The sequence below is a fragment of the Thunnus maccoyii genome, chromosome 3 (assembly GCF_910596095.1).
Source record: "Thunnus maccoyii chromosome 3, fThuMac1.1, whole genome shotgun sequence".
Lineage (NCBI taxonomy): Eukaryota > Metazoa > Chordata > Actinopteri > Scombriformes > Scombridae > Thunnus > Thunnus maccoyii.
In genome coordinates this window covers 23,347,182-23,419,270 of record NC_056535.1, presented here as the reverse complement: position 1 = coordinate 23,419,270, position 72,089 = coordinate 23,347,182, and the positions used below count along the sequence as shown (strand labels likewise).

The 72,089-nt window shown below is 39.2% G+C and overlaps 4 protein-coding genes across 7 annotated transcripts; all 4 read right to left on the bottom strand.

Moving 5' to 3' along the window:
- Positions 1-21,496: 21,496 nt before the first annotated feature.
- LOC121893854 (ras-related protein Rap-1b-like) lies at positions 21,497-42,465 on the bottom strand. 4 transcript variants are annotated; one of them, XM_042405971.1, is made up of 8 exons: positions 42,359-42,465; positions 35,579-35,667; positions 34,032-34,100; positions 33,582-33,638; positions 32,301-32,441; positions 27,788-27,931; positions 27,423-27,555; positions 21,497-22,629 (listed from the first exon to the last, which is right to left on the bottom strand). In XM_042405971.1, the coding sequence occupies exons 2-7, from the start codon at positions 35,633-35,635 to the stop codon at positions 27,466-27,468; spliced, it is 558 nt and encodes a 185-aa protein (XP_042261905.1). In that variant the 5' UTR covers positions 35,636-35,667; positions 42,359-42,465; the 3' UTR covers positions 21,497-22,629; positions 27,423-27,465. The 4 variants fall into 4 exon arrangements, with proteins under 4 accessions (XP_042261905.1, XP_042261906.1, XP_042261907.1 ...); XM_042405972.1 differs by having other exon boundaries at positions 35,579-35,672; positions 42,359-42,449; XM_042405973.1 differs by lacking the exon at positions 42,359-42,465 and adding an exon at positions 42,129-42,301 and having other exon boundaries at positions 35,579-35,672.
- A 2,541-nt stretch (positions 42,466-45,006) lies between these two features.
- On the bottom strand, positions 45,007-52,499 carry timm17a (translocase of inner mitochondrial membrane 17 homolog A (yeast)). The gene is made up of 6 exons (XM_042401011.1): positions 52,396-52,499; positions 49,901-50,000; positions 48,909-48,972; positions 48,048-48,176; positions 47,117-47,227; positions 45,007-45,939 (listed from the first exon to the last, which is right to left on the bottom strand). Exons 1-6 carry the CDS (start codon positions 52,419-52,421, stop codon positions 45,863-45,865), a joined length of 507 nt encoding a protein of 168 aa, XP_042256945.1. The 5' UTR covers positions 52,422-52,499; the 3' UTR covers positions 45,007-45,862.
- Positions 52,500-55,931: 3,432 nt separating this feature from the next.
- Positions 55,932-60,907, bottom strand: lmod1b (leiomodin 1b (smooth muscle)). Its single transcript, XM_042406493.1, has 3 exons — positions 60,317-60,907; positions 57,287-59,056; positions 55,932-57,198 (listed from the first exon to the last, which is right to left on the bottom strand). Exons 1-3 carry the CDS (start codon positions 60,602-60,604, stop codon positions 57,172-57,174), a joined length of 2,085 nt encoding a protein of 694 aa, XP_042262427.1. The 5' UTR covers positions 60,605-60,907; the 3' UTR covers positions 55,932-57,171.
- Positions 60,908-62,630: 1,723 nt separating this feature from the next.
- Positions 62,631-71,850, bottom strand: shisa4 (shisa family member 4). The gene is made up of 5 exons (XM_042407719.1): positions 71,575-71,850; positions 68,769-68,946; positions 66,592-66,728; positions 66,307-66,498; positions 62,631-63,979 (listed from the first exon to the last, which is right to left on the bottom strand). The coding sequence occupies exons 1-5, from the start codon at positions 71,657-71,659 to the stop codon at positions 63,939-63,941; spliced, it is 633 nt and encodes a 210-aa protein (XP_042263653.1). The 5' UTR covers positions 71,660-71,850; the 3' UTR covers positions 62,631-63,938.
- Positions 71,851-72,089: the final 239 nt, after the last annotated feature.

The window sequence follows — 72,089 nt, the reverse complement described above, 5'->3', positions numbered from 1 at the left end:
TCATGAGAAACTGAAAATGGCATGATAAGACTACCAAAATTCTACATTTTTATTTCTCAGGAGCACGAGGAAGTCTTAGAAAAGTCAAACACTTAGATTTCTAAGTTAAAATGCATCCAGAGTGTTGTTTTTTTCTATACATCACCTTCAGTTCAGCAGGTTTTATCTGCATCCCTTTGTGTCCTAAAATAGATATATTTAAGCATCACCTGGCCTGAGCTGCTCCCAGCTGCTGCGTGTGTGTGTGTGTGTGTGTGTGTGTGTGTGTGTGTGTGTGTGTGTGGGTGTGTGTGTGTGTGAAAGACAGAGAGGGGGGCTGAGCTTTACCCACTTACTTGCCTGCACGCCTATGGCTGTGTGTTCTTAGAAACGTGCATGTACTGTGTGTGTTCATGTTTGTGCACTGCATGCCTGTGTCCATCTGTCTGTATGGGTATATGTGTGTGTGTGTGTGTGTGTGTGTGTGTGTGTGTGTGTGTGTCAGTGGAGCCAGCTCGTCCCCAGGGGGCTCGTAGTGTTACAGACTATCCTACTGGTTTTATTAACCAGTTGTTCCTCAGGGCCACATGAAAACACAGTTCAGCTTGTTTTCAGCAGACAGAGCGTCACAGTGTCGCTGATGTCGGGCTCTCGTGGGTCTCCCTGGGTCAAATCATCTCTCCGTCTGTCCCCTGGAGTCAACACTGGGGTGTATTCATATTTATACTGTATTCTTGAAAATGGTAAACACATTCAGTTGCTTTCATAAAGGGCCCATTCCTTTGTAAACCCCCAGTGGTGGAAAGTAACCAAGTTCATTTACTCCAGTACTGTACTTAAGGCTACATTAGAGGCAAATATTGTTGTTTTTAATCCACTGCCTTTATCTGTGGATTAAATCTATTATTATGTGGATTAAATCTATCTTTAACAGCTACATAATAGTTACTGGTCACTTTGTAGAATAAGATTTTACACACAAAACATGACCATCTTATACAATATGATATACATATAGAATTATCCCAAAATAAAGCAGTAAATAAAGCAATAAAGCATTAATTATCTAAGTCATTTTTCTGGAAAAAATGCCAAATTTTTGATGATTTGATTTGATGACTTCTCAAATGTGAAGATTTGGTGCTTTTTTCTGCTTTATATAACAATAAATAGAATATCTTCAGGTTTTTTGTTAGTTAATTTGATCACATCACCTTGAGCAATGAGACATAATGATGAGCATTTTTTATAATTTTATAGACTAAATGACTAATTGAGAAAATAATGACAATAATTGTTAGTTACCACCCTAAAAATTAGTTTGATCCTGACCAGTTGCAACATTTAAATGCTGCTTACATGTTAAAGCATCAGTATAATAAAACAATATTTTACTGATAATATACTTCTGAATTTTTACTCGAGTGAAATTTTTTACACAGCACTTTTACTTGTAAAGGATCTGAGTACTCACCACAGTCAACCTGATATATCTAACATACAAACAACATCTGAGTGCCATCCATATCTATGACTGATTATGCTTTTTTTGTTTTCAATACCTGATTCATCATTAATAAAGCTGTCTGATACCATTAGCGCTTTATATTTAGATGCGGTGGCAGATGGGGAGCTCTCAGTGCTCATCATGTCTCCAGTAACACCGGAGGAGAGGCGATGGCAGCGCAAGGTGCAGAGAGGACATGTGACAGTGTGTAAAAAACCCCGTGGCTTCTCCATCCCTTCCCCCCTTCTAAACCTCCTCCTCCTCCTCTCTATGTCTGAATTAAATGGAGCCTGTCTTCTTCCTCACAGCTGTAGCTGAGCTGTAACATTGTAAATGAACGACAGACAGACACACATTGTTCCTCGCTCTGAGTGCTCCCTGTTGTGCATAGACTTGCAGAAAAGTAATTTTGTCATTTTCAGTTCAACAACAATTTGTCAGTAACAGCACACAGTATATGTAAATAATAATATGTTAAAGTCAAACTGAAATTAAAGTAATTCTTGCTAAGAAAATATTATATACAGTATATCCTTTTAGTTGGTTTTAGTTGTATATGTCTGTTTTAAAATTTGTTATAACCAAAAAGAAACAATGTGAGTGTTATTTCTTCCCCTTCTTCCCTACATTAGTGTTCTTAAGGTGCGACCTTTCAGTACAGACTGAAAATGTCCTGGTAGTGCTAATCATTTGATTGGTGCAAAAGAGTTGCTAATTGTGAAGTAAAAATCTTATTAATTTTTCCCATAGACAACATTACATGACTCATAGGTGGAGCTCAGCTTGAGTCAGCATGAAACTGAAAAAACACTTAAGGAGCCAGCGGTTCTCACATTCACACCACTCAACTCTATATCTATTTGGCGTACTGAGGGCTAGTGGAAACTAGCCAGGCTAACTAGCTTCCACGTTTCAGGTGGAATACAAACTTGTGCTTGTTGATAAAGAGAGGGGAAATGTCTTGTATTAACATTTTTAGGATATACAGCGCTCTCCCGTCCCGATTCTCTCGTCAGTGGTGCACCAAAGAAGTTGAAAGTAACATTCCTCCTCCGATGTCAATCAACTGCTCCTGTGGGAAACACCCATCCAGCCGCCTGAAGTTTAGACACTGTTTCTACAAATATGTCCAAAAAACGGTGTTATCCCCTTTTGAAAAATGGAAAAAATTTGCAAAATAGTTGCAGTGCTATTATAATTTATATTTCCATTCACAAAAAGTGAGGAGAATTCAAATTTCAGTTTGACTTTCATAGTAAAACCCTGACAAATATAAGTGGTGCTGTTAACATATGTTATTTTAAAAAGAAGGTACACAATGATTCAAACTGACAAGTTTGAAAGGAAAGAAAGGATATACTGAATGTATTTTGGTGCCTGTCTGCAAAATGACTTCCATATTGCTCAAAGGAAGCCACACACACACACACACACACACACACACACACAAAACAGGCACAAGATGCTTACATGCACACTAACACACTAACAGACACATATGTCAACTACGACATTAATTAGACCAACCAAAAATCCCAAACTTACTCACATGCAGATGTACAAGTACAGATTCACATCCGTTAAACACACATGCTGAAATATTCCCTTTGGTGAAGTGAAAGCAGAGCAGCGGCTGTTTGGTGTTTATTTACAAAACAGGAACCAAGGCCATAAACTCAAAGCCCAGAGGCCCAGAGAAAATGACGAGGTCTGTGTACCTCTTTGTTTTTCATCCAAACCACTTTCATGTTCACTTGTATTCATCTTTAACGAGGCAAATACCAAAAGAAGGTGGTAATTCAGGCGAAGGCTTCATTTTTTTTTAAGAGGAAGTGATGGTGTATTGCTCTCTCTCTCTCTCAAAGGTTTAAGCAGCGAGATTAAACCGTCGGTGGTGATGATTGTCCCGGCGGCATTTTGCTGTGCTCTGATGATTTTACCAGATGACACAGTTTTAAACATCAGTGCATCTTCAGCAGAGACACACGTGCACACTGAAAGGCAAAGAAGGCATTCATATGCTTATCTGGGCCACTAAAGCCCCAAAAAAGGAAAGAAATCAAGTGTCTTCTTTCATGGCCACCATAGTCAATTTGCATTTGTGAGCATGAACAACAGGCTCACAGGCACTAATCAAGGATTTCCTCTAGCAGATCCAGAGCTGCTTTGTGCTGTAAAGTCCAAATGAGCTTTGCTTACAAGTAACTGTATGAACCAGAAAATGTCCCCGTCCCATTCCTAAAATCACCTTGGATATGTTCACATTGTAAACAAATCCCAGAAACACTCACTGTCTGTGGACGAGCAGTAGAGTTTGTGTGTTGATTTTATATTATTAAGTGAATTAAGCTTATGGGAAAATGTGCTTGTGGTTGCACAGATTGAAATGTAATTTGTTTTGTCTTGAAAGTGTTTTTTAAAGTCAGAAAATTCACCCCAGAAAAAGATCGAAGTTATGAATGGGCTGTTTAGGTTTGATGGTACATTAATATTTTTTTAAATGCCTCTAAAAGAAAGATGTTTTTGGACTGCTCCAGTCTTGTTTTGCACATGCAAATGTCATATCCCAATGATAAGAAACGTGGATATGCAAGCTTTCTGCCATATTCACAGTTGTGTGTATGTAATATTTAGTCAGAATAACAAAAAATATGTTGATAAAAGGCATTGTGATGGTCTACATGTGAAAAAAACAGAAGACATCTGACACCAATGTAATGCAGAGTAAACATTTATTTGTTGCGCTCATCTTCAGTTACCAAAGATTAAATTGAGAAGCTACATCCAGGTAGCTAGAAAACAAGGTCTATATCCAGGTCTACATTTTTTACTCTGGGGCTCTACTAGAATATCTTTGCAGGATTTACAGTTCAAAAAACTCTTATACTGGCTCTTTACACATCCCCTCAGTTCAGCCTCTGTCTGAAACAGGCCGTTTTAGATCCTGTCTCTTTAAGGCCCCCCCTCCCGATGAGCCCACTCTGTTCTGACTACTTGGCCCTCTGCAGACTTCCGCCAGCACCACCAGCTCCAGAGGCTCCAGGGGCTATGTAAACAAACAATAGTAGTCTGATTTTGCTTCATTTTGCCATTCTTTACTCAAAATATAAAACTTGGGGGATGCACAAACAATTTGACATCAATTTAATGGAGAAGTAGAGGTAACACTGCAGGCTTTTGACTTGAAGGCGGCATTTTTACATAGATTTACATCAAATTTTGGAACTTTAATTATGTTTAACATAGACATCCGACATTATAACAGTGTATAAATGACAGAAAATCACAATATGCTGTATGTGGAAGAAAACATGGATAATATTAGGATCATGTAAACTGGGATATACAGTTTTCTCTGTGCTCCATGTAAACATTTCAGCTGTCAAACAGCTTTTGACAGTATTTCATAGCCTTCTTCAGCAAATGGAGCTTGATCTCTGAAGAAGACAGTGGCATATGGGAAAAAGCTCCAAAGGTCAAAAGAGGTTTTCTAGATGCAAGATCCAAAGCAGGAAAATATCTACGACAGATAGGCTTCATGTCCCCAAGGTCGAGAACGACTCTCCGTGCTCAGCCAATTAAAGCTTTTCAAAAATTAAATGTCACAGACATCCCGCTCAGAGCATCAATACAAGAGGCCACTGAGACAGGACAAAGCAAAAATGCCACATGCAACTGCTTGTGTATATGCATACAGGTATGTATGTGTGTGTGTGTCTGTGTGTACATACAAACATCAGTGTCTACCTGCCAGAATGAGTGAATTCATTAGAGTACCTCAGCTCGTGCAGTGCCCGTATCTCATCATTATAAAGATAAAGACGTGATAGGAGTAGACAGATTGACAGGAAGCCCTGGAGGCTCAAACCAGCCACTATCGACCTTCAAGACACCCAGGAAGAATAGCAAGCTCACCTGAACGCATACATCTATCTATCTATCTATCTATCTATTTATCTATCTATCTATCTATCAATCAGTATGCTATCCAGTATTTGCAACTTTTCTTAAAAAAGGAACAATATGAAGTAAAAAAAAAATAAAGATTTAAAGTTTAAACAGATTCCTCAGTGTCATCTATTTGGATTTAAGATGTCAATAATCAATATTTTTATAATAACAATTGATTAAATGACTATGTGTAATATGTAAGGTGAACCCACAGAGAATTATCCTCTGACCCTACGTACAGTTCCTCTCAGCTCTACTGAAAGCGACTCTTTGCTTTGTTTTCCAGCCGTCAACTTTACAGTTTTCTTCCCTCTTCCATAGCGTCATTTTTGGCTGGATCACAAAGCTGTTTTCAGCAAAAAAAGAAAAAAACTCTAAAAACCTACCTACCCAACACCAAATGGCAGACAGAAAAAGTTAGCAACTATCTTATGAACATATGAACATAGGCAGATATTTCTCTCAAAGGTTGGTGGAAACCAAAACAGAGCTAAAAGAGGTGTGAATATTGGACTTATGTTGAACCACCGTTGCAACCAGCTAATGTTGCTCTGTATCTGCTGGATTTATAAATAGGCAACTGTTTGCTAACAGATTTGCAATATCAGCTTAAAAGATGAAAATATATTGGTGTTGTATTTACAGCTTGTTTCTACTGCCCCCTAATGGCCAAAAAACTATGCAAGTTGAAAGAGCCATTCACTAGAGTCAGGCTTTATACAGCATATTCCAATGTGCCCTACATGTTATCAGTTTGTCCCAAGCAGCAACTACCACAGTTTGAGGCTGAAGCCAGTGCGGAAGTACCTTAAAGCTCAATGCCAATGATGGCCACTAGATGCTGGCACCAAAAAATCCCCAGCTCCAATTGGCTCCTGTTCAAAAAGCGTCAACTTCTGCCTAGAAACACTAAGTCATTATGGCCTCAATCAGTAAATCCAGGCACTCTAATAAGTGTGCTGGTGGTCATCTTGGAAATTATTGCTCTGTCTGCCATGTGGGCATGATTGACAACTGTATTTGACAGTTGGCTTACCTGCTCGCACTGAGTCAGACTATTATCACAATATTTTGGCAAGTTTAATGGTACGCGATTAAGATGCATACTCTGTAAGCACAATTTAGCTAAAGTAGCTAGCCCAAGTGTCCAGCGCTCAGTGTTCCCAGTAAGCTAACGTTGGCTTCGGTATGAGGCAGTAGGGCGTTTTTCCAGAGTGTGAAAGGCAACACCTGCACTCCTTACATGGAAGGTCCTGGCTCCAAACAGAAAAGATGGCGCTGACCATAAGCAGCAGCTCTGAGCTTCAAACCTGCTCCAATGTAAACAAGTGGGTGACGTCACACCTCGCTACGTCCATCTTTATATACATACAGTCTATGGTTTATACAAATTAAACCTAATACAGACAAACATAAACAAAACATTCATCAGTATGCATGAGCGCACACTGCAAGCATTTGTGGCTTTTCACAGAGAAACACACACATGCACACGCAAAGCTGTTTTTTTTTTCAATGCTTAGCACCTCACTGCTTCTCTGTCTCACACACGGGAACACGTGCACACACACACACACACACACGTACACTACACAGCAGGAATCTTCAGAGTTGCTGCACACTCAGAGAGGGGGCCTGATGTTTGCACGTTAACTCCATGGAAGCAGATTTGCTGTTCCTTGATGTGATGTGTCCAAATATTAAGATGACATGCTGAGCACTGATATCAAAGCAGGACTTCCATTAGTAGCTGAGATCTACAGTACGACAGCGGGACACAATAACAGCAGCACAAACATTACGCAATCCTGTGCAACAGCCTTGCAACAAGTGCTTCCACTGTGAGGCTTAAAATTTTGAACTGAATCAGAGAGGAGTTGATTCTACTAATGGTCTTGATATTGAAAGCTATTTACTTTCTATTTTGGTTGAAATTCTACTTAGATCTGCATATTAAAGGGGCACATAGTTTCTACACTGCTATAGTAAGAAATGTCCTTAGTATGTTTGCAGAGGTTTCAGGTTCTGTTCATGGACCAGTGATTTCTCTGCCAGGTGTTAAGATTTCCAGCTTTCATAAACTCATTTCCGGCCTGCTCTTTTTTAAGAAATGGCCCAGATCAGATCTCAGTATTTCCATGTTCCAAGAAATGAAATACCATTTTGGCCCAAATACAAGCCTTTTTCTCTGCAAAATCAAAAGTATTTCAAGTTTTGTTAACTTACAATAATAAAATTTGCAAGTGCTATCTACAAATGACTCCTAATATTCTCAGTGAATTGATGAAAGTTTCTGGCTCACTTATTCAAGATGTATCTATAGAAAATTTATATTTTGTTATTGTTGGATTGTGTTACTTGTGGGTTTTTTTTGTGTTTTTGTGTTTATTACTAAGGCATATATATTTGTGCCAGTTACAAGACATTGTCAGCTGTGTCCCAGGTCACCAGTAGAGGTCGAATCGAGACTAACCATGTGTCTCAATTTTATGTTAAATACTAACTGTGTATAGTATGCACCATATAGTATTTTTTATATATTTTATACATACTTAACCATTTTATACTGACAGGAAATCATACAATACCAAATCAAACTGAATGGCACTGCCAATTAAACAAAGATATAGCATTGGATTGCATCAACAGTCCAATCTATAATCTATAATAAAAACTTATATAAAGCTTACAGTATACTTTTATATCACTGCTCCAATGTGAATTTTCTACATACTTAAACCCTGCTGAGAGTTAGGATGTAGTGTTGAGACACAGTTTAAGGGTGTACAGCCATTCTAGCCATTTTGAGCTAAATGCTAACGTCAGCATGCTAACATGCTCACAATGACAATGCTAACATGTATGCTTATTAGCACTTAACACAAAGTACAGCTGAGCTAATGGGAATGTCCTGCAGGTACTGGGTCATAAACCTGTATTGGACAAGTAATGATTTTGACCTGATGATGGTGCTGGGTGAAAAGTTAAAACAATTCATCCAATGAGAAAAATGAATGTTTGTATCAAATTTCATGGCCATGAATCCATTTCAATAAAAGACAAAAATATCAACCTCATGGTGGCGCTAAAGATTGGAGGATTCATCCACTGGAGACCATGAATATCTATACCAAATTCCATGGCAACACATCTAATAGTTGTTGAGATATTTCAGTCTGGACCAAAGTGGTGGACCAATCAACCAACATTGCCATCCCTGGAGCCATGTCGCTGTGTGGCTAAAAAAAAGAATGCCTTTCAAACCACATTTTAAAAACATATGGTATATATATATATAGATACATTCAAAGTAAAACTGCTCATGTACTATATTTGTTTATTCACTCACAGTTTGCTCGTCTGTACTTGTGGTCTTTGGGAGGCAATGGCCTGTACATTCATTCACAAGTTCCAATAATGATGCTGTCGGAAACAAATGGTTACCAAACAGAAATTCTGGGCACATTTTCAGCTCAGCACCACCCATGATGTGCTTATGACTGTGTTTATGGCAATAAACCAGGATGAATCACTTGCTTCCTCTCTGTGAAACTGTTTAACTGTGTAAGTTCTTTGTAATATTGTGTATCCTCCTTGTGATTTGACTCTGCAAGTTCATCTATCAAAATCTGCAGGCCTGCAAAGTGACGACTCAGCAGCATTTTATCCCGTCTTTGTTACACTGCAGGAAGTTAAGGCCACTTAGGACATTTAACGCGGACAGCAGCTGTGGATACTCAGGTCTTGAGAGTCTCTTTTGAAAGAAATATCAACCTGCACCATTTCAAAAGGCCTCAGCACAGCCTTTGAAAAAGCAGGGTACTGTGTTCAATTAGCTATTGTTGTGGGGAAATGGCTGCTCATCTGGGTGATATTTAGCTGTGGGTCCTGTGGTGTGTAATCATGCTCCAATAAGCAGCTCAGTATTCAGTTCAGTCATCTCTGGTTGTGTAGTAGAGAGCCACATGGGGACACCGAGGCAGTTTTGTCTTTATTATGTATGTGTGTGTGTGTGTGTGTCTCTCTCTCTCTCTGCACGTGAGTGTGTGTGGAGGAGTGGTGGTGAAGAAGGAGCTCTGTGATGAGAAGCCAATTGGCCGAATAACCTCCTCTTCCTCCCAGCCTCTAAAACATGGCAGAGACACAAGAGTCCAGGGACGGATTTCATTTAAACGGATTTCCTCAGTCTGATTATGAGGAGAGAAAAAAAAGAAACAAAAGAAAAATAAATCCTCTTTGTTTCATTTTTCTATTGTCAGTTTAATTTGTCATGAAATTCAGTTATTTTCTGCTATGTCACATTTATTTTGTTGTGTTGAAGATGTTTCACACTTTTTTTGTGTGTGTGTTTTCTGCACCTCACCTGTTTTATCAGCTACGTTAGCTGTGTGACTAATAAAACAAGGATGACAATGTCAGTCCACCACTGACTCACAGAGTATAATATCTCAACATTTATTCGATGGATTGCCATTACATTTTGTACATACATTCATAATCCTCAGAGGATGAATCATACTGACTTTGGTGACCCCCTGACATTTCCTCTAGGTTCACATTTGTAGTTAAATTTAAACTAAGGAGACTAGCATCATTTTACAAATCTTGAAGCTGTGAGGGTTGATAGTTTCAGTCCAACTTGAATGCTACAAACAAGGTTTATAAATTACATAAACTCCTGAAACTGGAATGTCTGGCAGATATTGAAAGTAAAAGGCAAAAGCAACTGAACTGAAAGTAATCATATGTACATTACATTAATACATTAATGAGTGTTGGTAATGAAGCGTTTATTCATTTAAAAAATTAAACAGCTTCTCAGTAAAGAACATTTTCAGGAAAAAAAAAAAAAAGATTTAATTTTGAGAGGAACCTTTAAATTCTGAAGGGAAAACATGCTTGAATCTAATTTTTCACACTGTAAATAGTTTTTTTCATTGCACATTTTCTAGTGTTTTTGTTCTTATTTAACCAAAGGCACAGTGTAACTGAATGGCAAAACCCAGATGAGGGCTGGAATTGTGAGCAATTATACCTGAAAATGATTTTCTGGGCGCCAATTTATCACCTCTGTGCACCGAGAACAGATTATGAAATTCAGCGAGCACGCTATAAAAAACGCTTTTTACACAAGCAATGAATTTCATCAAGGAGTAGAGCAAGAGAACAGGAAAAAAAAAAGATCCAACCATCCATCCGTAGAGTCATAGAGTCTACCTTGTTTTGAGCTGCAGCTGAATACAGAGCAGCCCAGGGAAGCCTCCACAATCCCAGATAAATCCAAGATATTCATTACAGCCACAAACCTCCAAGTCAGCAGAACAGGAGAGCAGGATTCAATGAGAGAGCAGCCATCTCCAGTGGCTCTGATTTCATGCTTGAAGCCGCATTTCCCCGGTTGTGGAACCCCCCCCCCCCGCCCCAACCCCCACCCTTGTTTTTCCATTGTCCCTGCCATTTTTTCCCTCAATGTCGGCCCACAAACGTGACTGCGTGCAGAAAGTGGCCATCAGAGCTCTCCACGATGAGATACAAAGAGGAGAGGGATAGGGTTTCATCACCAGACAAGAGCTCTATTTGTGTGCCCTTAATGCAGCTTCATCCATGAGGAAAAATCCTCCAGTATCTCTATCATGAAGCCGTGTGATAATATGAGCTCCCCTCTGCTCCTTTGTTAGGGGTTTAAATCAATGCCTTATAGTGCTCTGTCACTCCAGTTCAAGGTGGATAATGGCAGAGATTCAACAAACACACTCCCCTGTCTACCAATTTTCTCGTCACATTTCAGAGTATATGTTGTTCTGTAGTCGTTATAGCATGTGTCGCTTCAATTTTTATCCTGTTTTGTTTGAATCTCGGAAAGGTTTAATAATTGAGTTCTAAAAAAATATCTATGACTAATAGGAAGAAAGCATGAAAAAACTCTATTGACAGGATGAATTCAGCGGTTTCTCCAGCTGCCAGATGTCAGCAGCTGCTTCATAAAGACTGTTTCTGTCTTTCAGAATCACCTCAGGGTCAAAGCTCCTGTAGTGCCTGACTGGTTACATGTGTTCTGCAAGACAAAATACAAATATATATGCATGAAAAACCAGAAACAGACAGACCACATAGCACCAAAGGATAATCCGACAACATAAGTGTATAGTTTTATGGCTTGATAGGATGCAATATGACATCTGATGGTGACTAAGAACCTATTTTTATTTGCAGTAAAAGCAAAATGTGCCAAAAAAAACACTGCGCCTGATGATTCAAAAGCAAGAACAGCTATTGTTTAAATGCCTTTTATTGTGACCCCATTTTTATTGCTTTTATTACATCCTTTTAACATACACACTGTGCAGGTGCAGAAAAATGACATAGTATGACCCAAATCATCAACATATGTAGTGTGTGTCCGCACAGTGTGGAAAAATCCAATTTTTCCAACACTGTGGCTGCCTTGACCACATTTTATAATAACCTTACTCCACCCTCACCACCATCCCCCACCCTATAGCATCAAAATAAAATAAGGAATATTTAGGGGGGTTCAAAAGAAGAAGATAATTCATAGTAAATACAGAAATACATAAATTAAAGTATCATAAAACAGCTTTGGACCAAATCCCTCCCATTGACTAATACTTAATCATTTTAAAATATAAAGAAAGATCCCTGAATATATGTGGTGACAGAGGATGTACATTAAGTCTCCTCACCAGCAGCTCCACCATCATGAATAACTATACAGGCCAGTGACCTGCTACTATATCACAGGGGGCGAGGACGAGGTTAGATTAGCAAAGAGGGGGAGCGGCCAAGAGTCAGGCCTTGGAGTGAATTGATATTGAGACATCACTAACACCTCTATAGCCATCACCTCTTTAATGATCAGACACCAACACACATTAGGGTGCTTGCTGCCATGCATGTGTGCACATGCGCGCGTGCACAAAATCATTGTGGCATGTAATAGATGTGTGGGAGCCGCTGACCAGGAGGGAGAGTGAGGTAATGATGAAAAAAGCCTATGGCAGACAAAGAGACATGAAGAGAGGAGAGCCTCTTCATGTAATGAGCTATTGACACAAAGAGGATGAGTTAGAGGAAACATACTTAGCTGCAGGATAGAAAAACACTTACCTGAAAAAAAGATTTGTATGTCAGGCTAAAAATACGCTGCAAACACTGGCATGAAAATAATACTTAAGGGAGCAAAAAAGTCAACAGAGCTGAGAAATTAAAAAGATCACAGTGGGAGGCAAAAACACTGGATCAGGATGCAAATACTGGTTGATGGGTGAATCAGTGGAGGTGGTGGTATTACAATGTGTTGGATATGCTGTGAAAACAAACCTGCTCATATCTGAATCACAGTACGTGAAAGAAAGATTAGATATAACTGCACAGTGTGGAGAATTCCCATAAGAGTCATTTTTAACCTCTACAGTAGGCTACATGTATTGCAGTTTCTTAAATAATCATATGCTGTTACTGTAGACAGACTGTATAATCAGTCTGTGGTGTTGGTTTGTTAATACGTGTTGTAATTTAATGAAAAAGCAGAAAGAGCGTGGCACACTTTGTACAACGTAGAAGGAGATGTTGGCAACTGCTGAACATCAGCATTTCAGGATAAAACATTTTCTTGTAATTGTTACACAAAGTGTTTGTTTGTCTGCCTGATATGCAAATATTGGAAATATCATTAGTGTATGAATTGATGAGCCCTCTTTTTTAAGCCCTTGGAGAGTTCTTGCTGGATTTTTATTTATTTATTTTTTTTGATGAGTCTGATGAATTGCAGAGGAAAACATGTTTTGCTGTTTTGTATGTTTTGTTCAGATTTTTGGTCATTATGTGTTTGTGGTTGTTAGCCATGGTAGCAGCACATGCAGGGATGTCATATTGTCGGTCTGTTTATCCAATACTTAACTTTAAGACAAAATACCTGCAAAAGTAATTACACTCCCATTAGCCTCAGCTGTACTTTGTGTTTAGAGCTAATACTCAAAACTTGAACCAAGGACACTCACATGTATCCTTGGTCAAGTTTCAACACTGAACCCCAAATTTCTCCCAATGGTTACACCAGAGCCTTGTAGCTCCATGCCATCTGTGTGTGAAAGGAAAGGAAAGGAAAAATTGCAAAGTGCTTTTGATAAAAACACTATATAAATGCAGTCTTTTTATCATTTAAACCAGAATAGTTAATATGGTAAACATTACACCCGCTAGACAGCATGCTACGTGCTCACAAATGTAGGATGTTGACATTATAGCTCGAAGCCCTGCTGTGCCTATAAGCACAGCCTCTCAGAGTCGCTAGCATGACTGTGTAGACTCTTTTAATCTTGTTATGGGTTGAGTGTGCAGTCACGACTACAAACATTTGTGTTTTTTTTCTGTCTGATGCTTTAATTTCATCTTTTGGTGCATCCAAATGCTTGTATTTGTTAGTGATCTCTTATATTTCTTAGATTTACTGTAATAAACAGCTGTAACATTACAGTCATGTAGGTAGATGGAGGCAATGATAAACATTTTATAACATGAATGGGAACATTTTCAGGAAAAAGTCAAAGGTTTCATTCAAAATTTAACATGTTTTATGGTTTCTCTATGTTATATTATACATTCGCTGGTGTAAAACATGGCGCATACTCTTGTAAGATGGATTTCAGTCTTTATGATGGTTGAACATCTGTACAAAAACCACTAGTCTTGAAAGAGGATATTGCTTTACAGAAGGCTAACAATCCAAATGATGTTCACAGTTGATATTCTGAATACTCCCTTTTTTCCAATTGTTAACAGTTTAACATACATCCAACCTGTTTAGAGTGGATTTTCCCTTTAAATAGCAACTGCATCCGTTTGTCTGATGAATGTGATGAAACCACTTCGTGAGGGCTCAGTCAGTAGGAGGCTGTGATGCATCAGCTTGATCTCCCGACAGACAGACAGACAGACAGACAGACAGACAGACAGACAGACAGACAGACAGCTGAGATTTATCACTAAGAGTAATTGACTGGAACTCGAGCCAACAGACACAGGAAGGTCCCTGAAGAGTGGCTGCCACTTTGGTTCTCAAACACATTACCATTGATTGTTCAGTGTTCTCTTGTCATCACAAACTGCACAAGTCATGATTCAGGAGACCAGATTGGATAAAGCTTTCCTTACCACACAAAGAGAAGCGAAATAAGCTGTGATGTTTTATATAGCTAGGGGAAAGATTTCATTTAAGGTCAAAAAAATTACCAAATTACCATAGTACAGTACAATAATGACAATAAGTAACAGTAAAAAATTATTATTGTAACGCATATTTAATCAAGTAGACTCATCTCTTTTTCAAAAAAGACATGAAAACTAGAAACATTCATAAACAGAGAACCACACGACCAGCATACGAGAACTACACAATCATGTGACAAAATAGGAGTCATAAAAAACTTCAGATAGTAAAGATTTAAAATCTTTAAGGGAAAAAAAGAATCTAATTTGAGCAATGTTTGCAGTTCATTCAAATTAAAGGGTGCATAGTGCCTGAAACCAGTTCTGCCAAGGTTGATACTTACATATGGGATAAGATTTCAATGAGAGAAGAGATGTGAGGTAGTTTGGAAGCTTTAACAGTAGCTTTATAGATGAATATCATGAAAAAGTTGTTCCTTCTCTTCAGTAAAGATGACCATCCAACTTTTCAAATAATTCTACACAGATAGTTGATTTTTAATTGTTTGGTCAAATGATAAATATGAATCTTGAATGAATTGTTTTTATGACTCAGCATACAGGACTGATATGTGTAGCTTTTACAGTTTTAGGGCTGGGTGGTCAGAAACACAGAAGAAGACAAGTTCTTGGTCTTATTTGCATCTAAAACAAGTCTGTGATTAAGAAGAGATATCTAGAGGGTATAAAGGCAGACTGAAGATGAGTAAGAGCCTGAGTCAGAGTGGAACCAGGCTCATATATCATCTGCATAAAAATGGATGTCAAAGCACTGATTAGGAAGAATAATGTTATTTACAGTATGTGTAATGTAAATAATAATGGACCAAGAATAGAGCCCTGTGGCACTGATGCCACAACAGTCTGAGTTCTCCCTGTAAGAGAAGTGTGGAAATAACAACATCATCAAAAATGAAATGACACTTTGATTGTGACAATACCAGTGATAATGATGGAAATAAGTCTGAGACTTCATTGTGCTATCCCTCACAAAGTCTCATATGCTGTTTTTCAAAATATATTGGAGTGTTGTCAATAAACATAAATCTAAAAAGTTTTTTTTTATCCAGAGTGGAGATGATGTCATCAATTACTGAAACTGCAGCTGTTATTTAGCATTATTATATAAAAGTATAACAGGTTAAACTGCTGCTGTTGTGTAAGAGATTTGAAATATTTGAAAGAATATCCAGTATGAACTTAAGTGCCTCCAATTTTCTGCTCTCTGCTTTCAAAATTAGAAAGTCACACTGCTGTCTAAACACTCCAGCCTTTACTGCTATATATATATATATGTGTGTGTGTGTGTGTGTGTGTGTGTGTGTGTGTGTTTGTGTAAACAGAGACACAGACTGTGCTGCGTGGCTGAGTAAATACAGGTGGAATTTGCTCTGAACAAATTGCTTCTTGTTCCTCATGCAAACATAAAGGAATACCTGAGGGACTAAACATCATCCATTTTCAATTAGGTGCCACTGCTAATGAGAACTGAAGCCCTTCATTTTAATAACAAAACTGTGCGATCGCAAACACGGCGGGCAGACTATCCATGTTAATAGAAAAATTATACATTCACCAGTGTATGGAGGGGAATAAAACAAAGTAATGAAAAGCACCTTATATTGGAAGAGACAGCGCGGAGTGTCTGTTAACACAAAAGATATGAGGTATTTATTTGATTAAGAAAACATAGCCAAGAGGAAGCCAACATGAACTGAACAGTGCCATCCTGCACAGAAAATGTCTTTACAAATTTTGATTAAATTAAGTAAACATATGAAAATGTACTTTGTTTGAAGCATGGACAGTAATATACATGCTGCAGAACCTGGAGACTGAAATTCGTCAAAGCAAAAGCAAAAAAGACCTTTAAAAAATATTGTGCAGCATATACAGTATAACAGTATAACTTTCTAACATTTCTGCAAGAAAAAGAGAAGCCTGGCATACATTGTATATTAGAGAATTACCTGGGCATCAATACAGTATCAGTGCACATCATCTAAATAAATAAATTACAGACAGGAAATGGCAGATGATGAATCCTTGGAGGGCAAACGTAACCTTGCACTCCAAACTGTCAATATTCCCCCGACAGTGAAGCTCATGTTCACTCCCTCTCCAGAAAATGCATTAGACGCAGATGATATCCTGAGCCTGGCCCTTCAATCTATCCCACACAACCACTAATCTGTTAATTGATCTGGCAAGGGAAAGGGTAGAAAGGGTGTGTGTGTGTGTGTGTGTGTGTGTGTGTGTGTGTGTGTGTGTGTGTGTGTGGAGAGAGAGAGAGATGGTGGAGGGGTAGGAGATGGAGGGATGACATTACTGAAGAAATATATAATCTTTTATAATGGGTTCAGGGACTTTGAGCGAATGAAAGCTTGTTGTTGTTGTTGGGAGTTCTTTAAGAATTCATCCATCTCAGTTTATTGTTGACAATATTTTTTATGTGTGCTGCCAATGTACAATAAATCTTAATGATCTTAAACTGTGTTGAAGATGTTATTCGACTCTTAGAAAGGAGGAAAAATACCTGGAAAACAATATCTACTCCTCTAAAGCATTACGTCATTTCGAGCTGATACTCACACTGCATACATCAAAGTGAGGTGTCACTTGTATAATTGGGTAACCACCTCAAATAATAATTCTATATTGATGTGAGTTTATACAATAAAACCTCATTATGGATTAAGATTAGAAGTTAATTCTTGATCGTGGATACAGTTGTTGACTTTAAGCCGTGTGATGTATTGCACAGAAACATTTTTACTGTACTGAGGCAGAAAAGTAGTTCTTAGTAAATTGACAAAACAATCTCACCAGAAAGTCCATTTAGTAGCTGTTCTGGGGGTATTGATCATACCACACAGTCTTCCTTAAAGGATATACCTAGCCATTTTCTGAGCCAAACCAACAATGAACTCATCATACCTACAAGTATTGTGTGTGTGTATCATTCATAGTACGGCATACGCCACTGTGAATGCACAGGAATGCAGTTCCGTTTACAAAGCTTTGCCAGGTTGTTGTGCTACATATGACAACCTCTCGACTTTGTACTGAAGTTCTTTGAGAAATTTAGAAAGAAGCACAAAGAACTTCTCTCCAGAGACTGAAAATGTGATTGCTGTGATTGTTATTACTCTTTGGAGCCATTTCTGAACAAACTACCGTAACCATGGCCTTCGGGGTGAAGGAACATGTCACCCAGTGTGGCTCATCAACGTGTTTTAATTAGTTTTTGGACAACAATGGAGGTCTACAGCACAGAGGAATTAGATACATCAGGCTTTGGATTCACACACAATACTTCAAAGTAGGATCAGTTCATTATTGGTTTGATTCTGCACATGAGATTTGTTGACGATAAGAAAAATATAGAAAATCTCCAGATTTATCCCTTAAAAGTTGAGATTGAAAGAAATTGTGATGAAATTGTGAAACTTTGTCTAAGGTCAAGAATCAGCTTTCAATGTCAGTTTTTAAGCAAACATCAACAAGAAGTCCTTAAAGAAAATGGAAATCTGAATTCTATGACAACAAGGCAACTTTGATCGGCTGAGATTGAAGATTGAGTGATATGACTGAAAGCTCCAGAAAAGCTACTAAATGGACCTCATAGTAAGATTGTTTTGTCAGCTTATTAGGAACTACTTTTCTGCCTTGGTTTTTTGAGTATTGTTGTTAAATATACTACATGGCCAAAGGTTCTGTATGTAGACACCTGAAAACTCATACTGTATGTAATTGTTGAATATTTAATTTCCAAAACCATTAATCTGCTATTATATCAGACTCTGTTCTTCTAGGCTGCAGGGATTTACTTCCATTCAGGCACAAGAACAAGATAAAGGCCATTTCATCACAAAAGTGTTCAATGGAGAAGGAGATCAGGGCTGTAAGCCGGCCAGTCAGCTCCTAGAAACCAAGAGATCGACTGATATTTGAAACATAAAAGAGGACGGAGGCATTATTGCACTTTCAAGCTTTTTGGTTTTACCAGATCACAACATGTGAACAACTTCAGTTCCTTTGAAGCTTTTTCAACCACTGTTAAAGGAAGGTTTATATCTACTAACGGCAAATGCTTCTTGAAGAGGAAAATGCCCCAGTATTGTTTTGGTCAACTATTTCTGTGATTTAGTATGTTGTCCACAGATTAATATCTTTTTTTATGAGTTCTCTCTTGAAGAAAAGTTGGTAGCACACCTGTTATTCGTTAGCTGTTTTTTCCTGACACATCTACCTGCTCCTCATGATGCCTGGTAAAGCCTCTGTACTTTTTTTGGAGTATAACTACTCTTTCAGTCAAGTTCTTCCACGCTAAACTCCCAAAACCATTTCTTCATGGACCATGCTGAAACAGGAAATGCACTTCCCAAAACTGTTGATTGAGGAAGTTGGTAGCACATCGTTATCTTAATTGTCATTGTGTGCTGTTGCATGAAGAGTTCCCTTCATTTGAAGTAAAGCACAAATCATAAAACCAGCCTCATACACAAAAATGTGAGGACAGGTGTGTTCACTTACTTTTGTGTATTTCACTGTTCAAAAGCGCAAAATATTAAGCTCATTGTACTGCGTTTCCACATAGCTGTATACTAGTGAGGATCACAATTCGTAAGACACAGAGAGAGCGCTTTGATCTGATTCAAGCCCACAAAACAGCCCTCCTACTTCTCCGAGGGGACCTGGATGAGAAGAAGAAGAAACCTCAGACCGGGGGAGTCTGGAGGATGACAGCAGGCATTATTTCACGGAGAGGATATAATGAATGCAAAAGTGTTTGGTGTTACTCCGCTTCTCAACCACTAAAGGGATTAAAGGCCCGATCAAGGCTGCAGTGTAGGTGATAAGAGTCAAAAAACAAGAACAAGAAGTGAGTCACACGCTCTAATCCCTTCTCTACCATTCTCACCAGCAGACATTTAGCATCCTCCTCTGCTTGACACGTCCCCCTCGGAGACATAAGGAGCTTAGATGATAAAGCATTTTTTTTTGTCTCCCCTAGAAAAAAAAGGTTAAAACAAACTGGTGCTTGTGCTTATGGTCTGCCTGGTTATTTTAATAATAATAATACTTTATTTATATAGCACCTCCTTTACAATAAAGGGGATTTTTGAGTTCTGGCAAAACACACTTGCAGTTCAGATTATAGATGTGGGACTGGGACTGATGACAGACTTTGCCACACAACAGGTAGCTACCCCTTTAATATCTCTACATGTAGACCCTTCTGGACAACACTAATCAATTAGCAATCAGTTTTATGACAATACTAAATCTTGAAGTATATTGATTTGTCAGGTATTTAATTTCAACCAAAGGATTACATTCCTGTCTTGTCAGTTGGTCCTGACTGAAATATCTCAATATGAATGGGGCGGATTGCCATGAAATTTTGTACAAACATTCGTGGTCTCCAGAGAATGAACCCTACTGACTTCTGGTGATCTTCTGACTTTTCCTCTTGCACCACCGTCTGGTTGATATTCATGGTTTTGAGTGAAATGTCTCACTAATGGATGAATTGTCATGAAATGGGTTCAGACATTCATGCCCCCCCCCCCCCCCCCCCCCCCAAAGAATGATTTGTAGCAACTTCACTTTTCACTAGATTTATGACCAAATACACTCCCATCAGCCCTTGCTGTATTGTGTGTTTAGTGCATAGATTGTATGTGCTAATTCTCTGGTGATGCTGAACATGGTGAACATTATACCTGCTAAACAACAGCATGTTAGCATTGTCATTGTAAGCATGTTAGGATGCTGATTTTAGCATTTAGCAAAACTGTCCTAAAGTCTAGCCTCACAGACCTGTTAGCATGACTGTTTATCTCATAACAATCTAGGGCTGCAACTAACGATTATTTGTATTATCGAATATATGAAAAATGTTGATCACTGTTTCCCAAAGTCCAAGATGCAACCTCAAATGTCCCGACTATAACCCAAACATGTTCAGTTTACTATCATAGAAGATTAAATAAGAAAAGATCCACATTTAAGAAGCTGGAACGAGAGAATTTTAGCATTTTTTATTTAAAAACTACCCAAAAAGATTCATCGAATATCAAAACAATTGGCGTTCATTTTTCTGTCAATCAACTAATTGACTAATTGTTGCAGCTCTCAAACAGTCTTCAGTCTATTTTCTTCCAAGTTGATATTCAAGAAAAACTATTTATACTATACGCTGCTATTTCACCAATCAGACATTTATTCAATGTAGCCTCTAACCTTTCATGTTTTAAAATCCCTGCTCTCTTCTTTACACTTTGCTCTGGAAATCAGTGTGAGAAGATTACAGAAAAATCTTGTCGTTCAGGTGAGAAGCTGGAATTAATCCAGGCTCAGTGTACAAGGCAGCAAAACACAGTTGAAATACCTCATTTCCTTCTGCCCAAGACCCGCTGTGTGTGTAAAGATGAATAATTATATAAAGACGCACTGTGCACTACTTTCATTGTGAATGATTGTCCCATTAAGCCACATTATGTAATATATTGGTGGGATACAGAGCTTGGAATCAGTGCACTGTGACAGCTTCCCAGTGGAGATATAACAGCTATGTGACACATTTTTGTTCATATACTGCCACCTAGTGGTCATTAAAAGTAAAGGCAACACATATATAATACATCTATTGATCCATAAACAGACTCTCTGTATAGAATCAATACTTGATTAACTAGAGTTTAAAAAAAATGTCCCCATGCAATCCCCATTTTAGTTTCCAAACGTTTAATTTCACTCTTCTCAAATAAGTCAAATCTGCTTTGGATAAAAGTTTAATTCACAAAAATACATTGACCAATATAATGAAAATGTACTAAAATGTACTTTAATAATCCATAAAAGCTGGAACATCATTGACAGAAAAACACAAGAAGCATTATTAGAGTTGGTTTAGTATAATATATTTCAGCTTCAAGAGACATAGAAATCAATCCTTGTTTTTCCCCATATTTCTTCTATAAAAGACCCATTTTTTCTGAAGCATTATTATGCAAAAAATGGCATTAGAATATATTATGGGAGCTATGAAATCCCAGTGACTGAGTATAAAATTAAGTCACGTCAGAGAGAGATATCTGCAGAAGAGAAGTCCATGAACAACAGGGCGAACAAAGAAAAAATAATAATAATTATAATAAAAATAATACATATTATAGACCTTGATCTATCATCACTGACATGACAGGCATGGAGAATAGGTGTATGGCTATAAAAAATCTCACTTTTCCACTTGATTTCACTTGAAAACATCTACACTTAATAACTGATGCATTTTTTTCATGCTCATTTTTGAAGAATATTTATAATCATACAACTAAAAGAGGTCAACTTCCATGTCTTTCAAATACGATATTGATATTGAAAAGATGAAAAATACTGAATCCAAGTTTTATCTTTGTTTTCCTTCTTAACGCTGTTATTTTCTTTTTGTTAAACTGTCAAAAAAAAAAAAAAATTGAAAATAAGGGGCTGCCCTATGGCCATGTAGGCGGCTCATGGACACTTTTTTTTTTATACTATCAGAGGCATTGCTGCGCTTTAATCATCATTATCATCATCATCATCATCATCATCATCGTCAGTTTGTGGTGTTGTTTGTTGGTGCAGAAATGGAGACTGTCCGTTCAGGGTTCATACTGAAACTGAGACACAGAGGAAGGTTCTCGGAGGCGAGAGACCAGAGTCTTCTCTCTCGCTCTCTCTCTCTCTCACTGTCTGTCTTTCTCTCTCTTTTTTCTCTCTCTCTCTCTCTCTCCCTCTCTCTCTCTTTCTTTCTCTCTCTCTCTCGCTCTCTCTCGTGTAGATCATCCTCGTCTTTGATAGGAGCAGTTCAGTCAGCTGATTCACCGTTTATGGCTGATGGAGGGAAGGGGGGGTCGGGGCTGTTGGAATGCTGGCACTTCCAATCAGGGCAACAGTTCTTCATTACAGCATTTCTGGAAAACAGCACAGCGGTTAAGTCCTCATTTCACAAGTCACCAATATTTATGTCCAGATCCTGACCAGAACAACCCACCCCCAAAGAAAAACACCATTTACAAGCTCGTCAGCACCCTCTACTGGCTGTTCAATGACATTACATCTGTTTACACAAACCTATCAGTAGGAGGAAAACGTAGGAGGAGAAAAATCAGAGCCTCAAAAAAAAAAACACACATTTATTCTCATTTTGAATGCTGGCTCTCCATTATTAATCAAGCTGATATCATCTCCAAGTCTGAGAGCAGAAAATGAAGCCAGCAGAAGAATAAAAGAGAAGCCAATGTTTAGAGCGTTAAGTTTAAGAAAGCTCTGAGCTCACTAAGTTTTGTTCTGCTCAAAACCTTCTAAGTTCATAGGCTGTGACACATCTTTCAAAAAGGGTGTCAAGTGTTTTGAGTTCCATCACAGGGTGTCAGAGAACACACCAGTTGGCCGCAGGGTACACACGATGGTGAAAGATGTCTGATGGCTCCATTGTGGTCTACCGCTCCACTTCTGGGCTGCCATATCTTTAAGAGATGTGATTTCCTGCTTCGAGGCTCATTTGGTGCTAAGAACGTCTACTGTGTCACCTCCATTTCCCAGGCTGACACCCTTTGGTGCTTGCTAGTTAAAAAAGGTTTGAGCAGTTGGGAACGCATGACATCTGTACCCGCCTTCACCTCCGGTTTTAAGCAACAGTGAAGCCTGTTGGAGGCTAAATAGAAGAAAAAAAAAGTATATACATAGCACTAACTGTAACTAAACTGGTCCCTTGAGGTGCATTCATAGGACATGCTACCTCATTGGGTGGTGAATGCATTGATCTGTATCAGCAGCGGTTCTTCATATGAATAGATGTGAATACTCCTAGAGGGCTACACACACGCTCACAGCTAGAGTGCAGTCAGGTAACTTCTATATTTTGACATTTAAAAAGAGGAACCAAAGCTTGGTTAACTTTGATAACAAAGTCAAGTGCTATGGAAATACGACTACAAAGTGGGCACACCTGGCTTGGGGAGGTGGTGGGGGTGAAAGTAGGTCACCTGATGCTTTTCCTGCCCAACAGATTCTGTAAACATGATTCTTCTGATTTCAGAACACTATGAAGACACACCACCCCTTTTAAAACACCTTATGTATGGTCCACATATTCTAAGTTTTTAAAAAGTGACCACATGCTGTACCATTAAAAAAACAAACAAACAAAAAAAAAAACACTACAGAACTGCAATATCATAATTGGATATTTGGCACCTGAAGAATCAAAATACTATAAGATCATGAGCTCCCTCCTAACTCCTGTCCCCAGCAAATACAGTGACTAAAATAAAGAGACTGATCATGGGTCATGAGGTCAGCATGCTTGAAAATGGCCATGTTGCACAAAGTGAAATGTCCCATTAACTCTCTCTCTGTCTGGTCCGAGGCTGGCACTGTAACCCCTCTCTCTCTCTCTCTCTCTCTCTCTCTATCTATCTGTTGCACTGTACTAGCTGGTGTGTTGGGAGTACTGGAACAGTAGGGGCTGTAATCCCATTAGTGTTGGTTCATTGGGCTGGCCAGTGTGTGAACGGGGAGGGGCAGACAACGCCCTGGGGCCTGCTGACAGAGGCCCAACTCTCACACACTCTGGACGGCTAAACTGACCAACACAGATGGATTCCGACAAGGAACGCAGTGGGTGGTTTAGCGACCCTGATGTCTGGGCTGGGCACAATGGTACTGTCTGTTTCACTAATCCGCTGTTATCGGTAATATCAGAGTTTTATTTCCCCCCGCCCCACAAGTAAAAAGTAACTGAAGAAGGTCGATATAAAATCTCTGCGGTTGGCTGTGCTTTGCTGATTTGGCAACAGTGAGATTTTGTTCTGACGCCGCTGCACAAAATGTGTTAACGGTGACTGTAAGGCCCTCTGAAGGACTGCACGCTCACAAAAACACTTGGCAAATTCCCACACTGTTGGTTTCATCTGTATGGTGAACATATGCAAATTTTCACATTCCACTGCACTTTCAGTGGCATTTAAATAAATGTTCTTGCTTTTTTATTTTTGCACATTATTAGTAGTTACTTTCATTTTGCAGTTTTACTTCCCATTCTAGTCATTCTTCAATGCTAGTACACTGCACAAAGATCACACATAATGTTCTATTCATCTCATTTTGTAAAAATCTAACCTGCTTGCTAGACGGACGCTGACACCTGATTTTGAGTGATTAATACAGTGATAATACCAGATAAATAATTTGTCTAACTAAGCACTGAGCCAGAAGACTCAGCAGAAACAGTTCATGTTTGGACACAATCGGCCACCTATGTGGAAATATTACATTTAATAAAGATGGTCACAATGACAGTGTGATAACTAACTGATACTAAGAAGGAAGTGTATTGACATTTGAAAGGAGGTAAGCTACTTCCTAACACATTAAAGAGTCAGGGACACATCAGCATTGTTGACACCCATCAGTGAATAAATCTGATTGACAGGAGCTGTGGCACTGTAGTGATTACACAAATGTTAACTTTTCAAGTAACGGAGCGGACTACCCATCTTCACAGCTTGAACACTTGGTGTAAACACACACTATCTTAGTGTACTCAACTCTTTTCAATCAACATGTCCATTTTCTTTATGACAAAAAACACCAAAAGATAAAAAGGAAAACACAAATACTTGGAATATAAAAAAAGAAGAGGACAAAGAGCTCATCTCATCATCTGAATGAAATGATATCTTGTATCTAACTCCTCCAGTTTAACGACAAAGCCTCCCCACTCATCCTGCCACCCTGCTGCCCCGTTAGTCTCACTGCTCGAATGAAGTGACGGTCAAACAGAACCCTGCCAAAAATGTGGGCCACAGAGTAGTACACTGTATCATCAACAAAGAGGCCTGCTAACACAAAGAAGTGTTGAGCTTCACTACCTTGAATGTTTGGAAAGACTGAGGCCCAACTCGGTATTCTCCACGTGAGGCTGGATGCACATCATAAGATCTCACAAGATTTCTTCAGCTGACTGAGCCTAAACTCATCTTCTGGCAGAAACTTTCCACATCAGGATGGAAACATTCTTTACTGTGACTCCGTGAGTCGGTCGGGTCAGATGGGTTAAATCTTAACGAGAGCACACAGTGAACATGAACTCTGACCTAGAGAGGGGTTTAGGTCAATGTGACCAGCAGCTAAAATAAGGAGTACACAATAACACCATTTATACTGTGAGAGAATGGAGATTTTGCTTCACTGCTTATACTGAGACAGCAATGCCTTTAATATTTCTGGCCTTTATAGCTAATATTGCAAATCAATAAGCAGAACTACTTTATTGGACTTTTGGCATTTCAGGAACCTCGCATCAATGTGAGGATATGCCTTGAATTGTCTGGTATTTAAGTTACTAAATTGGCAAAAACAGATATATAAAACAACATAAAATCTGTTTGTACTTTTATTTTGAATAGTTTCTCAATTGAATTTTTCAGAATTTTTCATTATATAATAGGATAGAGTTGAAGTAGACTCTCCAACTCCTACTAAAATAATGGACATAAATTAAATCTCAAGTTCTTCTTCAAGTATCAGAAATCTTGTCTGTTGAGAAGGATTGACGAGAAAAAGCAGCCTGGTTTACTGTATGTGACTATTTCAGACTTCCTCAAAACCAGCATCCGGCCAAAGAGTAAAAAAAACAAGTTGTGAAAAAAAAAGAAGAACCGATACTGACTTTCCTGGGAAAAAGAACCTAACGACAGATTAGGATTTCCTGAGACATGCCCAGCTGTTGCAGTCTGCTGAGATCCATATTTAAATCGAACCATCATACCATGACTCATTCATTCAACAGCAATGACGATAAAACAAACAAACAAACAAAAAATTGCTAGTGAAAGCACTTCACACTCTTGAAGGCTGACTCAGGGATGTTAGCCTGTCCAAACCCATTTACTGGATCTGTATCTCAGCAGCATCAAAAGAGATGTTTCTCCTTGTCACCAGATGCTAATGGCAGTGGTTTAAAGAAAGTAACAAGAACCTCCTCCTTGTTGATAATTTGTACACCTAGATTACAAATTATAAACAAGAACAAGATGTCTAACTGATCTATCATCACGTGGAATAGTTAATTAATAAACTTTTAACCCAGGCTGCAGGAAGAATTACACTGAATCAGTCAGTTTCAGTCACTGGAACAACTACAAACAAACAAAAAAAACATTTTTAAATGTCCTGCGTCCAGTTTGATGAATATAGACCAGGTCAGGTGTTAATATGAGGTGAACGCTAGCCAACAAAGTTAGCTTTCTTTCCATTATAGCAACAGAACCTGTATTTTTTAAGTAATTTCCACTTTCCCCACTACCATCTGTTATACCCCCTAATGCCTGGAGGGGGGGCTCTCACTCTGAATTGCACCTTCCAAGATTTCCCCAATTTCTCTCATGTGCTCAGGTTCTTCAGGAATTTTTTCCTCATCTTCTTAGTGAGCTCAAACCCCTGTCGACACTTTGTAATATCAGGCTGTACAAATGAACTTGACTTCAACTGCAGGCAAACAAACTCATAACAGACTGTGATGGATGATGAACTACGACTGATGTGAGCAGCATCATCTTAGAAAACATACAGTAGGAAGATCAAAACTGTTACGCAACACTAATTAACCTGACAGCCTGCCTGTGCATCAAAACCTCATGAATACACATGAGACAGTATGACAACTGTTATGCGTTACGAAATTTAAGATACACACACACACCTGGCTCAGAGCTGCTGCAGGGGCTGGGGGGGGGTGGGGGTCTTTAAAGCAGGACACAGGTGGATTTCTTTTTCGCCTTCTTCTTTTCCACTGGCGTTTTCCTATTTATCTGTCTGACCAGGTCATAGAAGATCTAAGAGAGACAGAACGGACAAAACAGTAAAATCATCTCTCCTCTTTTATACAAAGGCAGACTAACACACTGCAGCACTTTCAAGCTTCATCTATAAATGCATTCATGTCACCGTTTACACACAGTAGGTTGACCAACAGTGTAGCACTGAATAGACGGTATAACCCAACCTACGATCGGTTGTCTACAATACGGGAAGGGTCACCAGTGGTTTGTTTCTGTGCGTACTCACATCAAGGACGTTGATCTTCGACTTAGCAGAGGACTCTAAAAAGGCACAGTGGTTCCACTGTCTGGCCAGGTTCTGGCCCTGCTCCTTCCCCACCACACGCTCATCCTCCAAGTCGCACTTGTTCCCCACCAGGATCATCGGCACCTGAGGAAAGACAAGAGAACAGTAAGTGTATATGTATATACTGTACGTGCAACCAAAATGGATCCCTCTCTGTTTAAAATATTGGATCTATTTTTATAATGTTGTGTCAAAATGAATACATCTGTGAACACAAAATTATTATCAGCGCTTGAAGAGGAAAACCAGATTTGGAGGCATGAAAAATGCTGATCAAAGACGGATGTGTCTGATATTTATTTTTAGTGCGAAGTCCATATGTTCATAAGTAAGCCCATAAAAATAAATAGAGAAAAGAGAGCGGTGGTAGAGAGGGAGGGGGAAGGTAGAGAGGAAATTAAGAGTTAGACAATAGAGAGGATAATAGAGAAAGGTATGAAGATAGAAAATGGAAATCAAGAGTTGAGAACAATACAAGTAGGATAGTTTGAATTATGGCAGGGGAGCATTTGAAATGTTTTTAATACTGCTGTCAATGAGTGTCAAAATCCTTTAGATGCAAATTTAAAGAAGCACAAAAAACACTTTTTTTTCTTTCAACAATAAGCCAAATTTCTCAAATGCATCAGCAAGTTCATTTCCAGTCACTTGTTTTAATGAGCATGTAAATCTAACTTATTTTTCGCTTTGCTGTGATGGGAAATGTGGCGCATCAATAAAGAGAAGAAGCAACTCAGACTGATAGGAAATAGAAACAGACTTGTTTAAAAAAAACTTCAGACTTGAATTAAGTGACTTTGCAATACCATCTGTGCAAAGTTATCAATATACATCCTATGCACACACACAGGATATATACTGATAACTCAATCAATCTATTCCTCTGGGAAGGCAAAAATAATTTAGGCAACACAAAGGTGACAAAAAAAGATTTTAAAATTGTATATAAAATAGCAACAAAGGCATGTTCTTTTTGTTTTGTTTCTTTAGAGAGGAAATCCCTTCCCACCATGACCAAGAATAAAACCACTGAGATGAAGTACAGCTGGTTTTGGAAACTCCAAAATACCCAGCACTTCTTCTTTTTTGTTAGAACAACCAAGGTCGAAAAAACAAAAACTACTTCAAGGAAGAGCGAAATATTCTGGGCAAAACTTCAGCCTTAACTGTCACAGTGGGCAGAGCGGGGGCAGTCAGGGTGTCGGGATGCGTCTCATCCTGCCTGCTGTTTCCTGACCAGCTATCTAGGGAGCATGCTGGCCCGGAGGAAGTCATGGCAGCCCCGCCCAGCCGGGATAACATCGCTTTCCTTCCTGAATGTTTTCGAACATTTCGGTTGGATTCCATGCTCTGGCTGAATTACATGATAGTGTAAGACTGTTTGTTTGTGTGTGTGTGTGTGTGTGTGTGTGTGTGTGTGTGTGTGTGTGTGTGTGTGTGCATTCATTTGTGTGTGTGTGTGTGTGTGTGTGTGTGTGTGCACAGGCATGCAGTGTATCAGATCACATTTAAACTTAACCTAACTACACAACCCGCTGTAAAACTGCATGACAATCTGAATTTAAAAAAAAAGAAATAAAACTTCAAGACATGAGCGACAGCTGTAGGAGGAGTTCAGCATGTTTCCAGAAGTTCACAGGATATTTGTGTTTGTGGTACAGCTTAGCAAGCAAGAGACCTAATCAACTAATGGAAAAAATTTGCAAGCAGCACAACAGGCGCCAATACTATATCAGCTGGGGGAATCTATTTGTGGTGGGCCTGCAACAAATAAATCTATGCATGGGAAATCCTGCTGTCGCTCCCTTCTTCTGGTCCAGAAAAGTCCCCCAGATGTGTTTTGTGAATCTGGAAAAACTGGATATTTGTAAGTAATATGGAAGCATCCTGACATGTGCTAGCTTGTTTGTACTTCAGACTTTCTCTGACCCACAAATCTACTGTTCAACGGCTGCTTTTTGACAGCGGTAAGACCACGTTCCTCCAGAGAAGCTATATGTTGAATATTCCAGGGCCCTTTTTTTCCCTTTTTCTCTCTCTCTCAGCTGTGGGGCAGACGACAGGAAACTGGGATGTTTGTATTAACCCCATGGAGGTTGCTGCTTGATGTTTGATATCCAAACAAGCCCTCGGACTGGACTGCTGAACGACATTTCTCCCAGGGGTCCTGGGAGAACCAATGGTATGCCCTCCTAACACAAACTCTGAGCCAAGCTGGGATGAAAAGGATGGAGAGAAGGATGGAAGGATGGAGGTATGCAGGGAAGAAAAAATGTTCAGTGTCAGCAGCACACAAGGCAGCATTAGCCTACTTGAAGAATCCACACAGCCCACAGAGAATCTGTTCAGACACTGTTAACATGCTACAGACAGGTCCTATCCCGCCCACAATGGCATGCTAGAGATTGGATTGCGGGTAACACAGAACAGGAGAGTATAGAGTTGCTTAAATGAATGGAGCCACTAGTTCCAAGTGGAGTGGTGAGTCACAAGCATGTCAGTCAGGCATTAGTACCATCCTAGTCACACAAGCAGAGACGGAGATGGCCCGGAAAAGTCATAAGACCTCTCTTACATAAGAACTGTGGAGGGAAGTTGGGGAAGTGAGCTTTTAATACACTGGTGACTGCTCACTTACTTTATTCTTCACTCCTAACGACTGTTTTAAGGAGATGGAATTTGGTCCCGCTGTGTTCAACGTACAGTCATTAAAAGCCCTTTTAATTGAGCTTGGCAATATTAAGTGTGTCTGTACATTTTGCCAGCTTTGCAGTAAATGGTGCGTGGCAGAGCTGAGAATGAAAACAGCTGCAGCAGCGACTAGAATGTCTGCTTTAGTTCAACAATGGTTTAAAAGCTTTATCCAAATAAGAAATCTGTCCTTGTGGTTGAAAAAAAAGAAAACATGTTAAGCATTTCCTTTGGTCGTGCATTCCTGCAAGCGGCAAAGATAAACAGATGTCACAACCATTATAGGTAAAGCCTTAAATCACCACTGGACTGATAGCTGACAGAGTGGCCATAATAGCCAGATAAGCACGATTGTTAAGATTGGGGATACATTCAGAGGGAATACAGTTCCAGGAGAAGGACGCCAACTGTTTCCTTGCATGTTGAGGAGCCACTGATCCTGCAATCCATCTGTTAGCCTGAGGCTAACCTCAGTTCCCTAACCACGGAGGCTCTAATGAAGTACCGCAGCCTCATGATCCAGTGTGTTTTTGATGAGCTGAGGCTTTCCTTGCACATCATCCCTGACAGTCCAATCACTCACACAGAGTGCCAAACCGCAGTAAGACCACAAGGCAGGCCATAGAGAAGAAGTGGAACACAGGAACAGGCGCTGAAAAGGCCAGTCAAAACAAAAAGCAGAGGAGTATACTGTCACAGATATAGAGGAGGGGGAGATAGAAACATGGACCGGAGTGGTATAAAACTTCTGCACCAGACTGGAGAGGGGCTTCATAGATGGTTGACGGGGAACAGGGAGCAAGAGAGAGAGAAGGAAAGAGTGGAAGAGAGGGTTATGGTAACATTCATTCCCTCCAGAGATCACCAAAAAAGGGCATCCTAGATCCTGCTGACGCACTATCTGCCCCACCAGAAAGGGGATGAAGGGCTTACTCACTCCAACAGCCTCACAATCTACCAGAGATACAGAAAACTGGAAATGTGCTGCTGACAAACAGCAAACTAGGAAAATAATGAGATGACACATCCTCTTTTTTATTAGAACTTACAGCTCCAAGCCGCGGGTGGGCTTGAGGGGAGAACTATCAAACAGTATATGTACAAAAAGCAAAACTTAGGCTTGATTATCCCCTAGTGAGACAAAGACATTCTCTACTTTTTACTGGAACCAACCCCTTGGATGAGATGCGAAACATCTTCAAGTAACTACAACCAAGTCCAGCTGCCCTCAATTCAACCCTCCTTGGATAACCATGACCTGGATCACTGAGAATCTTCACAGACAACAGTAAGAGCGTTACCTAAGTGAGGACTAGTGCTCTGTGTCCATGTTTAAACACAGATGAGGTAAACCGCCGGGACATGCACGGCACCGATATTTGGTGATGCTGGACTACGCACAGTACAAAAGATTCACTAAGTGCTCTCTCATTGTTGTCACACTTCAGACAACACAGAAATGACACCCTGACACCACCTGCATTATGTCGAGGTAATACAAATCTGTAATTAAGTGGCATAAGATGCAGTGATTACAGTGTTGAATGGTATCCATAGCAACAGCGCGATCAGGTTCCCGAACAATGTAGGCGGATGAGAACACGGAAGCGGGGTGATTTTAAATTCTGTACTCTTTTGTATTGTCTCTGTTGACTACAAACCCTTTCAACCGTGATAAAAATAAAAGTTCAATATTAAATTTGTGAAAATCTGGAGGACCTGATGTAAACATACTTGTAAGCCTACGTGCACATATACTCACATCCTCTGTGTCCTTTACTCGTAGAATCTGTTCTCTCAGGTCCTGGAGGTCGTTGAAGGTGGACTGTGCTGTGATGGAGTATACCAGGGCAAAGCCTTGGCCGTTCTTCATGTACAAGTCCCTCATTGCTGTGAACTGCTCCTACACAGCGAGAAAATAAAGAGGAAGGAGAGGCCATGAGTTCTGTCATTTTATATACTGTTAAACATTTATTGCTCAAGTCTATTGCACGTAGCAAGAAATTACATTGTCTAGCCTGCTTTGAGATTCAGTTCATATAGTGGATGTAGTGACAGATATAGTGAAGTGGAACTGCAGGATCTGTGTCAGCAGGTTTTCCCACAGCGCACTCACAGTATTGTGCAGCGTGGGTTGAATATCAGCACCCACTTTTTTCACTAAAAACAAGCATGTATGTTGCTCATTCACCACCAACCTACATACATACCTACATACATACATTGAAGTACAAGAACCTTACCCACATTCTTCTAGCATACTCATACATAAACATGACTAAGAGTCTAAAGCCACATTAGCACTTCTGTGAGGGTGTACTTAGCATTTAGCACAGAGCACCACTGTGTCTCACATATCTTAGTTTAGTGTTTTAGCATGCTTATAGCACTTAACACTACAGCTGAGGATGATGGGAATATCATTGGTTTTTTGTCATAAACCAAAGTATTGGACGAATCAAAAGGGACTTAAAGTCGGCGCCAATTTTCCATGCGACAGTTAAGACATTTCACTAAATACCACAAATGTAAACTTCATGGTGGCACTAGAGGGAAAAAAAAAAAAATCAGGGGATTACCAAAGCTGTAAGGACTCGTCATCTGGGAACCATGGACATCTGTACAAAATTTCATCTTAATCCATCCAATAGTTTTTGAGCTATTCCAGTCTGAACCAAAGTGGTAGACCGACTGACACCGCCATCCCTAGAGCCACGCCACTAGCATGGCTGAAAAATAACATCATACCGTGCAAAAATTGGTATGGCATGCATCAATTATGTGTGTCAGATCATGACACACATGGCATCTCAGCTGATAAAATATTTTAATGCAATTCCAGCTAATCGAATCACCGACAACTTTTCTGTTTCATGTTATTTCTCTGAACCAGCCCTGAGATTTCTGTCATTCCTCAAAATAAACTGGAAGATACAGTTTCTCCCATCACCTACAATTTCAGTGTTCAATACGGTGACTCAGGAATCCTTATACACAGCGATTCTGGGTATCGACAGATTTCAGTGGCAGAGAGTTCACTTACTGTGCCTGCTGTGTCGAGAATTTCAAGCATACATTGCTGCCCGTCTACCTCCACTTGCTGTAAAAGAAAGACGAATGGTTTATATAACTGGCACAAATAACGTAAAGCATAATTTCAGGTCAATGGTCACACATTCTGTATTTGAAAGCTTGCATGCAACCAAGACCAAGAGGGAAAACGAACAGAGGGAAAAAAGTTTAAGCAGGAGATGATAATAAATGTAAAGACACAGAAGGGAAAAAAAAGAAAAACAGGACAGAGAGAGAGAGAGAGAGAGTGAGAGAGAGAAAGAGACAGAGAGAAACAGAAGGATGATGGGAGTTACACGAGAGAAAACAAGAGCACAATATCATGACGTGAACCTGCAGAGCAGCTGCTAGCAATCAGCTCATTCCAGGCCAGCAAACTCTCCACTGCCTCTCCCTCTTCCCCCTCCCATGGGACACTCACCTTTCTGTATGAGTCTTCTATTGTAGGGTCATATTTTTCCACAAAGATTCCCTGTACAAACTGAACTGTCTGTAAGAGAAGACACAGAGCAAGCAGACATCAGATCAGTGTGACCTCCTGGCTACAAGAACAAAACATAAAGAGTGTTAAGTATGGCCGAAGTGCCATGTCTCCTAACTGTGCTTCGACTATCCATCTACGGTTACCACAACAGATCAACAGGACATTGAAGAAGAGGGAAATTTTATAATGTTTCCAGTCGGACCAGCCGGGATGCAGACAAAGTGACATAGATGTCATGTATACATGCAATTAAAAAGTCTAAGTTTGGACTGTGGTCATGGTAGGTTTACGTTAGGGGTACACCGAGTTCGTCTGATAACATCTTAAAGTCTAAACATGTCAGCGTGCCAATTGGAGGGATTAACCTGACTTTAACACCTGGTTGAAGTTAGCTAAACAGGGCATACAACATTTCAAAGACATTTGTGGTCTTCTGATAAACTTGCTGTGACAACAAAACACATAATTGTTCAAGATTTTGTTCTTCATCAAACCCCATTAAAATGTGAAAATATTTCATCTGCATGCTAATTTTGCTGTATTTTTACTGTAAACAGATTCATTATTTCTACATATACAACCAATGGCAAGTGTAGAAAGACTGACTTGTGTGGAAAGACTGGGATTTACAGACAAAACAACATAGCAGCACACATAGCTAATTTTTGACTGAACTGTATGACTCTGGCTTAGATTACAGTAAAGCTGAACACTTGTGAGGAAACACAAGCGTGCCACCTAAAAATAGTCAAAGCAGAAAGCAAAAATATTTTAAGGGGGGGAAAAAAAAAATGAGGGAAAGGACAGTTTCACATGTGTTCTTTTGGCTTCCTATGACAAAAATCATCCTTCATGATTTGCCTTAGGCACAGTTTTCTCCAAAAAAAAAAAACAAAAAAAAACTTGGCAGCAAAAAAATGTATTTTGGCTGCCTGACTGACAGTTATCTAAAGCTGCTTTCACACATGCACTGCAACCCTGAACTTATCTAGACATCACCCGGAGGAGCTGTATGTGAGAACGAAAGTGTCCCAATCAGTTAGACCGGACATTAAAACGGACTTTACCCTGCCAGCTTCCTGGTACAAAGTCCGTCTAAATATATGTAGTATTGATATCAATGCAAAAACAGTCATCATTACGGATGTAGCCTCTTCTGCCATATTCAATGTGCTGTAAACAAAACACTGCAGTTTCCGTGTATTTTTTGCATCATGTCCTGCCTCCTGCACGCTCTACTTAGGCACCAACCCTCACCTAAACCAAACGGAGTATTTCCAGTAGGTGAGGATGCGTGTGACTCTCCTGTTGAAGCAGGTCTGGAAATGATCTGGACCTGCTTCTCTGGACATTGTCCGGAGTTAATATGAGAAAACAGCTTAAGAGAGTCCTACAGAGTCTTTAGGAAACACAATGCTGCTGAGGTGTCAGAGATGAGGGGGGGTGGGGTAGGGGCAGGAAGCGGGTCAGGAGGGAATACTCACCAGAGCGGACTTGCCCACACCTCCAGAACCTAACACCACTAGCTTGTATTCACGCATGGCGGGATCGCTTCACCAGACAGCCAAACAGTCTGCACTGGACAAACGGGGAGAGAAGCAAAATGGAACAGACAAATTAAGAAAGTTGCGAAAAAAGAGAGAGAAACACAAAAATTTAAATAAAAAAAAACAAAAAAACACAATCCGCTCAAAAGTAACTTTCTTCTCAAGTAAAACAAAAGAATTTTTCCCAGTCTCGTCTCTGAGTTTTTCCACTCCAGAAAGGAAGGATTCTAGTCATTCCTGGAGGTTATGGACAAGAGGCAGCACAACAATGGAGGGAACACCCATAAGTGGAGCTGCTTCAGGGTGGAGGAGGTGAAGAGTATGTGACCCCTTTCTAACAGAAACCAGCTGTGGTGTGTATGAGTGTAGAGGGAACTGAAGGGGAGATGATACATGGATCTGGCAGATACTCCTCTTATGACACAATCATCTGGCTTTCACACACCAAAACACACCCTGCTGTCAGATGTTTTAGTCGCTCACTCATTTTTTGGTGTTGGAAAACAGCAACACAGTGTCAGTCTTTCTGACAAATGACAGAAAACAGCTGAGGGAAGTGGAGACTGCAATAGGGAGGAAACTGTGAAATCACTGGAATATCCCTTTAAGGGATGTGGAGGCTTCGAATCATTGGCACACATTGTGGCTTAAAGTCTGTTGGGTTAGCCAACTGGGTCACTACAAGTTGGGCTACATAGACGGAGAGACTGCTACACTGAGGTTTAGTTGTAGCTGGGTAAAGTGGGGGGGATTTCTGATTCTTTGTCGACTTTCTGACTTCATAGCGTATCAAGTTATATTTGTGTAGAAAATGATGTCTAACGGTCTGCGGAAGATTGATTTAAGCTACAAAATGTCCACCATGCATCTCCAAAATGTCTTTTCATGAGAAAGAAAAAAAACCACCAGTTTTCAGCTCAGTGACAATTCATTTTCCTGATTTTTAAATAGTTTATTTAGCTTAAAAAAGAAAAATCATTCCATTTATATTAAAAAAAAAAATCTAAATCATCAAAAATACATGTTTTTCACTGACAGAAAGTGTTGAATATGTGTTAAAATTATTTATCCCCATTAATATAATTCACTTTGGTATTCTACTGAACTGAAGTGATCACTTTCACCGTTTTCCTGCATTGTAAACAAAGATCAGCTGATCAAAGAGTGTAATACTAAAATCACAATACAGACTCGAGTATGATGACTATTAGGAGTGTAACGGTTCGTGTATTCGGTACAGGATCTTCGGTTCAGTACGTGACTTTCCTTGGTTCGGCATGCTCCCTGACCCAAACAATTACTGTCAAAATAGTTTAATAATCCACTTACTCCGACACATGGAACAATAATTCTAGCGCTTGAGTTCCACCTGGATCTTTTTTTGGCAGTGCACCACTTAGCTGTAGCCGTTATGGGAGCTCCGGTATCTGGGAAGTACCATCCTTATGCCCAACTGTACCACAATTTCCCAAATATTGATAAAAGCTTGACTTCTATTAGTACACATCAGCTACTTTATGTTTTTTAAAAAAAAACCTGAGTCCCCAACTTGAGACTAAAACTTTTGGGTCATTGGTTGAAAAGTGCAGCTTGTTGGCGTGACGACTGTGTTGCAAATCAGAAAATCAGGTCCCAATGAAGACAGTATAGCCTCGCTTGATAATCAAAACCCTTTTGGAAAACCATCAAAAGCTAAATCACCAGCCATTCTGGGAAGCAGATGATCCCCCTCCTACACTGTTCTTTTTACAGCACACTCCATTGAAATACTCAGCGGGGTGGATGAAGGACTAAGGACCTCCAACTTCAATCACAAGCAGTGACCATGTGGGATATGAGGCCCTGACTGTGAATAATTCATATTCACTAATCCTCTACACACAAAGAGAAGTTCTCCTTGCACGATTAGGGAGGAGTCGTTTGAAGGAAAAGAGAAAGAACAGGGCTGCCCGAGCGCCATGCAAACACTCTCTGCTGCGACTCTCATGTAAACATTCAAGTACACAGAGTCAAGTGCATGCACAGTGTCACATATACGGTGTCGTACAGACAATGTCACACTTAGATTTAGGCTAGGGCCTCACTTGTCAGATATCTGCACATCACGTTTCTTGTATGAACTCTGGTCTGACCCCTGCTAAGACAGATGATGTCAGGAACCCACTCTGTGACAGTGGCTGCTAGATTATTATGTGATTGCTTCAGAGGTCGTTATAGAGGACGTGTGCTCCTCCAAAAAAAAGTGCACAGTCAAACAGCATTTGTTCCCTCCCTTCCTTAAAAAAAAAAAAAAAATATCATCAGAGCATGAGCAAAACATCCATTAGGACCAGGTCTAATCAGTGTGTTAGGACTTGTAGCTTGTGTATGTCTTGGATATGTTGTCATCTATCAAAAAAAAAAAAAAAATGTAAAAGTTTCAAGTACATCAGGTTAAACTGACATTCACCTACGTTTTATCACACATCAACCCACCACCCACACCCACGTTCTCACCACAGTTCTGATACATAAGGTCTTCTTATGTCAGTGAAAGTTTCAGAAATAAATCGTTCTATTAATAGAAAATGAGGAGACAATGGTGCGAAAAGAAAAAAACAAACAAACAAACATCGTATTATGCTGCATATCAGCCAATCCTTGACATTAACGTTTTTAATAACTGTGCTGCCAATTGTGTTTCTATCATTTAAATTTGACTGAGATTTCTTTTTAAAATATTTGTTTTAAATCATTTAGATAATCTTTTTAATACAAAACTGAAATGACGAGCACTCTTTGTAGGATTTAATGTGTCTACCCTATTTTGATCCTGGTTATGAGTCATTAGTTTAATATTAGTGATTTAAGTACAAAGTTCAGTAGCCAACTTCCTCACAATAAGAGAACTAAGAGAGATTATTCTTCCGCTAATGTAACAGCAACATAACTACTGATCATGAACTCATTTTAAATTATCAACACTCATTTGTGAAATCAGTGTGTCTTTAACAGACTAGCGCTATAACAACTTCTACAACAACACAATATGACCCACCTTTGTAGCAACATTAGCAGATTTTTTCCTACTAACCTTTTATGTCACTATGTCACCCTCTGTGTTTTTATTCAGCTGAATGTCATAATACTACATGAGGATTGGAAAGTCATGTAAAAAATGTGCCTGCAAATAAAGACAAATCAAGTTTTTAAGTTAAAACACATTACTGAGCATTAAACCACTTTAAGGTGCAAGATCGTAAGTACGTTTTAATGCGCTCAAGTAGGAGTGAAGGACAAAATTTCTCAGCTAGACGTGCACAAATACCACCTTCTCCAACACAAATGACCTTACTGATCTAGGCCCCAACCAATTAGCTAAATGTTGAACTAGTCAACAACACCTGTCTCCTTTCATATCGATTTCACGCTCATAACTACAGCTTTTCCTACAAAAGGAAAACAGAACGTGATACACGGCTGAATAGGATGCTCTTGCTCTGACATCTTGTCTGCATACAAACTTTCATACCGGGAAAACTACACACAGTGCTGTTCTCTCTCAACCGCCTGCCTACACACACAGATGCTCACTTACGACAGACGCACACAAACACACACACACACACACACACACACACACACAAGGCCATTTAAGGACATCTCCCTTTAAAACCAAACCTCTCCCTTTTTCCATCGCCCTCGACTACAAACTGTCATTCCCAACAAAACAAACACACCACTGCTCTGCTCTCGTAGTAACCCCAGCAAATAAGGAGTGAGGGAAAGCCACATGCCACAGAAAACATGTTCCACCATGACATCACTGCATCACTCACCGTCTATGGCCAAAGGTATGTATCCATCTAAGGCTGGAAATTGGACGAGGTAGCACTGCAAGCAAGCCTGCAGCGAATGTGAGGTTGGATGAACTATGCCTCAAACTAAACAAAATTGAAATTAGAGAGCAGGCGATTCTGCAGCTTAACTACAACATTCACCATTTCCTGGTCTGGCGAGGCTAATCCAACAGCGATGAAGCTGTCACAGCTTCTGACTCAGCATGGTGGCATGATTGACATCCCGCCTATGTCTCTTCCAGCCAGTGCGAGTGATAAAAAAAAAGGCACACATCTGTTTGTTAAGCACCACGATATCGACTCTCCTGCCAGCTTCATATTTGGTTGCTTGTTGACCCACATGACGAATACAGAAGGTACACTGATAAGAAAAAACAATATCAACTTGAGGTTCAGAGACAGGGAAAAAAACACAGGGTGAGAAAATAGTTGCTTGAGTGGAATGTTTTTGCAAATGTTGATGCGCTGTTGGTTACTCATTACCTCCACAAAAACCACACGTCACATGTTCACACCAAGCTTAGCGAAAAACCCACTAACTTAAGGGAAATAACCCAAAAGCTACTGACAGCAGCAAACCTGTCACAAAAAGGGCTTGAGAAAAGAAGACAGTTGTATTTTACAGCTTATTTCCAACAAATATCCCAATAATAACAATAACAATAATAATAATAATAATGTGTTGACATTTTCCTGGAAAGAACTATGTAATTTTTAAGTTTTGAGACTGTTTACTTATTTCAGTTAGTTGTGTTGAGTTGACTTTAAAAGTAGCTGCTGATTTCCAGAGACATGTACTGAAAAAGAAGCTGCTCAATTTAAACCAAAGTAAAAACGTATTAATTATCAATTAGTAGAAGCTTCTGTCTTCGTACAGAAAATGCTGAATCATATGCATCCTGCCTTTGCAAGTTTGGCTGACCGTCTGCACGCTGAGTAAAAACGCTCTAGGCTACATAATCTTTCCAATTAATTGGAATTAATGAATTGCATGTGTATCAATTAAACACTGTCTCTGCTGTACCTAAAATCAGTGCCACATAACACAGTTCTTTCCAAGAAACTTCTTAGGAAATTACTGTAATTTACAGACTTGTAAAATAACGCGCCACCGACAGATCTTTTTGACGGAGGCAACTACTATAATGATATTTTCTCAAGAGCTGGTGTTTACGTGTGGTAGATATTACTGCACTAACATCATCCTGGAAATCAAGACTTCTGAGTAATGAGGATGTTTCTGACATCAAACTTCAAAGAGACTTTGAGCACTACGACACCGCTCCATCTCTCTGAAGACAGTTGCCTGACTTGATGCATGATCAGCTCTATCAAAATGCTACCTAAGAAGAAAAAAAATGACTTAAAAAGCACCAAATGCTTCCAGTATCGAGTTGCATACTTCTTACATCTCTTTTCAGGTCCACTGCAACCCAGAATGCCCCCACTGAGTCAGAGCAAAACTGCAACCAGGCACACAAAACTTTTGCTGTGACAAAGATCTGTAACTGACAAACACCATCAGCCTAACGCATCTGTGTTGCTGGGCCTTGACCTGTAACCACATCCTCTTTCCAGGCTTCATGCTGATCAGATGGAAAAGGAGTAGCTACCTACTAAAATAGCCTCTTCCAGTCTCTGTTCCTGTTCAAGGCACCAGACAGCAGGCTTACTTAGAGGGGATGGAGGGGGTGGTGGTGGTGGTGGCGGTGGGGGTGGGGGTGGGAGATGGGGGTTTATAGCCTTGTATCTCATCATCAAACCTAGGTTGGTAAAAGATTCAGGGCACAGGATGAGGCAGATTTCAGTCAACACAGGGTTCAGTCAAAACAGGCGCCTTTAAGAGGCAGTAAGCCACCCCCCTTTACAGGAATTTCTGGTGTACTTAGTAAATGTGATCATCTATTACTAATAAAGTTGACCTGCTGTGTTTTTGTAGTTATGAGGATGGAGTAGTTACACACCTCTCCCGTTTCACATCACCCAAATAACCTGCAACAGGCTGCCATGAAAGCTTTGGGAGCCCGACAGGGAGGAAAGTCGTTAGAGCTCTTTGGTTATCTCACTGTGAATCTACCTAATTTGCTTACGGCAGTAGCATATGCTTATCACTCCAGGTCATGCTAAATCCCTGCAATCTGTGGCTGTGACTGCTTCACCACAGTGGAGTCACACTCCGCCGATATGTGATTATTACAACGTTAGCCTCCATAACATTCATCAAATTATATTCAAATCATAAACCCTCTTCCAGACAAAGCCTTAAAAACATAATCTATAATCCGGGTGGGGTATTGAAACGAGCATCTGCCTATAAACAACCTAGTTTCATAGCAGCAACTACACTAAGTCCCGTTATAAAGCTTGTTAGCAAAATGCCGCTAACTAGCTCGCTTTAAGTGGCAGCGACGGGCCGCCGTCACTTCACAACCGTTAGCTTCAGCTCGTTAGCACGCAAAGCTAGCTAGCCGACACATTCCTCTCCTCGGCAGATAATTAAAAAAACCACAGCTAGGTTGTCAGAAACAACGCTGCATTTTATAGCTCAAGCGTCCACCGGACCTGGCAGGCTTTAAATCAACCCGCATTGTGTTGTATTTGCTCAGGGAGGGAGGGAAAAAAAGACACAACCGTTTTGCTAGCGTTACCTGCCCTTCCGCCTGGCCTTGACTAAAATGGGGAGTGCTCACTCCCGTTTTCTAGCTACTTGCGGACAATCCTTCTCATTTATCCCCGACACATGTAGCCACACGCCCGTGCACTCTTCTATATCTTGCTCGATATCACCCCGCAAAGTGTCGACCGCTCCGTTTCTCCCACACAAATGACTTATTCGACCGCGTTTAGCAGCTAGTAAAGTTTTGGTATTTCCACTCACCGTTTCTCGCTCGCTGTCTCTCGCCGCTCCGCAAGTGTCAGTTTGCCTCCGGCCTCTGTGCGCAGCAGACGTCACTCCTATTCCTCATTTTTCTTAAAAGGGCATCGGCCACTCGTCCCGCATCATTTGCATGATAACGGATCGCACAGTAATGATGAGAAATTCATAGTTCATAGAAATGCATCCACACCCTTATTATTACTAATGCGTTGCAAAACAGCAACATATTTATAAAAAAAAAAAAAAAAAAAAAAATAGCAGCATTTATATTTTAAATATTACACTGTCTGGCAAGGATGAGTTACTTTCTGTCTGGCAGTGATATCTGACTGGGAGTGAGTGCAGATATTTCTTAAGGAATTAGTATTTTTATGTATGAAGTGATATTAAACATCAAATTTGTTATAGTCCAAGGAATCTGAGATTGTTTTGTCTTTTGGGGTCATCAAATGTCTAAGACTGGATTACGACTCGGCCCAGGTTTACTTCACATCATTTTGGTCTACATAATCTAATTAATCTATAAATTAGTTATAAATTTGCAGCACTGAATACAATATTAGGTATGACAGGTCATTCAAGCTCCATTTTATGGACTTAGTCTTGAAGAGGGATTCTGTGTCAATAATCTAGTTTGAAGACTTTTACATTTCAAGACTTTTAGGTTATATATTGAGCTAATTTGTTCTAAAGTTTTATTTTATCAAACTGCACACAGAAAATTGAGGGCAGTGTAGTATTGTTCCATCACAGGAGTAGTTAACGCTGCAACAAGCAATTATTTTCATTATCAGTTGTTTTCTTTTTATAATCAATTGATTGTTCAGTGTTTATGCTGATCATTATTCCCTGAAACCTGATTTAAACAATTAATCAATTATTAAAAATGTTGCTGATGAATAGGGTTAATGGGGGCCCCATACAAGGGTAATCCAGCCATGTCTATGTCTAAATATCAAGCACTTTAGAGCAAGTCCAAGTCCAGAGTTGCAACAATTAAGTTGATTAATTGATTAGTCAATTGAAAGAAAATGAATCAATTATTAATTAAACATTATGATATATCATTTTTTAACATTTTGTTGACTAAACGGTGAATCGAGACAATAATCGGCAGATCAATTGATAATGAAAGTAGGCATTAGTTGCAGCTCTACTCTGGTCACAAGTCTTTATACACAACTTTTAACTGAAAATACCCCAAAAAAGATTCATTCCAGCTTCTTACATGTGAAGACTTGGTGGTTGTCTTTATCTTCTATGACAGCACACTAAATATCTTTGCGTCTTGGACTGTTTGTTGGACAAAAGCAGCTATTTAAATATTTAGACTTGGGATCTGAGAAATTGTCAGCACAGTTTTAAGTCTTTTGGGGAAAGTCCAAGTCTGAAGTCTATGAATGTAAGCAAAGTCTTCACATAAAGTTTCTGAATTCTGACCATTAAAATGACACATCTCAACATTTTCCTCTAAAGCTGAGTTACCCTAAGGTTGTGAAATCTGTCAGCGAGTGCAACATGCAAAAATAACTAGATGACAGAGTATTAATCATCATGCCATTGCCCAAGGTATCAAGGATTACAAACTCTATGAGTCAGAGCCGTTGTTAAGTGTTTTTAGGCGTGTCATAAGCAAGTCTAGTCTTTAAAGCTTCTGAATGCTAACTATTAATGACACATCATTTGTTCATTTCCTACAAAAAGCTGTTCATTGTTGTATATGACGGAGACCAAGTCCTTTCAATCTGTAGACAATGTTGATAAGTTCTTTTACAAGCAAAAATGCCAAAGATTCATTGGTTCCAGCTTATTAAATGTGAATATTTGCTGTTTTTTTTACATTCTCTGTTACAGTACTGAATATTTTGTGGTTTTGGACTCTTGGTCAGACAAAACAAGCCATTTAAAAATGTCAACTTGGGGTCTGGGAAATTGTGACGGGTGTTTTCCACAATTTTCTGGCAATCCATTGACCAAATCATAAATCAACAAGGAAAACAACCATTAGTCGCAGCTCTAGAGCTAATAATACATATAATACATACATACATATTCAAAGTGTGGTCATGCAAGGCCTGTTGATGATTTCCTAAATTTAATTGTTCTGGGTTACCAAGTCAAAACTTGGGATTTGAATGATTTTGCTTTCAAATCTCAAGTCTTTAGGGAGTAAAAGCCTCCTTCTAGTGATGTAAGTCAAGTATCAAGTCTAAAGTCTACTCTGCCTTGAAATGAACAATCCCTGACCTCACATATCAAAGCAGTGATGTAGAAGTTGCATCAAGGTCCAACCTACTTAATTCATCCAGTGTCCTTCACCTGTAGCTACTCGTTGGCTTCAAAGAGAAAACAGTGACACAGACATACAAGAATGTGAGAGCAAAGTGCTCCCTTATGTGTCTTTTGTAAACACATCCTAAGAGACCTAGTTGCACAATTTGGGGCAAAGAAATGAGAGCAATGCTGGTGTGAATATCTATGTGAGGACTACCCTCTAGTGGGGAATGAGTGATCCTGCTCAGGCATCATGGCTTAAAAAAAAAAAAAAAAAAAACAGTGAAAAAAATAAAAGTAAACTCCTTCTCACTGTATGTTTAACAATGTGGGCCAGAATTAATGGTATAAATGTATTCATAGCACTATAAAAAGACATTTTACAACTTTCTTTTATTGTATTATAGTACAATCTGTTGTACAGATTTAATACAGTATGCATCAACCCCTTGCTTGAGTTTCTCCATTCATTTGTACTGCCTATGCCATCCTTATTCATTAGCAGCCTTTTTCCACGTCTCGGTGTTGAATGTAAAAGCACAGTCACATAAAATAGAGCAATCTGGTACAACTCTTTACAATCTAAAATAAATAAATCACTTTAAAACAAACTAATATCCCAGGAATAGGTTTGTATCTGATAGATGATTGCCTTCATAAGTGAATAAAATGAAATGCAGCGGCCAGCCCAAGCAGGTGACATTTATGGCAAAACCAAGACTAATAATGTAAGTTAATACAAGCGGAAAGTTTTTACTGTATATACACATAAGTATCATACTTATATATAAGTATAATTCATTACGTTCCATGTGTGACATGTGTTTTTGCTAAATTCAACATTATCCGGAGCTCATGTATCTTTAACTCACACTTGTAGGGCTACTTGTAAGTACATACTGTATATGAACAAAATAGAAAAAACACACCTCATCCCTTACGAGCCCACAAATATCAAACAACACATCTCACCACATATCTGTATTTGACCGATGTTAGGTGAAACAGGTGCACATGACAAGGCTGAGAATGGCAAAAGGCAGATCTGTACATGGCTCTTGAAAGAAGGAGAATGAAGATGTATTTTGTCCTTCATTTCTTTGACACAGTCTATAGAGTTGGGTGCAGCTGCTATTGTTTGATGTGTGGTATTAACGCATCTCCGTTTCTTCTTTGTAACTTCAGCAAAGAATTCAAAAAGGCCTAGTGGATAAGAAGTTGGGAGTCCTCTCACTGATATTGCCTGTAGTCTCCAAAGGAAGGGGTGGGCATGGCAGCAGGGGCAGGTTCCTCTGCAAACTGGGGTCCTAAAGAGAGAAAAAAAAAACCTCAGAGTGAGATGACAGCCAATCAGAAGTCTAACAGCTGTTAGTCGTTTAAATAAGTATAACTTAAACGTGTCACAATGACACTTTACATACTAATTCTTATCAGATTTTTAATATTTACTGTAGGGCTGCAATGATTACATTCATAATTGATTAAGAATAATTACTGATTATTTCACAATTAATAGATTAATTGTTTGATCTATAAAATGTTTCATTCGGTCCACAGTCAAAACACAAATATCATAAAAGCCAACCAAGAAAATCAGCAAATATTCACATTTTGTGTAGCTTGATCCAGTGAATGTTTAGAATTTTTGTTTTAAAAGATTTACAGATACAGTTTTTGTTGATCAACTAACTAATTGATCAACTAAACACACTTCTCCGTCTCTCTCCCCTTGTTTCCTGTCATCTCTCTATTGTTGCTATAATAAAAAGACATAAACCCAACCCCAAAAATATATAAATGTATAAAAAAATAAGTATACTCAAAGATAAAAGATGATTACTGTACTACTGAAGAATACTGGGACATATTGTATGTAATTATTATGTAGTATAGAATTAGTATTGAACAGACATTTTGTCTTGTATGGCAGGAAGAACAGGTTTAACCAACATCATTAACGACGACTCAGTTGTGTGACCCAAGTGTCCTCAAAAGAACTCACTGGTTATTAACGTTATTGATTACACCTGTGCTTTTTCTCCTGTGTCAAAATGTCTTTCATAAAAGACAAGAGTCTGGTGTGATTTACTTTTTACCGTCATCTTTGTCAAGCAAAAACCCTGCAATGCCAATGTTTGAAATTTCATGAAATAGGGCAATTTTTTAAAGCCCATCGATAAACTGAAAATACATATTGGTCCAGATAAAGACTTTGTCTCAGTTTGTAGAAAAGTAGACACACACTTATTACACCTGGTGTTTATACTCCATGTTAAACCCAGTCTGGTAGTTAACATTATACTCTGAGTATATCCACCTTTTGTTAAAATGTGTGTTTCTTTATCCACATTGAGTGAGTCAGATTGACTTAATATTAATAGCTGGTGTTGAAATCAAAATTATAACATACTAAATCATTTTACTGTATTATCTTTCAATATTATATCTGTCAATTTGATGACTCAACCTTCAAATATCACTCACCAGTTGGGAACTGTGAAGAGGCAAACCTAGTGAGCAAGATTCCAGCGCCCTCTATCAATGCCAGCAGAATGCCTCCCATGGCTGCAGAGCCTACCATGGCCACTGGTCCATCTGCAGAGAACAGTAGATATTGTAATATATTAGTACAACAAGTCCAGGTGTGTAGGGCCTTTAATTGTAGGTTTGTTGAAATTAATAAATGTGGACATTTGAGACCTCACATGAAGCCCATTAGCTATACATGAAAACTCCAATTCCTCTAATTTATCACAGTAAATCTGCTAACTGGCTGAACTGAATCTATTTTAGTAAATCTCTAGTCAATGATGCATCACGTCCACAACAGGACGTGATGCATCACAACATCACATCCTGTTGACACTTTTATTGTCATTTGTCTAAAATAAGCTGTAGACCAAAATAACTCGTGACTACGGTCCAACAGGTGACATCAGATGTTTTCTTTAAACATCTGGCCATAACTGTGTTTAAGGGATGAGGATTCACTAAAGTAGGAAATTCCCTATGAAAATATCCACCAGAGGCTTTATTATTAATGTGGCACTTATAATTGAAGGGACTGATTTTATATATAATACTGCGCAATTTGTATATCAAAAACTATAAACATCAACCAGCCAACATTGATGAGCACAGTGCCTCTCTGAAAAGTTAAGTTGATTCAACCTTTAGGCACAGTAGAAAAAGAGATGCCAGCTCTCTAATAACATGCCTAAAAAAACATATCGTAACTCATATCAGAGCTTTACTCAACTGCAGCCACACAGTGAATAGTCTTACTGATGCCTCCTTGTGCACTCTGTAGAGTTTTGGTACAGAGTAAGATAGCAAGATGGTTTTCTGTTTGCATGAGGTATGCATGTGTTTATCTGTTGACTGTCATTTGCCAACTTCTTCTAAGCTTACTCACTTCTTGCAGCGAGGATAGCACCTGTCATGGCCCCACTTGTAATTGAGTTCCAGGGATCCTCCTTCCCTCGCACTTTTACTAAACCACAGTCAATCATGGAGAAGAGGCCTCCCCATACTGCAAAACTACCTGCAACACAAAAAGAGGATTCACAGAATAAGAAACAGTCAAGACACACTGTGCACTCTCTTCAGTATCAACTGTAGGCTTTCATGGTGCCTGTAAAACATTTGTCATTTCTTCCTTCATGAAGAGTAGTTGGCTTGGATTCATGTTTTTTATGAAGGTTATGGATTCCAAAGGTGATGTGGGTCACAGCCTCAAGAAAGGCTTTGAAAGTGGTATATTTAGCCATATTTTGATTAAATCATGACTGTTTGCAACATATTGAGCACAAAACTGTGCTAATCTCTGCTTCTCTGTGTCTCTCTCCTCTTTCTCTCTTCTTCTTTCTCTCTCAACCCAACTGGTCAAGGCAGATGGCCGCCCACCTAGAGCCCGGTTCTGCTCGAGGTTTCTTCCCGTTAAAGGGGAGTTTTTCCTTGCCGCTGTCGCCAAGTGCTTGCTCATGGGGGAATGCTGGGTCTTTGTAAAATAAAGAGTACGGTCTAAACCTACTCTATGTGAAAAATGCCCTGAGATAACTTCTGTTGTGATTTGGCGCTATATAAACAAAATTGACTTGACTTGAAAACTGTCCATTGTCCTTGGCAACTGTCCTTGGCAAGGTGGGAACAAACGTTTTTGCAGTGACCTTTCCAGCCAACAGATGGTGAGTATTTGTTAATTAAAAAAGATATATCTGGGTAAAGTCTCACTTTAAGTCAGATAATATTTATATTATGCATATTCTGTTTTTACCTCCAAGCTGTGGGGCTCTGGTCTTGATGGCAGTCATGCTGCCTCTCATTCTGTGGCTCATACCCTGCAAGATACAGCAACAAAAAAAGAAAAACACAGATCAGTGGAAATTCACTGTAAACTAGTGATATCTACCTTGTGATATCTACCTGATATCTAACTCTTGACAAAATTAAAAATCCCAAAAGTTGCAGATTATAACCAGGTAAAGCACTGAAAAGATACACACTACTAGAGTGGACTATACCAAAAAACAAGTTTTTAAATGTGTACTGTATATTCCAACTCTATTAGTGTTAAAACACCATTTTCTGTTAAAGACAAGCACTGACAGCTGTCATAGAGTGTTATTCATGCATATGTTTAAGCTCATGTAGGACACATTTGCACTTGAGTGATTGTAACAACCACAACAAGCATCGAGTGCATTAAAATCAGTGATAAAAGCTGTTTTTGTTTATTTTTCTGTGCATATTATTCCAAAACATATCATATGCAATAACCTATTCTATAGATGGTAGATATATTCTTGTGTGTGGTCCTCAATTAGACCCTCATCTATGACAAATTTGAGAACATTTTTATAATGTTACCTCTTTTTTGGAGAAGGTATTAAGCATCAAAATTCAAACTTGTTATTGGTACTAAAACTTATATTTTAAGCTTAACTAAATTTCTGCATGGTGGAAGGACAGAAAATACACAAAAAGAACTGGCTGACAATAGACGCCGATAAAAGTCATTGATTATTCCCTGCAGTGTAGAAATGTTATTGTGTAATTTAGCTGTAGATGGTGCAAAACACTGACAAAGACACAAAGAGTTTACTGTGCCACGAATCATCGGACAATAATAAAACATGGTATAGTGCTTTCTCGGTGCAGGTGTCAAGCCAGTCTCATGTTGTTTGTAGTATGATTTGTAAAAGGATGTTATAATAGTTGTGTTTAACTGAGGGAAATGACAAGTTTCAATGTCATGACTGAACTTACTGAGGGTGCATTTCTGAAGCCTTTCACTGCCTGGAATATTCCTCCTCCAATAGCTCCCATGGTGAACGCACCCCCACAGTCGTCCACAATCCTCCAGGGACTAAAAGCACATTAACAAAAGGTCATTATCACATACTGTAAATAGAATGAAATTACATTTACACATACTATCAACATCATCTCTGAGATCACTCTGCAGGTACAGTCTTGCTATGTGTGATATCCATTTGTATGGATGACCAAGTTTATAAGACCAAGGGTGACTGTAGAGGAACTCATTTATTATCGTTAATCTGAATACAAGAACTTAGATTTCAAATTCCGAGTGTACAAACAGTGAAGAGCAGACCTCTGAGAAATGCAAATACACTCCTACACAAGTTGCCACATCTCTCACCAAATATAAAATGAAACATCATACATATGTATGTATTAAAACAAAGTGTACAGTAATTGGCATAGAAAATGCATATCAGTATTTCAGTATTGTTGTTGGTTTAAAAGCTGCTCGATATGGTTGCTTACAACATTACTATGAAGAAAATGTGCAAAATTACATGTCTTCAATCTAATTTATCATCAATGCAATGAGCTCTGTTCCATTGTTATGCATTACATCAGAAAAAACCCAAAAGACATGAAAACCAGAAACTTTTTTTTTTTTTTTTTTTTACAGTTTACTTGTAATCTTTAACTTGGACAATGGGACTTTGAAAACACAGTATGATCATATCAAAGTAAATCAACAAGTAGTTGTCATTATCATCCAGCAATACACTGTATCTCTCTCCCTATTATATAATAGGTAACATGAAGACAAAGATATCTGACCTCCCTGTTTACTTTAAGGGCTTCTTCCTTTTCAGACATGTCACGAACTCTGCTTGATATGTGTCTAATAATGTTTTTTCCTAAGAAAATAATACAATTACCTCATTAAAAATCTTAAAATTAAACCTATTTAACTGTTCAACCTGTTTAACTGCTGGCCAAAAGATGTTTCCTTCTCCACTGAAAAGTTCATTCTTGTGTATGTGCACTAGAGGCTTCAGGTTTCCACATGATCACTGGATGTTTGATTAGCCTCCAAACTAGTTGTGATGCCGCAGATCGTGCTCATAGACCCAATAAGGACAGAGAAGCTTCAGCAGAAGAAAACAGTCCTCCAGTGTCAAACTCTGCACATACATTTTTCTGCTCAGTGAAGCTCAAACATCATAGTGACAATAAGCAAAACATTTTTGAGTGGAGGGGGATTTTAAACAGAACCATCATTGCTTTACTCTTTATGACCTCAAATGTGTCACCTGAGGTCATCACCACATTGTGGACACATACTCAACAAAAAGTAAACGGGAGAGAAAAGTTTAATATTCATTTATTCCAGAGGCTAAACTGCTAAAAGTACTGCAGAAACTAATTTCCATACTTCCATACATCAAAAGTCCTTCTATTGCCAGGTTAGTACAGTATGTACTATTTGATCCAGGATCAGCATACTGCACTACAAGACTGTGGCCACAAACGTGTTGATAATCCTGTAGATTCATAACAATAGAATACTTGCTAAATAATATGTTTAAGTTTTGTGATCAACACATGAAAATACATTTGAATAACTGATTCGCAAATAGTGTTTCCAGCGTGTACTCGTAGACTTGCCTGACAAGTTGAGACTTTTGTGCATTTGGAATAGGTCAGAGGCATGTCGGTTGTTTGTTTGTTTCGTTTTTTGTTGAATGTTGTCTTTATGTCAGTTGGACTATATGTGGCGGCTTTAACGGTCATTGTTCATAAAGATCGGTATCAAAAGTTACATTTCACACTGTATTAAAAGTAACGTTATTTTGCTTCTCGGTAAGTTAAAATTTTAAAAAGGTGCGCCACATTACATTTGTGATATTTTATGACCAAAACGTGACCCTTCACCCGACCCTAATCCTAAACAAAATCAACAGGTTTAACTCTAAATGGACACTTGTCATTGTTGGACTTGAGTCGAGGTACCGCTCTCCAGATGTTGTACAACCCTCAGCCTTCACCGGCAGATAACATAACCGAGCTAACGTTAGCTCACCTTAATGCTAAAGCATCATTCTTAACTCTACATTTCTTCTACTGAACAGCTAAAAGTGCCGCTATGTCTCTTTACACACACTGGGCACAACATACCACCTTGTACAGACTCGGTGACTGAAGTCATTCAACTAAATGTGATGACATGTGGGTGAATAAACCGACAAGGTCACTAACAACGTGATTTAGCAACAACGGTGTAATGCTAGCACACACTGCCAATGCAAGGATATGTAATGTTAGCATCTCTGCTAACGCTTGCTAACCAGCCGGGTTTGGAGGTTTTCCGGGTAGGTCATGTAACGTAAAATAAAAACAATTAGACACACGTATCATGCTAGTTATTTTGAAGAGAAACACTGACATGTATGAGCAAAACAGCTTAATAAAGGTATATATTTTTTGGTCATAGGACTCACCATGGTTCTCTGGCATATTCCTCCATTTTGTTCTTTCGGTGTTCCCTCTGACGTCAGGCTTATCGACAACCTGACGTAACGATAGCACGCGGCGTCTTAAAGGCGTATTTCACCAGAGCCAAACGCTACCTGCATTAAATAAGTTGTAATTTTGAGGAACTAAGATGTTATATTGTGAAAATAGTTCATTATGTGGGAGTACAATAATTGGATCTACCCCAAATGTTGTTACAAAATAACTGCTTGTTATTTTGTTATCCCGTAAAAGTGTTTTTTGGGACTTCAAAGACCCCGTACTCACCAGCTGGTTTATTTGTCAACATCAGTGGTTCAGTTGGCCTTGAGGGTCCAATATCAGGATAGGCATACCCGGTTTGAGGGGGAGGGAGTTAAACCTGGGTTGTCAAATGAGGCACACTTTACAGACAGTTAACTAAGTCATAAAGTTTATCAGTCTGTCATATCTTTATTACATAAGCAAGCAGAAGAAGAAGTTAAAGTCCACTTCCACTCAAAAATATGTTTTTGTTCTTAATCCTTCAGTTGGATGTTTGAGCTTCACCATACTGAGAGATATATGTTCAGAGTTTCACACTGGAAGTCTGTTTCCACATTCATCTGCTTAAATTCAACAGTTTCTCTGTGCTCATTGAAAATCTTATTTTAAGGGACGGGCAGGATTTGTGACATCACAACTAGTTTGGAAGCCAATCCTGGTTCATTATTCAACTTACACGAGTATGATGTGGAAACTTGAAGTTTCCAGTGCACATACTCTGAGAATGGACTTTACAGTCAAGTAGGAGACAGCTTGAGTCCAACAGTTAACCTTTAAAAATAAATATATTTGCATATTCATAGCTTCTGGCATTTTTTAATGAGGGAGACGGACACAAAAGATGCAGACACAAATTATTGTTCCAAGCAGAGTATTTTTTATATATCTTAATACATGTCTGGAGGGGATCTTTAAAAGTGCTTTACAGGAGGAAGAATAGAAAAAGAAGGAATAAATGAGACACAGTAGACAATGCATAACATTAAAAAGTATAAAGATGCTTTTTAAACGTGTGCGCTTATTAAGGTTTCTTTGACACTTTATGAGAGGCTGTTCCAGAGTTGAGGTGCAACAGCATAATAACAGTGATTTAGCAATAATAATAATATAGTTGTAGCTGTGCTGTGTTGTTTTCTCTTTGATTTACCTGTTTCATTTCCAATCTATTACTAAATAACAGAGAGAAGAAACCGGATCAGTCCCTCTAAGCTGAGGCTCTTAGTCTTTCTTAATGCCAGTCTCCCCTAAAGACAATGTTACAAAGTGTCACTGGTAATAGATAGCTTACAACTAAAACTGTTGAATACTGCTGTTTGTGCACATTTTAATGTATTTTTTATTTGTTATATGGCACACCATGCTCAGTTTTGAGTGTGATTTTTGGAGTGGTTTGTGTTTTGGATAGTAAATAAAACATTCAACACACATGTAATAGTGTTTTATGTTTTTACATAATTTAAGGTTTTTATACCAAACACAACGTCAAATTATGGTATTCTGGAAATTATAAGGTTTGGTATAATTACATTGAATAGTTTAATTGATATATGTGCACACAAACTCCTGCGTGCATGCATGCATGAGACTGAAGCAGTTCTGAATTGTGAATGAAACCTGAGGGTTTGAATATACTTACAGTTAAAAGGGAGACATAGAGTATCAATCGGTTGAGTGGACCAGCTGTGTGTCTCTCTGTCTGCATTTCCTCAAAAAGAGCAGTGGTGCCAGACGCAGGGATCTCACCCACAACCTTAATCTCATGGGAAGTTGACCACAATAACAGTGCTTAAACCACTGAGCCAGCAGGCTACCACTGACATGTTAAGAAAAAGTTCTCATTTTGTTGAGGAGAAATTGATTTGTCTAAAACTAAAGCTTGTAGCTCAGAGATTTGTACATCTTAACTGGCAGTAGGATTAGCTGAAGATGAAAATGAATAATGTGTGTACACAGTGTTTGAAGGAAGAGAGAATCTGTAAGTTTAAGACACAGGAGGCAACACCTGAAGATTGCACTGCAGTCAATGAGAGCATAACAGTGCTCTCCCATCAATTAAGGTTTAGATCTCAAAAACTATAACTGCTATGAGAAATATATTTACATTTTGAAAGAGAGGAGGGTTGTGGCAACATTTTGAGGTATGATATGTGCTTGAAGAGTTAAAAGTGTGGAAGTGAGACATGTTTAGAATTTTTTTTTCTGGTCTAAAAAATGGCTGCTTCAGCCTGTGCCTGATTACATCACACACTGATAAGATCTGAAAACTGCTGTGAAAGCTCTGACATTTGACTTAAATTGCTCCAAAACTTCACATGGCATCACAACACAGAACACAACTTTGAATATTGAAAGTTTGCTGAACGTTTTAAAGTTTGAACGTTGTCTGTAGGCCAACGTACATCCGAGCATGTGAGTCTCAAAGTTACAGAGAGTTTCTGAACTTTCCAACTGAGGCCTATCATTCCTCCAATAGACTGCCATTATAAATTTTAATATTTTAAAAATGTATATAAAGTCACTAGAATATTCTAGAAAATACAAGTAATAGCACACATTGTGGAAACATGCTCAGTATGTTAGAGCTGGGACCGTGTTTCTAGCTGTAAGTGTGTGGAACTTGTTAAGTACAGCTGACGACAGAATAAAAATAATAATACAGAGAACGAAGAACAAAGTGTGATTGCAGCAGGTGCAGTTATGAGTGAGTGAGTGAGCCTACAAATGACAACCATTTTCTCCTCAGATCCCCTTTGTTGGCACTGACCAACCAGTAATCTCAACATTTTCATTCCTTCCCCTCTTTTTCCTCCATCAGATCAGTGCTGCTGGTCAGCAGAGCAGCTACAGCCGAGAGAGACAGACCGCTGGCCAGCGGCCCATTATTAGGAACGAGAAAGGAATGAATTGCAGAGCAAGCCTTCATTGAGAAATGACCAAATATAGGCATTTCATGGATGCAGAGGCTGAGGCAGGGCGATGGAGACATAAACTGGCCTGTTGCTGCTGTTCCCCTCTTCTCCTCTGCACACCCAGGATGATGGCTGCCTCGCCAGCTGGTGGGTGAACACTACACAGCTCACACTGTTTTCCTGCAGCCTTAAACATGTTATGTAAAGAGCAACAGATAGTGTAAATATCCGTCATTGCTGGATGCATAAGCACAGACGTGTGCAGTGATGGTCTTGAAATCAATCTAAATAAGTTGTCAGGAGTCACACGCAGTAGGATTAGAGTGCAAATCCTGTCCTTTAAATCTGGAGATATTGTTTATGCTGCAGGTTGGTTGTTAGCTACGGATACATATCTATATATGGATCTGTATATATTGTGCGTCACTATTATGAGACAGATAGAGCTGAAGTGAAATGGAAATACCTGATTACGGAGATTTCATATAACACATATAACAAATGACAGCAGATTTTAATACACACATTCCTTGATTTATCATATTAAAAAAATATTGCAAAAGGGTTTCGATTTTAAAATTAGTTGTATTTCATTTTCCATATACTGTACATATCAGCCAGGCACAACATCACATCACACTTGTGACTTGTCATTGCAAACATACCAGAGTCTTTTATTGAAGACATACAGGCTCTGTAAGAAAGGCATGTGTAATCAAATATGACAGAGAATCCTTCATTACACAAAACACATCATTATCAGCAGAGTGCCACTCTGATTTTTTTTTTTATCACATTAAATTGCTTTGAAATGACATTCACTTAAAAGTACGGCGCAAATCAACAGGAGGGTTGATAAAAGCCAGTAATGGTTTTCCAAATCCCCAAGGTTAAGACATGTAGATGTATTACATAAAAGTTATGTAAGATATTCAAACACCCAGGCTAGAATTATTCTGCACAAAATATAACGTCAGATACCAAAGGACAGCCATTTGCACTTCCTGATTAAAAAAAAAAAAGTATTATGCAATTATTTTCATGCTAAAACTCTTTCGTCATGCACCAGGATTCCTCTGGGCTGCTTTCCAATCCTTTAAACTCTGCCTGAGATGTCTTGAGATTTGAAAATGAGACGCACAATCAAAGACCACCTTGACCTTTTGTCTTTTCTTTACCCAGATAATGTGATTTTTCTTAAGTCAGGCCGCCATGTTTGTTTATTCCCTGATATTTTCGCCATTTCAGAATTCCCAGTTTGAGCAGATTTACAACTGACAAGTACGGAGTGGATTCCCTCTCCACAAATAAATAAATGGTCAAATTAATGTCCACTATATAATTGATAGACTTTTGTATATTAGAATTTTATAAAGAGTTATTTGAATCTCTTATTAAAGCTCATCATACACTCCCACCATGCTCACATTCAGCTGCATACACAAGCCAACATGTTATATGATCGGCTTCATATCACCTAGTGCAAATAACCAGCAAAGCGTCAATATGAACTGAAGACAAACAATCACAAACTCAACACACTCTCTGCAGTCAGCTAATAGAGACCCCTACGATACTCATTCTCCACAGAGTCCTTTTGGTCCAGTGTTTGAGGGGAGAACTCATAGTGAGGACTTGTCATCCAACCGATGGGCATCTTATGATTCATCTTCTCCATCTGTCCGTCCCACAGCGCAGCGCTTTGACCACATCTGACGGGATTGTAGAGTTTATCTCTGTGAAAACCTGTGGCGAGATGTCTGTTCTCCCTCTTTCTTCTTTTTTCACTTTATATTCCAACAGGAAATATTACTGCAACCACTTTGGCACCGGCACCTGTGTTGGGGAGGGGAGGAAATAAAATGTAAGTATGTCTGAATGCACTTTGGCTGAGCAAATCTATCTAGAAACTCATCTTACGTACCTTCTTGAGTTGTTTCATGTTGCTTCCTCTGATTGAGGCAAGCAGTTGGTCCCTTGAGTTCTTACTAGCACCTGGGCTTTTTCCATCCAGCTTCCTCTGCGACACCGGAGTCAGAGAGTTCCTCAAGCTATCCACATTCAGCATGGGAGGGGGAGGAGGTGGAGGTCCACCCCCAGGAGGAGGTGGAGGTGGTGGTGGAGCCGGACCTCCAGCTCCTCTTTTGGGAGTCAGTTTCGGCGAAGGCATGGGTGAGGGTATGGGAGAAACTTTGGGGGAGACTTTGGGTGAGCTTCTTAGAGATCCTCCTCCGCCCGTCTTGGGCACCTCCAGTGTCCCCTTCTTCTCCCCGTTGGCCTGGGCCTGCTTCTGCTCCTGCAGGCGCTTCTGTCTCTGCCGGTCCATGTTGCGACTCAGTATGTTCGTTGTGGTCATTCTGGGCCCGGCTAACTCGAAGTGGTAGCCCAGTTTCAGCAAGGTGGTGTTATCTTTTAGAATCTTGATCATCTCCATCTCGGTTTTCCCGCCACAGATGTGACGCTGGTTTTGGAAACGGAGCTCGGTGAGTGTGGAGTTGTGTTGCAGCGACTGGATGAGAGACAGGATGCCCTTGCCGGTGAGATGGTTGGAGTCAAGGTTGATACTGGTGATGGTCTTGTTGCTACGCAGCGTGCCAGCGATGGCGTAAGCCACGTGGTCATCCGCTCGGCAGTTCGCCAAAGCGAAGCTCTTAACATGAGTGTTTTTGTGCAAAGCCTCTGCAAACTCGATGAGCGTTTTCGTCTTGATGACCTCTGAGTTGTTGACATTGAGCTCAGTCAGCGAGGGGTCATTGCTTCGAACCTGCGCCATCAGCTCATCAAACATGCTCGAGTCTTCGTCCTCCTCTTCTTCTGCTTTCTTGCTGTTTGGAGTGTTTTTGGCCACGCAGTTGCCAACTTTCTCTTTTTCTTCGACTTTTTTAACTTTTCCTTTCCCATCCTCTTTTTCCTTTTTCTCCTCTACTTTCTTCTCTGTGCTTATCTTCTTGTCCTTCTCTTTCACATGGTCACTGTGGTTAACCAGCTCTTCTCTGTCTGTTCTTTTTTCTGCCTTGTCGTGTTTCACTTGCACGTTACCCTTCATGGACGGCTGTCGCTCGAGTTTGATTTCAGGCTTGGTTTTATCTTCAGCTTTTTTCTCATCTGCTTTAGGTTTCTTCTCCTCTGGTTTACTCTCCGGAGCCTGGACTTCTTGTACTTTGCTCTGCTTCTCCAACATTTTAGAGACGAGTCCTTGTGTCCTGAAGTTCTCTGATCTTCTCTCCTTTTCCTTGCCGACCTCCTTTTCACTCTTTTCTCGTAGCTTTGAGATAATGTCTTTGGTTTTGCTGTCATCTTTTCTCCTGCAGTCCTCTTTCCTCTCCTTCTCTCTGCTGTCGTCCTTTTTGTCCTGTAACTTGGAGATCATATCCTTTGTTTTGCTACCTGTGCTCTCCCTGTCTTCTCTTCTGTCTCTTAGCTTATTGTCCTCGCTTCGTTTCTCTTTTTCACTGGTCCCCTCTTTCACGTCAATCTCTTTGCTCTCCTGCTTCCTGAATCGACTTGAAAGCCGACTTCGCTCCTCTTTCAAAGATTCGGGACCTTTGCTTTTCCTGTCGTCTGCCTTGATATCTTTTTCACTTGACATACTAGCTTGTCTACGTAACCCTACTTTCACGTCGTCATTCCCCTCCTGGCTCAGGCCCATCTTCCTCAGGTATTCCTGCTTCCGGCTCTCCTTCTTTTGCTCACCCTGCAGGAGGACAAATATGAGAGTGATATGGAAGACATCAGCCATTTTGTTAGGAAGTAAAGCAGCTAAATATATGCTAGTACCAAAAGCAAACAATTATAGGGTTATTTTAATCAAAGCTTCTTGTACAGAAGAGAAAATAGTGCCATAAACCAAAATACATCACAGCAGATACAGCAAAAGGCTGCTATCTTGCAGAATTTAAAGACCTCTTTAAAGTCTCAGAATTTTGGATTTATATTGGATATACAGTAAATACATTATAAAGTGAAGCAGAACCTGCTCTTACAGTCATACAGTATATATTGTAAGCCATGTACCATATGATATAACACTAATCCAAGCAAATATTTGTTCAATTACTGTATTCCTCTACTGTAAGACAGCTCTCCATCCATCTGCCCACTGTAAACACACACAGCCTGTCTGACACAATATGGCATGTGTGTTTACAGTCAGCAAAAGGACAAGGAGCCATCTTTTATAGCACAGGGATACATTTGCAGCGGGTAGCTTGCTAAGTGTTTGATTTGTGAGTCTCCATCTGTTTTGCTGTGTGAGGCCGTGGCCCTGGCAGATGTATCCTTAAAAGGCAGTGAGCGTAGGAGCAATCAACCAAGGAATTCCATCAGGCCGGGATTAAGAAGCTCCACAGGGCCGCAGCTCCATCGACTGAAGTGCCTCTCCTTTAAACACAGAAACTGCTAGAAATCTGGTTCCCTGACACTCAGCGGAGGAGGGCTCTGTGTCAGAATGCATTGATGAAAAAACTTTTATGGCATGTCATAGGAATAACAGAAATGCCAGCATGTTTCTCCGCTTGTAAGAGGATGGTTAAGAATGTGAAATGGATGTGAGCAAGCAGGTCTCAGAGGGGAAAACAATATTTTTCCTGGCACACAGGACAACTCTGGGGACGACTATTTATGAGTTGATGGACTCAGGGTGCATGAGGTCCAGTTGGCTGTTTGCTTCAAGCACAATTAAAGAAAACAGCACATGAAGCTATCATTAGAATACCTCGGGACAGTGAGTGTTACGTAATGCTGGTTCTATCACACGTACATTGTTTTAGATTTTATAAACTCTTCTAATGTTTCTTATCTGCATTTTTAACAAAAGCTGCTGGAAGGAGCTCAAATATAAACATTTTAAGACAGTGAAGGGTCTTAAAAACATACAGATTGTGCTTCAGGTTCACTACAAACGCACTCATAGGTGCCACTAAAGCAGAATCAATTTAAGGATTCACCATCATACCTCAAATGACTGTTCCCTCTGACTGAGCCGCCCTTTTGTTCCACTCTCCCGTTGGGCGTCCCGTTTAGCATCCTGGACATTGTTGCTTGTTGGTGGCTGCGCAGATTGGCTCTCCCCTTGGACGATGACCTTCCCATCCTCTGGGTTGATGTCTGGCACTTTCTCCATGTCCTTCTCCAGCTCCTCCATCTCCTCGGGGGAGAGGGTGGACAGCAGGTTGTCCAGGTCTGGGTCCTCACTGACCTGACGACCCGTACGGGTCAGGCCTCTCACCTTTCTCCTGGACATAGTTGCCTAAAATTCTTGGGTAAAGGCTACGCCCGTGGAGAACAGAAGAATTTGATTTCTTTGGAGGTGCTGATGGTGTTAGTGCAGCGTATTCCTTAATTGTAAACCAGATTATTGTGTAATTTCTCTCCTATGGTAAGAGGTTGAGTATTCCCATAAGCCAAAGCTGATGTCCTGCTGTCCTGCCGCGTCCTGCTCACCAAAAAGCCACCAGAGGCATCAATCCTGGTGCAAAGAGGCTAGACTCACGGTCTTGCAGTGAGGGGGTACCAGTGACGAACTGCAAGAGGCTCGCATCATCAAAATGGACTGTGAGGCTGGGACATTCTTCGAAATCCTGTGAAAGTGCATGTCCATATTTAGTTCAGGGTACACACTCCTTTAAAGGTAATGGGAAGGGCTGAAGTTTACAGAGATGCCAGAGCAGAGTTACACAGACTTCCTATTACACAATTCATCTTTATACTGAGTCCCTGATGATTTATTAAGTAATGATTCTAATTTTAACAGCTAAGAATTTCATATTAGATTTTACGCCACAAGATTTTTTCCTATTTTGTGGTTTCTTAAAGAAACACATTCCCATCTTTTTTTGGGGGGGGAGTTGAATTAAAACATGTAGTTTTGTTTTTACAACATGATTTAGGGGGAAACATTATTTGTTAGAAGCAAATCAGAGTTTTTATGTCACAAGCTCATTTTACATGTGCAGTGAAATGCAGGGTGGTGTAGTGTTGAGGCTGAACTTAATGTCTAGTGTACAATAAGGAATAATAATTAGAATAACAGTAAAAATAAGACTTATAACATATATAAATATGTGTATATGTGCAGGTGGACTGTATAATTTTTCAATATATAAAAATGTAAATGTTACAGTTGTGAGGCAAACTATACAATCAAATGTTGTACAGGCTGGAGTGTAAATATATGTTAATATTTTATGAGCATGAATTCATCTAACATATTTAACCTTCTTTGGAGGTAAATATGGACATCTAGTGGTCAAAATGATGTCAACACACACTGACCCCCTTTTAAATGTTGCATAATTATATTTCTTGGGAACATCCATCTCCATTAAAAAATAAAATAAGACACAGCAGACAAATCTGTTTTTACATTCCAAAGTTAAATTTTATGTTAATAGAAATAAAAACTTTTCACTCACTTTATATTACAATGTCATACCATCCATATGACAACAGACAAAAAAAGCCATATCTAGACAAGTTATTTTGCAACTGATGTCAGTTTCATTAAACACACTCATGGAGTTGGTCAGAAGCACAAATTGACAGAAACATTATTGAACAAATGTATGTCAAACTACATGAAAAGCATCTTACAAAGAAAATTCCAGTAATCTCTTTGTGCTTTACAAAGGCTCAACAAATCATTTATGCTGTAAACGAGGGGGGAAATAACTCTCGTCTGATTCATTGCATGGTTCTGCAGTGAGACAAGATACAGCAAAGTCTCGAGGAAAAGGTTTGAGAAAGTCCAGGCTTCTCTGAACAGCACAACGGAACGAGTTTGTTGTGTTTCTAATTATGTGCCTCATTTAACATCGAGGATTAGATGTTCAATACATTTACAATTACATCAACATCCTGCTTTCAGACATCTTACAAAGGGTACAAAGGGCTGTTACTTTCTGTCCCAGATGCTATACTAGACCCAGTTACAGATAAATATACAGGTTACAGGCTCTGACCTCACTGGAACCAAAATCTGGAAGTGAAAATTAAAGTAATAGTTCAACATTTTGGGAAATGCATAAATATATTGTTAGAAGAGAAGATCGATACCATTCTCACTTCTGTACCTTAAATATAGCCTACATATTTCACTCTCCGCATGAAAGCAAATATGTATATTTCCCAAAATGTCTTAACTATTCCTTTAAAGAGAGGTCAACAAAATCTACTTTTTGAATCGTAGTGATTTTTGGCTTTGTAGCTTGTCCAGAAGGTGAGAAGAACCCGTTCACAGTAAAAGGTAACCTCAATAATAATAATAATAATAATAATAATAAATACCAAATGGAAAGATGCCAAAATGCTTAAAACATCATATCTTATGTTACAACAATACAGTTTTAAAATGTTACAATATCATAAAATATTCAGTTGAAGAACAGATTTACAAAATATTTATTTAAATAGTTAATCTCTTTTTTTTTCTCTCTCTCTCTCTTCATGGTTAATTATTGTAAGGCGGGACATTTTGTTTTAATCAAGCAGCATGACCTGCAGCTCCCCTGACCTGATATGTTACAAGAAATAAAACATTTAACATGAATTCCACGGTAAAAACATCCTACCTGGCACATTAGGATTAATCAAGAGTTTTAATTCATTTAAAACTGGAAAAGAAGTAGGAGAAGACAGATGTTTGACTGGGTAGCATGCTGATGTTTGAGATGTTACATTAGAATAATGCAGCTTATGTACTACAAGTCGAGTCAGATAAGAAAAAGAATAGACGAAGAGGCGACTAAAGGCTTCTTACGAGGAGAATCATAAAATCCATTTAGCCATTGCAGCGATATTAAGACAGCTTCACACTGCCTACGATCCAGTTACACCTTATAATTGAGTAAAAAACACGCCTTCCTTTAGCCTCCACCACATTACAAAAGAAACATCAAATACAGATGAAGACATCATGTATTTGGAAAATATGGATCAAGTTGACCTGGAATGTAGCTTCAGGCAGTTATCAATTTATTCAAATTTAACAAAAGTGAGGAAGTATTTTTCCCTTTAATAAATAAAGAGGGAGTCTGTTATCATTTTTGTAAATCCCTTCCGACTCCTCTTCCTCGAGGTAATGAGCCTTGTCGTCAGGTGACACCCTGTCACTGAGGTGAGCGTGAAGTGGCAGCGCAGTGTCGAGACGGTGGCCGGATACCTCCTCACTTTGGGGATGTGTGCGACACCCTCTGTGAAACCCGCCGGGAGCAATCAGGCGTCGGGTCGTGGGAACACAATGTGACTTATGTAAATCCTCCGGAAAAGTAGGACAAAAACACAAAAATAAAACCCCTTAAAGTGCCTCCTGTTAGCTTTCACAGGCGAACCACTGCTAGTCAAATTGTAGTGTTTATTAGTATGTGTGTGTGTGTGTGTGTGTGTGTAAAAGTGTTTGAGTATGTGTGTGTGTGTGTGAGAGAGAGAGAGAGAGAGAGAGAGTGGTGCTGCCTTCTCCTTTTGAAACAGTCATTTCCCTCTGTTGCTGTCGTTTCCCACTCTGTGTATGTGTGTGTGTGTGTGTGTGTGTGTGTGTGTGTGTGTGTGTGTGTGTGTGTGTGTGTTTGTAGACGAGCCCATCAATGACCAGGATACTGAGGTGGAGAGTAAGGTGGAGGGGCTGAAAAATAAAATAAAAAATATTACAGTCAATTTACTTCAGGGATTCTGATAACAATCAATATTTATGAGATCACAAAAGAAGCAAAATGAAATGAAGCTTCATTGCATCTTTGGGAACAGTTTATTGATCATGATATATGTCCAAATACTGTTGATTGTTTTCTTTAGGGGAACCTTTAAAGATTCAGGGAGTCCAGATCTGGACAGAGACACGGGAACAAAGTAGCAGCCTGTTGCAACAACTGAACACAAGTTTGATTCTAAATCTGAGTGTAAAGTCAACAGAAACCACGATGTCATAACGACTTCACACTAAACTGTACTGATGTTATAGCTTCATTAAGTCCACTGTAATCAAAACACACAGAGAGTGAGGCTGTTTCAGCATTAATGATATTTGAGTGAGAAAGCCACTGACTGAAATCACCTACAATTGACTTTTTTAACTAAAAAGACAAATAATAATAGTAATATCATTATATATGTAGTAATAATAACATTAAGAGTAGTGTATAATATTGGTAAAATAATATATAATCTAACTTACAATACCTTATTATAATTCAACCATTATTTATCTATCACTTCCATTATAACTACTTTGATGTTTTTTAGTAAGGTGAGGACAATGTCTCACACATAAATTATAACCACATCAATAAAAGTCACTGGAAGACGTACGTCTTGATGAGACGACTGTGTGTCTACTGGGATGAGTTTTTATCACAAGCTACCAAGGGGTGGCGACAATTTCCACATCAAGTGAATGCAGCATAAAATGTCATGTGTGCATTTGTCTAATCAAAGTAACAGTAACTGAATAGCATGATGCAGCGTGTGCATGTCATCATACATGTGAAGGGATATATAAGGGATATATATATATATATATATATATATATATATATAAATGACAACAGTTAATAAAGAATGACTAAACACTGGCTTAAGGAAGGTGTACATTATAAGTTATATCTTAACTAACTTAATGGTGCAGCCTGTTTTTGCTAAGTTATAGTTTAACTCCATACTGTGCTGTGACTGAACTTACACACAGCTGGTGCAACAGCCTAAAGCCTTGAAGCAGGAGTAAAAGTGTAAAGTTTGATATAATGGTGATAGAGGAAAAGACAACTTTTCACTAGAAGATAATTAACAGAACAGCTTCATCCTCTGGGAGACCTTTCATTCTAATCACATGAATTTCTTGGTAAACTCTAGCTCCAGAATTCCAATTAAACTCAAAAGATAACGAAAAAATAACTAAAATTTGGATTGAATTGCTATAAAGTGGTCAAAATTGGCATTGAACCACAGCCTCAACTCGTCCGACACTGCCAGACTGACTCACTCACCGCCATGACCAGGTGAGTATATGATTGCTGTTCAGTCACCTGCCCAAACAATAACGCCTCTCGGCCAAAGGCAATCAAAGATAGCTATATCAAATTATATTCTACACATAACTAATATAGCAATTCTAACTCATATATACAATAATTCATAGGCTACACAATCATATTCATTTTAAACTAAAAAATGGCTATAACAGGTTGTGTTCAGGTACAGTTCTGGTTATGTGCATAAAGCGCAAGATAATTGCAACCAGTTACGCAGCCTGTGTAGACAGCTGTATTTATCAAAATATAAACTTTCTGTTCCATCAGATGCACAAATGACAGATGTTTTTGTCCACTTATTTTGCAAGAAAATGTATTTTGTTGTGATGGAAAGAAAGGGCTGCTCCATCTTTGAATTCATTAATATCTTATTTTCTTCCCCTAGAGAAGTTTTCATTGGAAAACAAAAACTGTGGACATACTTTTTATGAATTCTGGTCATCTTTTATCTTGTATTTGAAAAATGCAAAATGCAAAAAAAGAGTTGATATTTAGTTTTAAGAAATATTGTTTAATGGACTTTTTGTAAAGACATAATTTTAGCTAATTGTAAACAACTGAAGCGCTGTTTTAGGGTTTTTTGTGGCCTTTGGTGGGGGGAATGATGAAATGTGTGGACTGCATTGTTTGTACTATCTACTGTTTGATGAAATGTAAAATAATGATAAAAAATATATTACCAAAAAAAGCAGCTAAAACACCTTAAATTCAAGCCATTATTCTCTCTGGATTTCAAATCCAAAGGATAATATATCATGAATAGATCCTCTTAGTTTAGTAGTTACTTATTGGCCGCGTGAGTGAATTGAGAGGTTACCAAAAATATGTGTCATTAATAAAAATATGTCTCTCAAACACATTATCAACATAATTTGGACTTAATATCAAGGCCAGAAAGCTTTACAGCACAACTCTTTGGGCTTACCCTGGCTGTATGCAGGATCCATCGGGTGTGGAGGATAAGGTCCGGGCTGCATCATCGGGTACTGTGGGGGCATGCCGGGGTACTGCGGCGCCATTGGATAAGCTGCGTGCGGATACTCAGTGGGTCCTAGTGGTTTTCCATAAGCATCGTACATGGGCTCCACTGGGTAGCTGGCCATGGGGATCTGCTGGGCTGTGGGTCAGAAGAGTACAGACTGTTGTGAAGGGAAACCACAATTGTATGGTTGTGTGGACAAGCTTGAGGTAAAAGAGTGAAGGTTTTTACCATCGTAAGGTGTCCTGCCCCTCTGCTGCCTTCTCTGGTAGAGGTAACAACAAGAGCACATGAAGCAACAGACCATAGTCGCAATGATCGCCACAAACAGGAGAACGGAGGAGGCGATGCCGGCTAAAGTAGTGGGGCTGAGAGGAGAGAACGAAGAGAGAGGAGAGGAGAGGATTTAAGTTACAAAGCTTTTCCCCGTTCTTACTTTGATCATCTAGCCTCATGTTGTTCCTCCCGCTTCACATCTTGCTGACTGCAACTCGCTTTAGAGAAGATTAAAGTAGAGAGGGGCTGTGATGTGAAGCAGTTATTGATTCAGACATGTTGCTTAACCATAGACTGACCCTGAAATCACATCTGAATTCATCACCGACACGCAGCATCTCTCCCTCTACCAGACTCGATTATCTCACAGTCTTGGTGAAGCTACAAAGTCCTCAGTTTCAGCTCAGCCTCCGCCGCCCACTGATCTGATCTCCCATCGGGCTTAATAAGCTGCAGGTTGTCAGCTCGGTAGTGTATAGTGATGGATGGTTTCCAGTGCTGCAGAGGAGAACTGCCATGTAGAAGCCTCTCAGGTATAAGCTTGCTTATTCCGGCATTATCATGATCTCTCACAGGGGATTCCTGTACTAAAAAACACTGAGCGCACAGATAGCTGATGTGATAGAACAACTAATGAGAAGGTATTACACCGTGGGGAGCAAAGCAGAGTCATTTAGTCAAACGCAGCTAATGTTAACAGGCCCGTGTGAGAGTGTCTTGACTCTTTCTTTATGTGTTTATACAATATTTTTCTTCACATTTATATCATCTTGTTCATTACATTATCAGTCCATAATTCAACTACCATCAAGTGATATAACTTTAATATTTACATATACAATATTACCGCTGTTAACGCAGACAAACTTTAACCCACTACACTTATTATTATCATTATTATTTACAAATCTTCCTCATATCATCACCTTATTTGTGATTATTAGTATTTATAGATGGTTTATGTTATACCTTTTATTTTTTTATGCTTTTTCATGTGTATGGTAGATGTATGTATAATGTACAAAGTATAATTTGGATTTGATTGGATTGTCTTTAGTCTTAATGTATTATGGATACAATAAAACAAAAATCATAATTCATCATAATTAATACAAAGTCAAGTGTTGAGATTTAAAGTAAATTATCAAAAAAAAGTATAGTTTTCATGCTTTACTTTGACTGTATTTGTGTCAAAATAATCTCAAGGCCCACTTATTAGCGTCTTTTGGGACTTTCAACAGCCTCTCCTGGTTTTCATCTGCAAATGGAGCAAGCTCACGGCTATACAAGTTCCACAGTTATAATAGGTGACGTGATGACACCGGAGCTGATGAAGACTATGAGAGGCAGCTGAAAATTTCAATAAAGCTTGCAAAGGGACCTTGGGGAGTTCAGGTTATTTTGTCACACAATCCATTCTGCTGTTTTATGAGAATCAATCACTTCAGCTGTTACAGTACATTTATCACACATTATTACTTATTATTACTATATTTCACAATATTTTGTCATTTCTTTGATCATTTGCCTTTAGTAAAATGCTGGCCTGATCTAAACTAATAGTTTTGCCTATAAAACTTCAGAAAATAGTAGGAAAATGACACAAATGTCATGTCAGAGCCCAAAGTGATCAGATAGCTTGTTTTATCCCAAAAACAACAGTACAAAACAAAAAGAGATTAAATTTACAATTATATAACTAAGAGAAAAGCATCAAATCCTCACAATAGAGAAGCTAATACCTGAGAATGTTTGATATTTTTGCTTGATAATTGACTTTAACAATTCAATGATTATCATTGTTGCAGATTAATTTTCTATTGATCAACATATCCATTAATCACCTGGTTGTTTCAGCTTTAGTAAAATGATAAAAATAATGTCCCTACAGCACATAAAATAGGTATTCAAATACATTATTTTAAGAGACAAAGTAGTAAAGTCTGTGTAGAATATACAGTGTACTTTTGGATTTATGTTCATAGACGTGTGTGGACCAAATATCTTTAATACCAAAGTATCCGTCTGCTTTATGGAAATCAAAGATAAATGATTCATAGCCTTGAATTATGAAAACAAACACTAACACTCGGTGTCAAGTAATTAAATGAAAACCCCGCTGCTGTCCGCACCTGAACTGGAAGAGCATGCAGCGTTTCTGCTCCCGCTCTGTGATCATCTTGAAGGCGTCCAGGCAGCAGTAGCGCCGGTGGCAGTTCCCACAGCAGAAGGTGATGAGAGGGCAGTCGAAGCCATTGTGCCAGGTGCCGTTTTTATCCACGTACCACAGACAGTCCTCATTCCCGCTCACTGCGAAGCAAGAGCAACACAAAGTGTGAGGCGAGATGACACTACAGGGGTCGATGATCAGAGGGGGCGAAGAAAAGAAGGACGCCGGGAGAGAGGAAGAATGAAAGAAGCGGCACGTCGGGTTTCAGAGTCTTTGCCGCAGAAATCCATTTTCTATTTTTGTGTCTCTCAGTCATACAGACATGCTGTTGTTTCTGTTCTGGTCACACATTTTCACAGTGAGACATTTCTTGACTGCTCACTTACAGATAGCGCTTTGTTCTGCCTTCAGGAGAAAACAAATATTTATTTTGAACTCTTCTTTTTTTTTATTTTTTTACATGTTTCTTATTCCAGGCCAAACACAGTTGGAATGGATTATTCAACAGTTCCCTGAGACAGAGGTTGAAAACTGATTAGGGCTCAAGCAAAGTACTCAGGAGATTTAGAGGACTTGTCAGAAATAGAAAACAGTGCAACCAACACTTTTGTAAATTATTATTAGTTAATATGCCATTTATTTTTTCTATAAATTGACTGTTTGGTCTATAAAACATCAGTCAACAGTAAAAAAAAAAAGTTCCTACACCCCGAGGTGACATCAACAAATTTCTTGTTTTGTCCGATTAACAACACAAAACCCCAAAAGATTCAATTTACTGTGATGTAGGACGAGGAAAAGCAGCAAATGATCACATGTGAACACCTGGTTGCATCAAAAGTTTGACACTTGTGACCTCAACAATCAAATTTATTATCTATTATTAATCGACTGATGGTTGTAGCTCTAATTCATTTGAATGTTTTTTTTTAGTAAAATCTAATCAACACATGAACACGTGGAGTAATAAGACTCAAACCTGTGATGTTATGGCTCTATGGAGACTGTGGTTCACATAGCGGTTGAGAAAGATATGCCGTCTTTCATAAGCACAAACACATATAAACCCCTAAATTTAGGTGTAGAGAGTCCATATAATTCTGTTTCCCACAATGTGGAATTTAAGGCTCACGAAATTACAGCCTGGACGCAACAGGCTGCTTAAAGTCACACCACCTTTTACATTAAATATGAGTTTTCCTCAGAGTATCTTGAACTATACAATCTGAGTGTATACTGTATGTAAATAAAACATAATTAAAGTCAGAGAGCTGCTTTTCCTTGTTGAACTGATTTTTTTAAGTATATTAAACTGAGAGAAGCTCCATTAAAGGATATCTTTAGTGCAGTGTCGAGCCAAGATCGGTATAAACTTGGCTCCTGAACCTCTTAAGACTAATTTTGGATGATGACCTTTTGACTGCCGGTATCCACAATACTCATCTTGCACTCTGATATTGAAAAAACATTTTATCTCTGCTGATAGTGTTGCTTAGTTAAGTTGTTAACACTGCTGCATGCAGCAAGCCTGAAAAGATAGGTTCACTGGTGATATCCGGTGCTGATATCAACAGCGAAAGAGGTTTTCCTCGCTGTAATCACTCCTCCTGTTCATACTGGCTATTAAAAGATCTCCTTCAAAATTCACTTTCAGTGTAAGTGATGAGGGCCAAAATCCACAGTGCCCACATAGTCTTTTTTTTTTTTTGTTGCAAAAATGCATCTAAAAGTTTATTTGAAGCTTATATGAGGCTTCAGCAGTCTGAGTTAGTCATATCAAGTGGATTTCTGCCACGTTTAAAGTATTTTTAGCAACAATTTCCCTCTTTGTGTTTCCTCAGTGTTTCCCTCTTGAGCTGCATTGGAAGTATAGTAACAAAAAGAGGAACTTTAGCACTTGATTTGACTCATTTGGACGGCTGAAGCTTCATATTAGTTTCAAATAAACTTTTAAATACGTTTTTGCACAGAAGGAAGACTGTGGATTTTGTCTCCCATCACTTACATTGTAAATGCATTATGAAGTGATCTTCTAATGGTCAGTATGATCAGGACTATAGCAAGAAAAACCTGTTTCAGTGTCCATTTGGGCACCTGACTGTTGTTTTAACACATACTTGAAAACCTGAAAGTAGTTTGTCTCACTGATATCTAGCCTTTTAATGACGATTCAATAAATACGCTGGGACAACAACTATAATGTAAACTGAGATGGAAACACTTGTTGTGATGATATAGCATAATGCTTAACTTTATATGTTGCCATGCAATGATGATTTGAGCAAACTTGGTGCTAAAATGTCAACAAAAACACGGTGTTATCATATAATTTACAGTACAAACGCTTGAATTATTCGGGCTGGGCTGTTGAACTATTGTGGTGTAAATTGCAAGCTAGCAAGGCGATTTTTTTCTTCATATTTAAATAACAAATGCTTTAAACAAATATAAAAACCCGTTAGACTGGCTCACAGAAAGAAGACACAATGGCTCACTAACGTTAGATAGACAAACAGCTAAATGTTTGGACGGTTTGAGTTTACAGGCCTGAAAGAAACATCGAGGTTAAAAGCACCCCGCAGGTAAACAGCCAGGAAAGCAGCGTGATATCATGTTGAGGATGCGGGGAGATGCGGGGACTGACAGAGTCTTGTGTTAACTGATAAATAACGGCCGTGCAAGAGGGCAGAACAACACAAAAGGGGCTCAACCGTTAAACCGTAACCGTTAGCTAGCGGCGCGGCCTGGATGGAGAGCCATAATCTTACCCTGAGAAGTGCAGAGGACGACAGTGAGCAGCCACAAAGCCGACGAGATAACAGACATGTTGCCCGTCGGAAGCATCATCCTCATCCAAAAAAAAAAAAATCAAGCCGGGCGAGAACAATATTAAAAAAGAGCAGCTGTGGACTAACAATAATCTGACTAACGGTCGCCCTCAGACATTATCCTTGCACGGGAGACGGGACGGGTCTGACGGTCGGTAATTTATCCGTCGAAATGACACATCGCGGCTGTGACGCTGCTCACCCGGGACCAGCAGGGTGATGCGTTCACAGACCGCTTGAAACGTCGGAATAAAAAAAAAAAACAGGTTCATAATGTTTCAAGTCTGTCTTGAATAGCGAAATATTAAACACACATCCAGGGTTGCAATTAACAGATATTTTCATTATCGATTAATCTGCCCATTAATTGTTTTGTCAATAAAATGTAAGAGAATAGTTGATAAAAAAAAAACACATAAAAGGTGACATCTTCAAATGTTTTGTCTGATTGACAG

Bases quoted from the DNA above. Each gene is read 5' to 3' on its own strand.
- LOC121893854 (XM_042405971.1), bottom strand. From the start codon at position 35,635: ATGCGTGAATACAAGCTAGTGGTGTTAGGTTCTGGAGGTGTGGGCAAG. The intron at 34,101-35,578 runs GTGAGTATTCCC...CTTCTCTTACAG, and splicing joins GTGTGGGCAAGTCCGCTCTG to ACAGTTCAGTTTGTACAGGG. The intron at 32,442-33,581 runs GTAAGTGAACTC...CTCGCTGTGTAG, and splicing joins TTCTCGACACAGCAGGCACA to GAGCAGTTCACAGCAATGAG.
- timm17a (XM_042401011.1), bottom strand. From the start codon at position 52,421: ATGGAGGAATATGCCAGAGAACCATG. The intron at 48,973-49,900 runs GTAAGTTCAGTC...TGTATCTTGCAG, and splicing joins GCTTCAGAAATGCACCCTCA to GGTATGAGCCACAGAATGAG. The intron at 45,940-47,116 runs GTGAGTGATATT...TTCTCTCTTTAG, and splicing joins CTCTTCACAGTTCCCAACTG to GACCCCAGTTTGCAGAGGAA.
- lmod1b (XM_042406493.1), bottom strand. From the start codon at position 60,604: ATGTCCAGGAGAAAGGTGAGAGGCCTGACCCGTACGGGTCGTCAGGTC. The intron at 59,057-60,316 runs GTATGATGGTGA...GTCCTCCTGCAG, and splicing joins AGAGGGAACAGTCATTTGAG to GGTGAGCAAAAGAAGGAGAG. The intron at 57,199-57,286 runs GTACGTAAGATG...TCCCCAACACAG, and splicing joins ACATGAAACAACTCAAGAAG to GTGCCGGTGCCAAAGTGGTT.
- shisa4 (XM_042407719.1), bottom strand. From the start codon at position 71,659: ATGAGGATGATGCTTCCGACGGGCAACATGTCTGTTATCTCGTCGGCT. The intron at 66,729-68,768 runs GTGCGGACAGCA...CTCTCCTCTCAG, and splicing joins TGCATGCTCTTCCAGTTCAG to CCCCACTACTTTAGCCGGCA. The intron at 63,980-66,306 runs GTAAGCCCAAAG...TTTATTTTTCAG, and splicing joins GGATCCTGCATACAGCCAGG to CCCCTCCACCTTACTCTCCA.